General features: G+C 42.1%; 1 protein-coding gene across 5 annotated transcripts; it reads left to right on the top strand.

Moving 5' to 3' along the window:
* Nucleotides 1-31,683: 31,683 nt before the first annotated feature.
* On the top strand, nucleotides 31,684-64,667 carry HERPUD2 (HERPUD family member 2). Of its 5 annotated transcripts, none has more exons than XM_016188280.2 (8): nucleotides 31,685-32,300; nucleotides 45,815-45,892; nucleotides 48,558-48,671; nucleotides 52,292-52,449; nucleotides 57,477-57,572; nucleotides 60,889-61,212; nucleotides 62,792-62,909; nucleotides 63,651-64,667. In XM_016188280.2, exons 1-8 carry the CDS (start codon nucleotides 32,154-32,156, stop codon nucleotides 63,810-63,812), a joined length of 1,197 nt encoding a protein of 398 aa, XP_016043766.1. In that variant the 5' UTR covers nucleotides 31,685-32,153; the 3' UTR covers nucleotides 63,813-64,667. The 5 variants fall into 5 exon arrangements, with proteins under 5 accessions (XP_016043768.1, XP_016043769.1, XP_016043766.1 ...); XM_016188281.2 differs by having other exon boundaries at nucleotides 57,477-57,599; nucleotides 62,819-62,909; XM_007523386.3 differs by having other exon boundaries at nucleotides 57,477-57,599.
* The last annotated feature ends 7,422 nt before the right edge of the window (nucleotides 64,668-72,089 follow it).

Here is a 72,089-nt window from a genome sequence, read left to right as displayed (position 1 = left end):
CTCCCCTTCCAGGATTATCGCTGGAGCTCAGTGCTTACACTATGAATCCACTCCTCCAGGTGGTCATTTTTTGACATATGTATTTTCTTTTTGGATAGGACAGAGAGAAATTGAGAGGGATGGGGAAGATAGATGGGGAAGATAGAGAGGGAGAGAGAAAGAGAGGCACCTGCAGACCTGCCTCACTGCTTATGAAGCGACCTGACCTCCCTGCAGGTGGGGAGCCAGGGGCTGGTACTGGGATTCTTGAGCAGGTCTTTGCTCTTTGTACTATGTGCGCTTAACCAAGTGTGTCACTGCCGAACCTTCCAGAATTGCATTAAACACCCTGAGTCCTGGTAGGCATAACCTCAGCTGCAGTTCTGTCCACTCCTGTCCAGCGGCTGCCTCCCACCTGCGTCAGCCTCTCTGTCAGTCCTGGTGAGTGATGTGGCCCAGGAGCCTCTGCTAGTTCTGCTCCACACTTCCCAACCTGTTGGGAAAATGTGATGCATTATACCTGTAAACAGAGAGCAAGACTGGGCCAGGTACCTGGGTGTGATTAGCACATGTCTTTAGCACATGACCTAACTTCCTGAGAATTTGTGAGGACTGAATTTGACTTGAGCTGGTGGGAGGGTTGTTTGGCCCGCTGGCCTGCCCCTTGGCTCTGGTTGGCTCCACGCTCCCTTGGTCTCTTTCTCTTGGTTGCCTTTGCTCTCTTGGCTCAGCTGCTGCTTCTCCAGAGATCCGAGTGTGGAAGGTGACGGCTGGAGAACAGACTGATGGCACAAAGTAACTCATGTGGTGTGTCAGCCAATTAAGTCTTTAAGTCTTTCCCATCCCATTACCATGTTTCTAAAGAACCTAATAAATCCACTGATTTTAAATAGCCCAAATGGCCAGGAATGGAGCTTTTTTTTTTTTTTAATTTGTTATTAATAGTTCATTACAAGATTATAAGATGATAATGTGTAGCTCCACACCACACCCATCACCAAGGTTCTGTATCCCACCCTCCCAAAGATAACCAGCAGAGTTCTCAAAAGTCATATGAATAGTTTGCTTGCTTCAGTTTTGTTTGGATTTTTTTTTTTTGGCAAGTTCATATAAATCAGTTCTTTAGATTACACATGAGTGGAACCATCTGATCACTGTCTTTCATCTCTCTACTTATTTTGCTAGGCATAATCACCTCCACTTCTATCCAACTTGTCCCAAAGGACACAATATCGTCTTTTTATTTTTTATTTATTAAATGGAAATATTAACGATACCATAGGATAAGAGAGGTACAATTCCACAAAATTCCACCCATCCCCATTCCTTGAAATCTTTCTTATTCTTTACCCCTCAATATCATCGTTTTTGATTGCAGAGTAGTATTCCATGGAATATACATCCCGTATTCTTTAGCCAGTCATCTGCTGATGGGCATCTAGCTTGTTTTCACCCTTTGGCTATTGTGAATAATGCAGCTCTGAACATAGGGGGCAAAGGTTTGAGTGTCCACTGGATAAATGCCTACGTGTGGTGCTGCTGGGTCATAAGGTACTTGGATTTTTATTTGTTTAAGGACTCTCCATCAAAGCACAGGGTAAACTTTCGGACCTACCAGATTGACTTTGATCTTTTCCTGATTTATTGCATATGCTGTTGGAATCTGAATTTCTTGGGATTCCAGTCTTGGCTTCCTACTCTTTTTTAAAATTAAATTAAATTAATTAATTAATTAATTCCCTTTTGGTGCCCTTGTTGTTTTATTGTTGTAGTTATTGATGCGGTTGTTGTTGGATAGGACAGAGAGAAATGGAGAGAGGAGGGGAAGACAGAGAGGGGGAGAGAAAGACAGACACCTGCAGACCTGCTTCACCGCCTGTGAAGCGACTCTCCTGTAGGTGGGGAGCCGGGAGCTCGAACCGGGATTCTTACTCCGGTTCTTGTGCTTTGCACCATGTGCGCTTAACCCGCTGCGCTACCGCCCGACTCCCGGCTTCCTACTCTTTAAGAATGCTTTTCCCCCTTGCTGCTTCAGGAATATCATCATCATCGTCGTCATCATCATCATCATTATTACCAGAGCACTGATTAGCTCTGTCTTTTGATGGTGCAGGGGATTGATTTTTTAAAAAATATATACTTTATTTATTTATTGGATTTAGACAGAGAGAAACTGATTTGGGAGGGGGAGGTAGAGAGGGACCGAAAAAATACAGACACAAGCAGCACTGCTTCAGTTCTCATGAAGCTTCCCCCTGCAGGTGGGGACCGGGGTCTTGGCCTCAGGTCCTTGTCCCTGGAAATGTGTGTGCTCAACCATTTGTGCCACCCTCTGGACATTTGTTTTTTATTCTTGCTCTTGAACTTACAGCTGGGTGATATTTCATGGCCTTTTTGTTCTGGTTTTGAGCACATTCCCTGGCCTGTCCCAGGTTCACATAGGTGTTCTGCTTAGAACCTACTTGTCTACACTCCACAGCTGTGGCACTTGATAGACTGACAGTGTTGCCTCTTCTCACTTGCCTTGGGCTTAAGGCAAAACCTGCCTATGGACCCTAGCAGATATCCCTAAATGTAAGTGAGAAAAGTGAGATTTGCTGTGAGTTGTGGTAAAGGAGGTGGGACTGGAGAGCCTAAGTGGAGACATAGGAATAAGAAGAGGAGTGAAATGAAAGGTTCTGAGGCTGAGGGTGTAAGCTACCTTTGATCGTGAGATTCTACCTGACACTTGATTAGTAATATGCCCTGCACACATAGTGGATGAAATGGAACCCATCCTGTTTATTAAATAAATAAATAAATAAATAAATAAATAAATAGCGAGAATTAATGAGAGCAAAGGGAGGAAGAACATTCATTAATTCCTTAAATAGAGCTTGCAAAATCTATGAGCATAAGGCTGTTTCGCAGACAGCAAAGGGAATATATATATTACCAGAGTACTAATCAGCTCTGGCTTATGGTACTCTTGGGGATTGAACCTGGGACTTCAGAGTCTCAGGCATGAGAGTCTCTTTGCATAACCATTGCACTATCTACTCCCACCCAGGTTCTGTATATTCAGCATAAGTTTTAGACAAAATTTTATGATAGCTTTTCGAGGTAGTATGATTGGTGTCTATAAATCTGGGACATGTTGCAGTGGATAAAGCACTGGACTTTCAAGCATGAGGTCCTGAGTTCACTCCCCGGCAGCACATGTACCAGAGTGATGTCTGGTTCTTTCTCTCCTCCTATCTTTCTCATTAATTAATAAATCTTAAAAAAAAATCTTGAAGATTAGTCTTTGGCTTTTCTTTGGGGAGCCGGGCAATAGTGCAGTGGGTTAAGCACACGTGGCACAAAGCGCAAGGACCGGTGGAAGGAAAGATCCCCAGCTCCGCACCTGCAGGGGAGTCGCTTCACAGGCGGTGAAGCAGGTCTGCAGGTGTCTGTCTTTCTCTCCCCCTCTCTCTCTGTCTTCCCCTCCTCTCTCCATTTCTTTCTGTCCTATGTAACAATGACGAGATCAATAACAACAACAATAATAATAACTACAACAACAATGAAAAAACAAGGGCAACAAAAGGGAAAATAAGTAAATATAAAAAAAATTAAAAATCTTGACAAACACTGGACCAAAAGGTTGACTGATAAGGATAGTTTTACACAAAAAGTAATGATTTCTCTTTGAAATAAAGGAAATAGGATAATTCCCCATAGTATTAAATCTGTATTTTTTTGGTTTCTTGTTTTTAATTTTATTTATTTTCCCTTTTGTTGTCCTTGTTCTTATTGTTGTTGTAGTTATTATTGTTGTTGTCATTGTTAGGTAGGACAGAGAGAAATGGAGAGAGGAGGGGAAGACAGAGAGGTGGAAAGACACCTGCAGACCTGCTTCACCGCCTGTGAAGTGACTCCCCTGCAGGTGGGGAGCCGGGGCTCGAACCGGGATCCTTATGCCGGTCCCTGAGCTTCATGCCACAAGTGCTTAACCCACTGCTCTACCTCCCAGCTCCCCTAAATCCGTATTGTTTCTCCACAAAAAAGAGGGGAGAATGCCTATTCAAATGCAAAGAGAGAAAAGCAGAGAATCACCATGGCATGTAGTGTGGTGGAGATTGAACTCAGGACCTCATGCCTGAGAATCTGACACTTTTTTTTTATAAATTTTTTATTCATAAAAAGGAGACACTGACAAAACCACAGGATAAGAGGGGTACAACTCCACACAATTCCCACCACCAGAACTCCGTATCCCATCCCCTCCCCTGATAGCTTTCCTATTCTCTATCCCTCTGGGAGTATGGACCCAGGGTCATTGTGGATGCAGAAGGTGGAAGGTCTGGCTTCTGTCATTGCTTCCCCGCTGAACATGGGTGTTGACAGGTCGATCCATACTCCCAGCCTGTCTCTCTCTTTCCCTAGTGGGGTGGGGCTCTGGGGAATCGGAGCTCCAGGACACATTGGTGGGGTCGTCTGTCCAGGGAAGTCTGGTTGGCATCCTGCTAGCATCTGGAGCCTGGTGGCTGAAAAGAGAGTTAGCATATAAAGCCAAACAAATTGTTGACCAATCATGGACCTAAAGGCTGGAATAGTGCAGATGAAGTATTGGGGGGGGGGGGGGGGGTTCCTCCATTTTGTAGATAGCTAGTAGGCATATTTTAGTTATATTCCAAAGGGCCTGTGGCTATACTAGTTTTTTTTTTTTTTCTTTTTTTCCCTGAGCCTGAAATCTGATATGCAGGTGGATCCAAGTTATTGTCTGGGGAGATGATGTCATGGCTGGAAAAGGACCAGAAAACTGGATCATGGAAGAGTAGCTCCCTAATATGGGAAAGGGGTATAAATATTGTTGACTGTAAACCACATCAATTTGATGTCATCTGGGGCCCATATTCAGCTTAGGAGCCTATGTGACCTCTGCATCCTTGTAGATCCAACCTCACATCTGTGGTCATGAGTAGGTACATTCCAAGCTGCCCCAATATCAGGACCCATCTTTCTCAGGTGGAGCATAGAGTATGTTGTCCAGCCTTCCTTCAGAGGATGGAACATTCTCTACTGTTGTTGATCCAAGTTGAGGGCAAGGTCCTATGGGGGACCACAAAGGGGTCCATTTTGTTGTTCCTGATAGAGATGACTGGTAACAATGGAGAGAGGGATTTATTTGAGGTCTAGGCCCATCATGTCTGTTTGGGAATCTCTGGACTCCCCGAATAGGGCTCCAGCTAATGGGGTGGCCTGAGAGTGACAAAAGAGTCATCATTAAAGTATGCCAGTCTATTGCCCTTATTCAGCTTTTGCAGTCCTTGCTTTGATAAGGGAGAAGCCAACACTTTATCCACTGAAGTACCTCCTGGGATATATATATATAATTTATTTTTAAAAAATAGTTATTTATTTATTCCCTTTTGTTGCCCTTGTTGTTTTATTGTTGTAGTAATATTTATTTGTTTTTACCAGAGCACTGCTCTGGCTTATGTTAGTGTGGGGGATTGAACCTGGTGTCTGGACAATCATTAAGATCTATTTCCACACCTTCAGTACCTATGTCATTTCTATCTTTGATGACACTTTTACATTTATTTCAAGGTAAATAATTTTTAGTGCTTTTTATTTTATTTAATCCCTTTTGTTGCCCTTGTTGTTTTATTGCTGTAGTTATTCTTTTTGTCATGTTGGATAGGATAGGGAGAAATGGAAAGAAGAGAGGAGGAGAGAAAGAGAGACACCTGCAGACCTGCTTCATCGCCTGTGGGCACACGCTAGAAGAAGAACCTGTGAAGCGACTCTGCTGCAGGTGGGGAGCCGGGGCTTGAACTGGGATCCTTATACCGGTCCTTGTGCTTTGCGCCACATGTGCTTAACCCACTACACTACCGCCCAACTCCCGGTAAATAATGTTTTTAAAGGATCTTTTTTAATTTAAAGTTTCTTTTAAAATTATGAACAGGAATTCTGGGAAGAAGAGACAGAAAGGGAGGGAGTTATTTGTGTTATTTCAAACCTTCTAGTGTTACAACTATGGTGGTTAGCCTTGGGGGAGTAAGGCACAGAACTTGGGTGAGTAACAATACCCCTACTATCTTAAAATCTTGTAAATTACTACTAAATCACACAGGAAAATAATAGATGAAAAAACCTTCTAGTGTTATAGGAAGATTCTGTTTTCTATGATACTCCACTGTATTCCAGAGAATTATTATATCTGAAATAATGAATTAAAAACTTTCAAAGATATCTGATCTTGTTTCTATGAGGTGATAGAACTGAGCTCAGGGTCTCATATATGTTTCCCATTCAAGTGCTAACTCCAAGCCTACTTAACTTCAGAGCTGATTAAATGAGGTAGGGAGTGTTCAGTGTGGGCTGGCTGTAGAGAGGTCTCACATACTTAAGGCTAGCACTCTACCACTGAGCCACCTGCTCAGCCCAATTTTTTCAAAAATATTTATTTATTGACTGGGTAGAGACAGAAGGATATTCAGGTGAAAGGGAGAGATAAAGAAAGGGAGAGAATGAGAGACACCTATAGTACTGCTTCATCACTTAATCAGTTTCTCCCTGGCATGTGGGGTCCCAGCCTGATTTTTAGCTTTTATTTTGATGAAAGATAATTTATATGCATATTAATAATAAAACTCTACAAAATCGTAGAACCAAAATTATTTTAGCAATTACAATTTACATTTAAATATTTCATAGGCCTTTGCAGATAAGCATCTATCAAACCTAGCCCAACCGATTTCTTCATTATTTTTTCTTTATTTAATAGGACAGGGAGAAATTGAGAGGGGAGGTGAGATAAGAGAGGAAGAGACACAGAGAGGCGCCTGCAGACCTGCTCTATTGCTTGTGAAGCTTCCCCTTGCAGGCGGGGACTGAGGGCTTGAACTCTGGTCCTTGTGCATGTTAACACATATGCTTGTGTGTGCACTACTGCTCAGACCAAGATTCCTTTATTTTTACATAGAATGAGAGGGAGAGGGAGAGGGAGAGGGAGAGGGAGAGGGAGAGGGGGAGAGAGAGAGAGAGAGAGAGGCCACAGTGTTGTAGCTTTCTTCAATGTGGTAGAAGTCACATGAGACCTTCATGTGGGTCACAGACATGATTCCTTTTATGTTTTGTTACCAGAGCACTGCTCAGTTTTGGCTTATGGTGGTATTGGGGGTTGAACCAGGAACATTTGGTGCCTCAGGCATGAACATCTTTTTGCATAACCATTATGCTATCTCCTCAGCTCCACGTGGTTCATGTAATTTTTTAAATTTCATTTATTTTAATGAGAGAGCTACACGACTAGGGCTTAGGATTCAACAACATGGAGTCCCAAGTTCAATCCCTGGCATCGTATGTGCCACAGTGATGCTCTGGGTCTTCTTCCTTACTTTCTCATGTTAATAAGTAAATACAAAAAATTATCATTATTGTTTAGGAAGATATGGTCTAGGAGCTGTCAGTCTAGGGGCTGTCAGTCTGTGGAAGGTCTGAGTATTGAGTGTCTCTCTAATTTCCCAGTGGCAGTAGGTAACTCTGAGTTTGACTTTAAAGCAACTAATTGTCATTCTTCTCCTCACTCCATGTTGGTCTGGTCATGTCTAATTGAATACTGTGCAGCTAGCTGTGCAGTTGTTAGAGACAGGTGCTAAGAGGGGAAGCTATAGCATTCTTGGGTCTAAAGAACAGTGTGACCAACTGCTCACAGCAACCTTTCTTTCTTTTTTTAAAATTCTTATTTATAAAAAGGAAACACTGGTAGTCGGGCGGTAGCGCAGCGGGTTAAGCGCACGTGGCGCAAATCGCAAGGACCAAAGTAAGGTGGTTCGAGCCCCCGGCTCCCCACCCGCAGGGGAGTCGCTTCACAGGCAGTGAAGCAGGTCTGCAGGTGTCTGTCTTCCTTTCCTCCTCTCTGTTTTCCCCTCTTCTCTTCATTTCTCTCTGTTCTATCCAACAACATCGACATCAACAACGACAACAATGATAGCTACAACAATGAAACAAGGGCAACAAAAGGGAATAAATAAATAAATAAACAAAAATATTTAAAAAAGGAAACACTGACAAAACCATAGGCTAAGAGGGTACAACTCTGCACAGTTCCCACCACCAGAACTCTGTATACCATCCCTTCCCCTGATAGCTTTCCTATTCTTTAACCATCTGGGAGCATGGACCCAGGGTCATTGTGGGATGCAGAAGGTGGAAGGTCTGGCTTCTGTAATTGCTTCCCCGCTGAACATGAGCACTGACAGGTCGATCCATACTCCCAGCCTGTCTCTCTTTTTCCCTAGTAGGGTGGGGCTCTGGGGAAACAGAGCTCCAAGGCACATTGGTGGGGTTGTCTGTCCAGGGTAGTCTGGTCGCATCCTGCTAGCATCTGGAACCTGGTGGCTGAAAAGAGAGTTAATATACAAAGCCAAATAAATTGTTGACCAATCATGGACCTAAAGGCTGGAATAGTGCAGGTGAAGTGTTGGGGAGGGGGGGGGGTTCTTCCATTTTGTAGATAGCTAGTAGGCATATTTTAGTTATGTTCCAAAGGGCCTGTGGCTATACTAGTATTTTTTTCTTTTTCTTCTTATTTTAGTTATATTTCAAAGGGCCTGTAGCTATACTAGTGTTTTTTTTTTGTTGTTGTTGTGTGTGTGTGTGTGTCTATGTGTTTTGCCTGAGCCTGAAATCTGATATGCCGGTGGATCCAAGTTATTATCTGGGGAGATGATGTCATAGCTGGAAAAGGACCAGAAAGCTGGATCAGGGAAGAGAGTAGCTCCCTAATATGGAAAAGGGGTATAAATATTGTTGACTGTAAACCCCATCAATTTGACAGTTGGATGTGATCTGGGGCCCATAATCAGCTTAGGAGCCTGTGTGACCTCTGCATCCCTGTAGATCTGAGCTCACATTCTGTGGTCATGAGTAGGTACATTCCAAGCTGCCCCAATATCAACCCATCTTCCTCAGATGTAGCATAAAGTATGTTGTCCAGCCTCCTTTTGGAGAATGGAACATTCTCTACCATTGTTGATCCAAGTTGAGGGCAACATCCTATGGGGGCCCACAAAGGGGTCTATTTTGTTGTTCCTGATAGAAATGACCTGTAACAATAGAGAGAGGGATTGATTCGAGGTCTAGGCCCATCAAATCTGTTTGGGAATCTCAGGACTCCCTGATTAGGGCCCCAGCAGCAACTTTTTTTTTTTTTTTTTTTAAATCAGAGCACTGCTCAGCTGTGTTTTTTTTTTTGACAAGCAGAGGACTTTTAGATTTTTTTCTAGTGCTGAGGTCTCATGCATTTGGTCATTTCAGAGAGGGACAGAGAGGGAGAGACAGCTCTGTTTCACTCTGAGGGAAGCTTCCCCTGGTGTCGTGGTGCTCTCATGTAGTGATTGGATATGAATTTGGAGCTTTGGGCTTGATAAGGTATGCTTCTTATCTGATGAACTGCCTCCTGGCATCCCTCCCCCATAAAGCATCTTAAAATATTTTTCTGCACATTGAACCTTTTCTGCTAAGTTGGTGCCTATAGCCTATATTCTTCCTTACTTCCTTTCTTTTAAAGATTTTATTTATTTATTTATTAATTCGTGAGAAAGATAGAAGGAGAGAAAGAACCAGACATCACTCTGGTACGTGTGCTGCCAGGGATTGAACTCGGGACCTCATGCTTGAGAACCCAGTGCTTTATCCACTGCGCCACCTCCCGGACCACTCTTTCTTTCTTTCTTTGGATAAAAACTAGAAATAAAATGTTTAGAACTCTTCAATATATGAATAAAATGAAGCAAATTTAGAGCTGCTCATGATAGCATTTGCTAGGATTTCTAATACAAATAAATAAAATAAAAACATGGGTGTTGCCAAAGCAGAACTTGGACTAGAGCTGGTGTCTTGCACCAAAGTAAAAGGCCCTGGGGTAGGGTGGGAGGAGTGTTCAGGTCTTGGAACATGATGGCGGAGGAGGACCTGGGGGCGGGGAGTTAGACCGTTATGTGGAAAACTGAGAAGTGTTACATATGTACCAACTACTGTATCTTACTGTAGACCGTAAACCATTCATAAAGAAAAATAAAGTAAACCCCAACAAAGAAAAAAACAAACGTAGGTGTCACACAAAAAGTAGTCTGTGGACTGGGGAGACAGTATAGCGGCTACGCAAAGATTTTCATGTCCGAGGCTCTATAACCCAAAGTTCAAAGCCCAGCACCATTGTCAGCCAGAGTTGAGTAGAGCTCTAATCTCTCTCTCTCTCTCTTAAAAGTAAATTTAAACATCAGTCTTCAATTCACCATTCTCTTTACGAAATGACAAACATCTGTTTGGACAAATTCTCCAACAAATGTGCAAAAGCAGAGAACTCTGATTTAATATTCTAAAACTGGGGGGGGGGGAGAGGATTCATAGATGGTAAGTGTAGAAAAGAAATACACCTTAAAAAATACTATTGGGGGGAAAGGCAGCAAGTTGTAGGCCATATACAGTATGATGGGGTGTTACTAGAAGGCCATATACAGTATGATGGGGTGTTACTAGATTGAGACATTCACGTACATATAGTTTGTTTCAGACAATATTCATAGATGGTCCAACTAGAAAAGCTTGCAGATGGGAAGAGTATCAACTCCACAGCAGTGTTTCCTTCTAAGGAAGGATGATGGAGAGTGGAGAGGAGTAGGGGGAGGACATAAGGAATTTCATTTGCATCTGAAAATACATAATATCTTAGTTTATAAGCTATATTGATTTTTTTTGCCTCCAGGGTTATTGCTGGGGCTCAGTGCCTGCACCATGAATCCACTGCTCCTGGAGGCCATTTCCCCCCTTTTGTTGCACTTGCTGTTGTAGCCTTGTTGTGGTTATTATTGTTATTATTGTTGATGTCATTCGTTGTTGGATAGGACAGAGAGAGATCTAGAAAGGAGGGGAAGACAGAGAGGGAGAGAAAGACAGACACCTGCAGACCTACTGCACCTTGTGAAGCGACTCCCCTGCAGGTGGGGAGCCGGGGCTCCGGGATCCTCACGCTGGTCCTTGCGCTTGGCGTGGCACGTGCGCTTAATCCACTGCGCTACCGCCCGACCTCAAGCTATATTAATTTATTCAAATAAGAAAAAGGTTAAAACTGGACTTGCCTGAATGACAGGAACCTGGAACTTGAGTGTGATGCTTTACAGTTTCCTGTATTCTCAGGCACCTCAAAGTTGACCTCACAAAGAAAGGAAGAATTGCCTGGGAGATGGCACAGCGGGCAAGGCGGTGGACTCTAACACGCAAGGTCCTGAGTTCATTCCTGGCGCTGCAAGTGCTCGAGTGATGCTCTGATTTGCTCTCTCATAAGTAAATAAATATATTTTTGAAAAGAAAGATCAATGGACTCCAGATGCTGGGAAAGGGGACTAACCATTTGCACAAATTTACTAGACATTTAGGAAAATTTAAATACATACATACACACACATATATAATATAGCTATATTATATATATATGTATATATATATTTGTGAAGAGACAGAAAAATTTAGAAGGGATGGGAGTGGTGGTGGGGGAGAGAAACAGCTGCAGCACTATTTCACTGCTCATAAAGCTTTCCCCCTGCAGCTGGAGTCTGGGGGCTTGAGCCCAGGTCTTTATGCACTGTGACTTGTGCACTCTACCAGGTGTACCACTGCCCAACCCCATTAATTACATTTTTGATCTAAGTATTTATCAGCACAAATCTGCTTATGGAGGAAGAATGTTCACGAAGTTTTGCTTAAGACGCGGCATACGGGCAGGGGTAGACAGCATAATGGCTATGCAGAGACTCTCATGCCAGAGGCTCCAAAGTTCCAGGTTCAACATCATCACTCCCCCCACCACCACCACCATAAACCAGAGCTAAGCAGTACTCTGGTTGGGGAGTAAAGAAAAAAAAAAGACTAGACTTCTATAATGTTAATGTAAAGTAATGTCCCATGAAGTCCAGTCACTGCAGAGTTTCAGTTAAAGAAGCTTGTGTCTGATGCCAGAAGCCTTAGGAGACTTGAAGCCTCTGGGTTGGGTGTGGTTACTGCCACAGATTTGACCCCTTGTGCTTTTGGGTCCAGATCTCAGCCACTGTGCCACCTCCCAGGCCTATCTGACCCCAACATTCAGAAAACATCCGTGTTTTTGACAGAAGACAGGCTATACACAACACACATGGCAACCATAAAAGAGGTCTGAAGAACCCTCGGAATGTATGACCTAACTGGATTTTTAACATTATGTGTGGATTTGCCTTCACTTGGTGGGGTGCCAGTCGAGATATAGCCCCCACCCCATCAGCAAGTGGCTTCCTATCCCACACCCCTTTTGCGAAGAATGCTATAAACTCTATGCTATGAAATCATTCCTGAACCTGGAGTCTTAAGCTCTGACATGACTTCATCATCTAGCTGAAAATAGTTAAAAAGATATATATTCTCTAACTCATGACTTTGTCTTTTTCCAATTACAGTGACTTGATATTTAAATTCTACTTCCTCAGTTGGAGCTCTGTCATATATACCAAGTTGTTTTTAGTGACTCTATTTATAGTTTGAAGAATAAAAAATGTGTTATTTAGTTTTACTGCTGTTAGAATTCAAATGTTTTCCACTTGATTTTACCTACTAACTAAGGTCCCCAAGCAGATGGAGGTGCTACACAGTTAATATATTTTTTAAAAAATGGTTACTAGTACAAGTATTTAATTATATTCACATTTAAGGTCAGTTCAAGCTCTGAAGCCTTCATATTAGATTTCTGGAATTCCTTTTCTCTGATGGAATGATTCAGGCCTAATGTAGAAGTAAAAAACAAAAACAAAAAACAATGACTCTCATTCAAAAACCTATACAGTCAGTCAGTCTAACCAATGGAAAGAGACAGCAAGAAAAGATAAAATGGGAAGAGGAAATTGCCAAAGGGAACAACATGGAAGAAAATAGGTCTAAGAAAGAAAAATTAGACTCAAAGAACAGGATGGAGGAAAAGTTGATCTAGGAGTGCACAGACGCAAATGAAGGGGAATCTAGATTGTAAACTGAGGTCATATTTCTAAATTACGATCAGAGTTGTGACCTACAATTTCAAGGGGAGTTAGCCTCTCAAATCCCTTATTCAGAGGCCCAGTCTGCATCTCTGGGGCTTAGTCTTTTCTATTCATCAGCCCATTCCAGAATACAATGACATCTTTTAGAGGGAGAAACAGCCGGCAATGTAGCTTTTACCTGTCCCCAAAGACAACACAGTCTATTCCCTTCTAGCGGCCATTTTCCTTGCTTGCTTTCACCTGAGCTGCTATATTACAGGACTCTGAAAATAGCTATAGGTTATAAATATAGTTTTGATTTAAAAATGGAATAGGAAATTAAGGGGGGGGGGAAACAAGAACAAAAAAACCCCACAACTTTTCCCTCCTCTGAAATTCAGAGACCCAGTTATCAAAGAATACAAGATACAGAGCTGTTTCTAAATAAAATATCTCAAGTGTAAATGGTACATCAGTGCCTAATGAAGCATTCTGTAAACAAAGCCTTGCTCTCTTGTGTTTCCATTGGAAACTTCCAGTATCAGATAGTGACAGCTGTGAAACAGTGGCGCCACCAAGTGGCTAATGTGCTAATCGCAGCATTAGTGCATTTCATGGTATATTTGACTTATTTTATTTATTTATTTGACTAACTAATTTCCTTTAGTTGCCCTTGGTGTTTTTTTATTGTTGTGGTTACTACTGTTGTTGTTATTGATGTCGTCATTGTTGGATAGGACAGAGAGAAATGGAGAGAGGAGGGGAAGAAAGAGAGGGGGAGAGAAAGACAGACACCTGCAGACCTGCTTCACAGCCTGTGAAGCGACGCCCCTGCAGGCGGGGAGCCGGGGGCTCCAACCGGGATCCTTATGCCGGTCCTCGTGCTTTGCGCCACCTGCGCTTAACCCTCTGTGCTATCGCCCGACTCCTGTATTTGGCTTTTCCTTGCTTTATAAGCAAGAGTCAGTTTCCTCTTGAAAACATAGCACAATGTGTCTCTAAGTAGAAATTACGCAATATAATAGTAAATGTGACCTTCATAGCTTGAATAGTATCCTTTAAGTCCTCATCTAAAAGACAGAACTCAAGAGTAAGTAACTGTTACCAAATGGAATAACATGGAAGCATGTTTTTGCTTTTAAATTTTATGTTTATGTATGTATGGTTTTTTTTTTTTTTTTTAACCATAGCACTACTCATCTCTGACTTACAGGGTGGGGGACTGAACCTGGGACCTTGGAGGCCCAGGCATTAGTGTCTGTTTCTATGCTACCCCATCCACTAAAATGGAAGTATCTTTCAGTTCTCACTGAATTTTTTTTTTTCTTAAACAGTGGCCTGGAAGGCAGAGAAATAGATAAAACATTGGACTCTCAAACAAAGTTCTGAGTTAAATTCCAGGCATTGATGGTCTGATCACCCATAAATAAATGCTTAAACAACAATGGTAATAATAATAATAACAACAATAGCTTTTTCTTAATGTGGTCCAGGGAAATGGACTCAGGATCCAGCCCGAGCAACTTCCTGGCCCATGTTGGTAAAATAAATGAAGAAATAAAAAGTGAACTGTTGTATCCAGGTTTTCTGTTGTTGTTTTACCAGAACACTGCTTAGTTCTGGTTTATGATGGTGCTGGGATTGAACCTAGGACATTTGAGCCTCAGGCATGGCAGTTGTTTTCGCATAACCATTATGCTGTCTCCCAGATCCAGCTTTTTTTTTTTTTTGATGATCAGTTTACCATCACTTAGAGTGAAATGAGCTAATTACATACATTTATAAAATTTTTAAAGTTTTTGTAATATTTATTTTCCCTTTTGTTGCCCTTGTTTTTGTTGTTGTTGTTGTTGTTACTGATGTCATTCGTTGTTGGATAGGACAGAGAGAAATGGAGAGAGGAGGGGAAGACAGAGGGGGGGAGAGAAAGAGAGACACCTGCAGACCTGCTTCACCGCCTGTGAAGTGACCCCCCTGCAGGTGGGGAGCCGGGGCTCGAACCAGAATCCTTACACCAGTCCTTGTACTTCACTCCACGTGTGCTTAACCCACCACGCTACCATCCGGCCGCCCTCAACTACTGTATTTTACTGCTGACTGTAAACCATTAATCCCCCTGGTAATGGAAAAAGAAAAGGAAAGAAAAATATTTAAAATGTCTTTTAAAAAAGGCAAACATAATTTTTTTTATTATTTCTTTATTGGGGAATTAATTTTTTACATTAAACAGTAAATACAATAGTTTGTACATGTATAACATTCCCCAGTTTCCCATATAACAATACAAACCCCACTGTCATCCTTCATGGACCTGTATTCTCCCCACCCACCCACTCCAGAGTCTTTTACTTTGGTGCAATACGCCAATTCCATTTCAGGTTCTACTTGTGTTTTCTTTTCTGATCTTGTTTTTCAACTTCTGCCTGAGAGTGAGATCATCCCATATTCATCCTTCTGTTTCTGAGCAAGCATAAGTTTAACAGTTCAATTAAATCTAGAACTCACTGGTGAAATAGCAGTACGCATGCATTCACAAGAGTTCCATGTTTACAGTGGAGCTTTTTTAAAAATATTTTTAAATATTTATTTATTTTCCCTTTTGTTGCCCTTGTTTAATTGTTTTATTGTTGTAGTTATTATTGTTGTTGTTATTGATGTCGTTGTTGTTGGAAAGGACAGAGAATAATGGAGAAAGGAGGGGAAGATAGAGAGGGGGAGAGAAAGACACCTGCAGACCTGCTTCACCGCCTGTGAAGCGACTCCCCTGCAGGTGGGGAGCCGGGGGTTCGAACCGGGATCCTTACATTGGTCTTTGTGCTTCGCCCTACCACCTGACTCCCTCACAAATTTTTTAATTGTGGATGACCGCACATCTTATATTAACAACCAGACTAATGCAACTTCAGATAAGCAATGCCAAATTTCTTTTGACAAGAGCACTGCTCAATTCCAAATTATGCTGATGATAGGGATTGAACCTGAGACCTCTCTGGCATGAAAGTCTGTGCTATCTCCCTGACCCAATAATACCAAATTCTTACTTTCATCTCGGACTCATTTTCAGTGATTAAAAAGTATAATGACCAATACATATCAACAGTGGCAGCCAGTTCAGATTCTTTGACTTAGTAATCTCTCTCTCTCCTTCTCTCTCTCTCTCTGTCTCTCCAACCTCTGTGTATTAGACAGAGGGAGAACAGCACCAAAGTTTCTTTCAGTGTGATGGGGGCTGGGCTTGAGTCTGGGTCATGCACATGGCAAAGCAGCACAATACCCAACTGGACTATTTCACTAGCCTGGTAATCATTCTGCTGGAATATATTTCTAGAATGATGGCTGAGTATACTGAAATGTACATACATGCTACAAACATATAGTTATCATAAGATAATCCACTCACAAGTGTAATAATCAGTAGATAAAAATGCTGAGTTTGGCAGAGGAATAAACAGGAAAATGCCTATGGTTCATCCAATTATTAAATGACGGAGGAAAGTATATAAGAGATAAGAATTAAGTGCGGTGTTGAAATTCCTGTGGTTGTCTTTCTGATTAGATAGCACCCCAGTTTACAAGTAGCCAGGCATGGTGCTTTTAGCTGCATGAGATTCCTAGTAGGTCTTTGAAGAGGGGCATGTCCTTTGCGTCTGAACTTTGTCCTGATGGGGATGATGATTCTGTGATCTGGTCTTTTTGCTAAATGTGTAGTATATATGTGTCTTCAATATGACTTTATGATATTTATCCTCTAGTTTGTCCAGACTTTCTGCTCTTTATAAATGAACATCTGATAGATAACACAAGTTGGTTAAACAAAAATTCTGATAGAAAAGATATCCAGGGGGCCGGGGCCATAGCATAGTGGTTATACAAAAGAATTTCATTGCCTCAGACTCCGAAGTCCCAAGTTCAGTACCTGGAACCACACCATAGCGGAGCTGAGCAGTGCTCTGGTAAAAGAAGGAAAAAAAAAAAAAAAACAAAGAAGAAAAGAAAAAAAGATAGGAAAGAAAGGGAAAGTTGGGAGAAAAGAAAAGGAAGCTAGAAATGGTATTAAATAAAAACCAACCGAAGATGACATTTTAAAAAATCATAGATTTTGGCTGCCAGGAGGTGCTGTGTGGTAGAGTGTGTCTACTCTGGTCCCTTTTCCTCTCTCTACCTCTCGTGAAATAAATAAATCTTTAAATAAATCGTGAGTCTTGTATCAACAGCTTTATTATTTACTAATTCAGAGACGTTGAGTAAATTTCTTCTGTATAATTTATTTTTCTCCTCTATAACATGAGTATTCTCATTTACTTGATACTGTTATTATGGATGGGGATTGTCTGTGGAGGGGTGGTGTTTGTTGGAAGTGGATCTGGCAATGTAGCCACAGGGAGCCTCGGCACAGCCTAGTGAGGGGAGAGGCCTACAGAGAATCATCACCTGGTAAATGCAGCAGATTGCATATGGGAGCAGAGAGCAAACAAGTAGGCATGAGGAAGGCTACATTTTAAAGGGGGGGCTCAAGGTCCATCTTAAAGGGATTCAGACAGATCACTGCATAAAATACATCACATTTATAGAATCCTCTCTCTCTTTTTTTAATTTTTATTTATAAAAAGGAAACACTGACAAAAAACCAAAGGATAAGAGGGGTACAACTCCACACAATTCCGACCACCAGAACTCCGTATCTCATCCCCTCACTCTCTCTTTCTGCTGCACAGTTTAGCTTTGGAATGCGGCTTTGGAATCTCAGGCATGAAAGTCTTTTGCACAACCACTATGCTATTTCTTCTACCCCATACTCCATACTTAGAACTGGCACTTGAAGTTGCTTTATTTTCGTTCTGGTGTGACTTTGGTCACAAATTCTTGCAACAGGACAACTCTTTGCTCTGGAGGGCATCAATGCTGTGAAACATACATTCCTTCAGGGAGCTAAAGTCCTGCATTCTTTAAGAATGAGTGTTACCTTGCATGTTAGCTATCAGGCTCAGGCAAAAATACTAGTTATGGGGCCCCTGGAAGAGACCTAAAATAGACTTCCAGCTTCTCACCTGAGGACCCCTAATTTCATCAACTCTATTCCTATCTTTGGGTTCCTGTTTATTAAACAATTTGTCCTGATTTATATCTTACTACCTTTCAGCTACCTAGTTGCAGATGCTACCATGATGCCGTTCTGACTTCCCAGGGCAGACAACCTCACCAATGTTTCCTGGAACCTCACCTCTTCAGAGCCCTGCCCCACTAGGGAAAGACAGAAACAGGCTGGGGGTGTGGGTCCACCTGCCAACGCCCATGTCCAGCAGAGAAGCAATTACAGAAGCCAGACCTTCCACCTTCTATACCCCATAAAGAATTCTGGTCCATACTCCCAGAGGGATAAAGAATAAGGAATGTTCCAATGAAGGAGATGGGATATGGAATTCTAGTGCTGGGAACTGTGTGGAATTATACCCTTGTTATCTTACAATCTTGCTAATCATTATTAAATCCTGAATTTAAAAAAAAAAGAGTCTTACAAAAACTATACTCAAGAAGCTGTATATTGTTCTATATATCCTGGAATTTGACAAGTTTTCTTAGTCAAAGCTACTTTATATTGTAATAATCATTAGTTTAAAATGCCAGGTGTTACAAAAAGTAATACACAAAAACAAGGGCAGAAAAAAGGAATATAAATAAATAAATATTTTTTTAAAAAGGGTTATTTTAAAAAAGTAATACAAAAAGAAACCAGCTTTTCCTAAACAGAGAACAATTACAGTGGACACTATTATAAAGAAATTTAATTTTATATTTATAGCAAAATTATTTTCCAGTATTTTAAAAGTTTTGGGGTGGGAGAGTGAGTATAATGCTTACACAACAGACTTTTATGCTTGAGACTCTGAAGTCTCAGGTTCAATATTCCATACCACCATAAAACACAATTGTGTAGTGCTCTGGTAATAAATTTTTAAAAATTTTATATTTATTTATTTTCCCTTTTGTTGCCTTTGTTGTTTTTCATTGTTGTTGTAGTTATTGTTGTTGCTGTTGATGTCGTCGTCATCGTTAGATAGGACAGAGAGAAATGGAGAGAGAAGGGGAAGACAGAGAGGGGGAGAGAAAGACTCCCCTGCAGGTGGGCAACCGGGGGCTCGAACCGGGATCCTTATGTCTCTTTGAGCTTTGCGCCACGTGCGTTTAACCCGCTGTGCTACCACCAACTCCCAATAAAATATTTTTTAAAATATATTTAAAAAAAAGAAAAAGAAAGTAGAGTTCTTTTATAGGGGATATTTGAAGCCAATATTTAAGGTTTAAAAGAGGAATATTACATCGACAGAAAGTAACAACTATCTCCAGTATTCATTTCTGTTATTTTCTATATAGAGTTTTCTGTAATATACTTCTTTTTTCATGAAAATGAAGTTACCAGATATGTTTGTAACTGCATCATCTCACTTTGTAAATAAAAATACATCTTAAGACATGAGCACAGCAAAGTAAGCAAGAAAAGTAAACTGAGTCAAACATTTTTCTCAAGACCTTTGGCCATTTTCATGACAATTTAACCATTTAAATGTTGTTATTCGGAACCAGAAAAATCGTTTCTTAGTAGATTGCTTTACCATGGGCACTATTCATGTTTGAGCTGGGCCCCCGCTGCGCTGAAGGAAGCTTTGGTGCTCTTTTCCCCACTCTCTGTCTCTCTGATTTTTTTTTTTTAATTTCATCTGATAAAGTTGACCTGGAGTGGTGAAGCCCCAGAGATGGCCAAAAGTGAAAATTTGAAACTCTGTGCTTGGAGACAGGACACCCGGTAAAGCGTGCACCTTATCGTGTTTGATGTCCTAGGTTCGCTGTACTCCAGCCTCGGTTCAGAGCTCGGGGGATGGCAGAGTGGTGCTGTGGTGTCTTCCTCTCTCATTTCTTTCTCCTCTTCTCTAAATAAAAGATATGAAAAAATTGGGGCTGAGTAGTGGTGCACCTGGTAGGATACAGATGTTACTATGTCTGAGGGCCCTGGTTCAATCCCTTGGTCCCTGTCTGAAGAGGGGAAGCCTCGTGAATGGTGGAGCAGTGCTTCAGGTGTCACTCTTTCTCCCTTTCTATCCCCCTTTCCTCTCAATTTCTCTGTCTTTATGAAAGGAAGTCAATATCTAAGACTGTGGGAGAACTATAGTGGTTATCTGTGGGGGTGGGGATGGAGACACAGACCTTTGGAGAGGTAAGGAAAAAAAAAAGATTATACAGTAAATCATTAACCCCTCAATAAAAAAATAAGTAAGAAAATTTTAAAAAACATGAAAGAGAAAGATATATATATGTATATATATATATATATATATGGAGAGAGAAGAGAGAAGCTAGAGCATTGCTCAGCTCAGGTTTATGGTGATGCTGGAGACTGAATTTGGCAGCTCAGAGCTTCAGGCATAAAAGTCTTTTTACATAACAATTATGCTGTCTCTACAGTCGGAAAAGTACAAAATCTTTTCGCAAAAAATTTAAAAGTATGGGCCCGGTGGTGGCACACCTGGTTAAGCACACATGTTACAATACAAAAGGACCTGAGTTCAAGCCCTGGGTCCCCACCTGCAGGGGGAAGCTCTGCGAGTGGAGAAGCAAGGCTGCAGGTGTCTCTGTCTCTCTCCCTCTCTGTCTCTCTGTCTCTCTTACCCTCTTGATTTCTGGTTGTCTCTATCCAATAAATAAAAATAGTAAATAAACAAATAAATACATAAAAAGTATGAAATATTTCACCTGTTAAATGCTTAAAATTGATGGATGAACCAATTACTTAAAATACTTGTCATTCTTTTATTTACTGATTGATTTATTTTTAATTTATTTATAAAAAGGAAACACTGACAAAACCACAGAATAAGAGGGGTACAACTCCACACAGTTCCCACCACCAGAACTCCAAATCCCATCCCCTCCCCTGATAGCTTTCCTATTCTTTAACCCTCTGGGAGTATGGACCCAGGGTCATTGTGGGATGCAGAAGGTGGAAGGTCTGGCTTCTGTAATTGCTTCCCTGCTGAACATGGGTGCTGACAGGTCAATCCATACTCCCAGCCTGTCTCTCTTTCTCTAGTGGGGCAGGGTTCTGGGGAATCGGAGCTCCAGGACACATTGGTGGGGTTGTCTGTCCAGGCAAGTCTGGTTGGCATCATGGTAGCATCTGGAGCCTGGTGGCTGAAAAGAGAGTTAAAATACAAAGCCAAACAAATTGTTGATTAATCATGAACCTAAATAGATGAAGAGTTTGGGGGGGCTGTCTCTGTTTTGTAGATAGCTAATAGGCATATTTTAGTTATATTCCAAAGGGCCTGTGGCTATACTAGTTTTTGTTGTTGTTGTTGTTGTTGTTTTTCCCTGAGCCTGAAATCTGATATGCAGGTGGATCCAAGTTATTGTCTGGGGAGATGATGTCATGGCTGGAAAAAGGACCAGAAAGCTGGATCAGGGGAGACAGTAGCTCCCTATTATGGGAAAGGTGTATAAATACTGTTGACTGTAAACCCTATCGATTTGCTCTGATCTGGGGCCCATATTCAGCTTAGGAGCCTATGTGACCTCTGCATCCCTGTAGATCTGAGCTCACATTCTGTGGTCATGAGTAGGAACATTCCAAACTGCCCCAATATCAGGACCCATCTTCCTCAGGTGGAGCATAGAGTATGTTGTCCATCCTCCGGAGGATGGAACATTCTCTACCATTGTTGATCCAAGTTGACGGCAAGGTCCTATGGGGGCCCACAAAAGGGTCTGTTTTATTGTTCCTGATAGAGATGACCAGTAACAATGGAGAGAGGGATTTATTCAAAGTCTAAGTCCATCATGTCTGTTGGGAACCTCAGGACTCCCTGAATAGGGTCCCAGCTGATGGGGTGGCCTGATAGTGACTAAAGAGTCATTGTTAAAGTCTGCCCGTCTCTTGCCCTTATTCAGACTGCCTTATAAGCAGTCCTTGCTTTGATAAGGTTAGCTTGGGAGTGAGGGAAGTATAATAGAAAACAGGTGAGGAGGGTATCTAAGTCTAAGTAGACACTATTTCATTATGAACTTCATACTGTCATTCTTACTGTTGTCAAACCAATTAGTCTGATGATCCCATATCAAGACTAAGAATTTTAATGCAACTAGTTAGGAAGCCATTATCAACATAAATACGTCATTGTCAAGGAAAGTGAAGTGGAAGAGATAGAGGAGCTTGTGGTGAAACACGAGACAAAAACCATGAAGTTGTCCTTAAGAACGACACAGCAATTTTCTCACACCAAGACCCTTACTTAGTTCCATCTGGCCTATTCTTACCTTTAATTTCCTGATTATTAAACTATTCGTTCTGCTTTATATCTTACCACTTTTCAGCCACCAAGTTGCTGATGATATCACGACACCAACCTGACATCCCTGGGCAGACAACCTCACCAATATGTCCTGGAACCTCATCTCCCCAAAGCCCTCTCTCACTAGGGAAAGATCAAAACATGCTGGGAGTATGGATCTACCTGCTAATGTCCATGTTCATCAGAGAAGCAATCATAGGAGCCAGACTTTCCTCCTTCTGCACCCCCAAAATGATCTTTGGTCCATACTCCTAGAGGGATAAAGAATAACAAAGACTGGTGAATCTTGGCCTGCTTAATCTAGAGATTATTTAATTTATCTGAACTAAGGGCTGGCATGTAGACTAAGGGAAAACATATTTCAAATTGAACAAAAGGGGAAAAATGGCCTGATACATGATAGAACTGCATGAACCCACTTACAGCAGACATGGCCACACAACAGGTTATGCTATATAGCTAAACTATGGTCCTACTCTCTGTCCCTGGAAGGGTTCAGTCTGAAGCCATAGTTGACTCGATTGCTTTTCAGAGATGTGTCAGTTGGGCGGTACTTGGAAAACTGATTTAGATGACCTTTGATACACTATTCTTGAAGACCTGTCTCTCTCCAGTGTGTATTGTCAAACAGAAATATATTTAAATAAGAGTAAAAAGTGTAGTAAAAAGAATATGCTTTATGGTGGAGTCAGAACTCTAGAAATCACTAACTGTGATTTTGGGGCAAGACACCATCTTTATGAATCCTTCTTCCCCTTCTTTTTTATTTTATTTTACTTTACTTTATTTTACTTATTAAATAAAGACAGATAAATTTAGAGGGGATGGGGACATTGAAAGGGCAAGAGAGAGACACATGCAGGTGGGGACCAGAGACTTGAACCTAGGTCCTTGTGCACTGTAAGATGAGCGCTTAACCAAGTGCACCCCTTCCTTTTCCCCTTCCCCTTCCTCTCCTTTTTCTTTTCCTCTCAGAACTCTTCTGAGAATTTGTCATAGAACTTATCACTGAAATCACCCAACATTTTGGCACTTAGGATATGTGTGGTTTTTCTACACTATGGTTTATAATAAAACATCTGGGACCAATTATGACTTTGAAAGTGCAGCACTGCAAATCAGTGAGATAATTTCCTTAGGTTTCAAGTATATGGTTTTGTTTTTTTTAAACAATGAACATGATTAAAATTTGATTGGCAGTTTTATAGCAAAGAATCTTTTTATTTTAAAGGCATGTACAGTGAAAATAGAAATAAAAGGAACCAGAAATCAGATGGCCAATGTTATCACTGAAATTTGCAACTTCAAGATCATTTTACTAGGCTTTCCTCTCAAAAGACACACACACACACACACTAAAATAAAATGCCACAAATGCATTATTTAACACCATAAAAAGGATTTTATTTAAAAAAAAAAAACTAGAGGGGCCAAGCACTGGCTCTCCTGGTTGAGCGCACGTGCTCTAATTCCAAGAGCCCCAGCTCAAGCTTCTGGTCTCCATGGGGAAAGCTTCATGGACAGTGAAGCAGTGCGGTTTATTTCTTTTTCCTCTCTTCCTCTCCACCCCCACGATTTGTCTCTATACAATAGATAGATACAAAAATTAAAAATTTCCCATTAAAAAAGAAACTTAAAAAAAAAAACCAACCAAACCTAGAATATCACAGGATGAGCCAATAACGAGATGGAGACCAAGATAGGCGGAAAGAGAAGCTTATTCCATTGGGGGGCCAGAGCCTGGAATATTTCAGAGAAAGTGCTCGGCTAAACTTTTATACTTTATTCCAAGTCAATAAGCATAAGCAAGCAAGCAAGCCAGGAAGTACAGAAGCAAATTTAAAGCAGTTAGCTCTTGCAGTTACAATTACAGGGGACTGTGCATCGCACCACCATAAATACAAGGGAATTTTCAATTAGTAGGTGCATCGTTCAGAGGATGGAGTATTTCACTCTACATATGACAGGGTAGTCTGACCCAGTTCTGACCTAACTAGTTTTTATACATTCTAATTTTCTTTGTTTCCACTTCTTATCTACTTTTCATCTGCTTTCTTATCTATTTTTGATTACATCTCTACTACACCTTCTACTCCAAATATTAAAAGAACTGGAAGCAAATACATTTTACACAAATAGTGGCGATTTTTATTGTTGTTTTATCCGGGCTGGCTTCATGGGTGGGTAACAGAGACGACCAGAGACACACGGCTGGGCTGAGAACGCAGTTTAATCTTTATTCACAAACGGGCAAATCACCACACTGTGCTTTTCTCCATCATCCTCTCTCTGCCACTGCTGCTGGGACTCTGCCCGTCCTTAGCATAGGGGGCGGGGAGAAAGCGGGGTGCGAAACTAGCAAGGGGCAAACCAATTCTTCTCAGAGGTTGGGGGGAAGGGAACATACCAACAATTCCCCCTTCTGTTTTTAACTAAATGACCACAGTATCAGGGGTGTGGGGTGAACAGAAACCTATATCGTACAGGCATTTTCAAAAAAGAAACTGGCACAAACATGGAGAAACATGTAAGCAAGTAACAAGAACCAGTGTGCTGCCAAGGGAGGGCCTGAGGGGGCCATTTTTTTTGCCTCTGTAGGCAAAACTTTATCAGCTTAAAAAAAAAACATTTCCTGCCTCTGGGGGGGGTACTTGCCTCAACGGGCATTTTTTAGCATGGGGGGCGGGGAACTGCCTAGAGTCCCAAAGGCATCTGGCTGCAGTCAGTGTTTGAGAAGTCTAGCAGCACTTTTGCACTTTTGTGCAAAGTGTCTAAGGATGTACCAGTGAGTCCAATAGGAGTGACAGTCGAAAGCAGATGTCCACGGAAGAATGCCAGGGGGTGGAGCATTGTATGAGGAAGGTCAGCTGCTGGAATTCTGCTTTTCTGTAGAGAACTTGACAGCTGCAACTTACTTACTATGAAACAAAACTTGTAGCAGGTTAGAAGTTTATCACAATTGATAACTATTACAATTAGAAGTCTTTTTTAGAATGATTTTAAGGTTGGTTAAAGTTTAAACAATAGAATGTGAAAAGGTAAACATGAGAATCAAGGAAAGAAAACCTCAGGCATGAGTATCATTAGCATAGCCATTGTGTAATCTACCATTTCTAATAGGGAAGGTAATCGAGGAGAGTTTTACATATCAACAAGTCTATTTAACCTTTTGTTACACCCATTTAAGATGGAGACACACCCTAGGTGTGCGCAGGTTTTGTTTAGACCAACTTAGTTAAAATATATTGATTGTTAACTAATTTTTACCTCAGACTTTAAATGTAAGTTAATTTTATCTTTATGAGAATTACGTTGAAAACCTTTTTCATTTAACTTTTCCTGGTAAGAATTTAGCCTTAAAGTTATATTCTTAACCTTAAAGTTAATGTTACCAAACTTTAAACACACACACACACATAGTCTTCAATACACAAGGAGAGAAACTTTTGTTACGAAGACATGTCATTTTAAACATGAATTTAGATCTATACTGTCTTAGTCGTTTGGGGAATGCGTTGTCTAGCGGTGGCCTCTTGGGCAGCTTCACTTCTAGGAATTGCAGGTTGCGATCTCTGCACAAATCTCTACGTATTCTAGCTCGTCTGCCTTCAGACCCGAGCTGGAGATCTCGGCCAGGGGGCCCAGTTTTGGTAGGGAGCCCACGGTCTCCGGGATCTGCCCAGACTTCATAGCACGAGGGCGGGCGGGCCAGCCGTGTAGAAGGCGCAGGTCGAGGTGCCCCGGGGTGGCGGCCAGGATAGGCCGCTGCAGCCCTACCCCATGGCCCTGCCATGTCTGCTGCCCTGCTCCCAGCGGCCGAGCAGCGTGGAGGGAGCCCGGCGCCCAATGCCCCGCGCCACGCGGCGGAAAGCCGGCTCATGGGGGCTGGCGTTGGGCTCCTGCGGGCTGGCGTTGGGCAGAAACCACAGAGTGGTCCAGAGATAAATGTTCCAGAAACAGCAAAACAGTCTTGTGAAGAAAGGGCAGAGGCCTTTGGAGATCTCTTCACAAGCAGAAGAGAAGGCCATCGTGCATAGGTAGCCAAGTTGTCTTCAATTATCTGAGAGATGCGCAGGTCTGGTCCCACGTTGTAGGCGCCATATGTTGTTTTATCCGGGCTGGCTTCACGGGCGGGGCGGGTAACAGAGACGACCAGAGACACATGGCTGGGCTGAGAATGCAGTTTAATCTTTATTCACGAATGGGCAAATCACCACACCATGTGCTTTTCTCCATCATCCTCTCTCTGCCGCTGCTGCTGGGACTCTGCCCGTCCTTAGCATAGGGGGAGGGGAGAAAGCGGGGTGCGAAACTAGCAAGGGGCAAACCAATTCTTCTCGGGGGGGGGGAAGGGAACATACCAACATTTTATTACTTGCAAATCATTTTCTTTATAAATTTCTATCTTACTTTGTCAACAAAGTAAATCATCTTGGAATACTAAACTAACTGCACAATTATTACGTTAACATTATCAACGAGCAATACTATTAACAATCAAATCTTTCGTTATCTATTATAATAAGGTTGTAATCATTCTCATGAAAGCCTGTCTCTGATAGATGATAATTGAGATGTACAATCGTTCTTTCACATTTCCAAACATTTTTTAAAAAAATTATTGGATAGAAACAGAAATTGAAAGAGGAGAGGGAGAGCGAGAGGGAGAGAGAGACAAACACCTGCAGCCCTGCCTCACCACTTGTGAAGTTTTCCCCTTGCAGGTGGTGACCAGGGCCTTGAACCTGCATCCCTGAGCACTGTTATGTGTGCACTTAACCAGGTGCACCACTGTCTGGCCCCCCTTTTTTCAAAGATTATAAGGTCATTGTAAAAAAATTTTGTTATTTATTTATTTATTTACTTTTTATGACACATACCAAAGTCACAAGGTGGCTTGATCTTGAGGAATGAGAAAAAAAAAAAAAAAAGCCTGGCTCCAAGCTACCCACAGAGTAAGAAATCATGTTTTCAACTTAAAAAAAAAATTATTTCTAATGAAAGAGAGAGACAGAGTGAAACACACCACACACACACACACACACACACACACACACACACACACACACACACACACACAGCGACCAGAGCAACTCTGGCTCATGGTGGTGCTGAAGACAGATCCTGGGACGTCATTTGTTTTACATTCCATGAGGTTGTCTCCCCAACCCCCACTTACAACTCTTATCTACAACATTATCGTGATTTCTGTTCTTTTTAACATTATGATTTTTTTTTATTAGTGATTTTATAATCGACAAGATTATGGAGCAAGAGGGGTACAAGTCCACACAGTTCCCACCACCAGAGTTCTGTATCCCATCCCCTCCATTGGAAGTTTCCTTATTGTTTATCCCTCTGGGAGTATGGGCCAAAATTCTTTCTGGGGTGCAGAAGGTGGGAGTTCTGGCTTCTGTCACTGCTTCTCTGCTGGACATGGACATTGGCAGGTCAGTCCACACCCCCAGCCTGTTTCTATCTTTCCCTAGTGGAGCAGGGCTCTGGGCAGGTGGGGTTCCAGGACACACTGGGGAAGTCCTCTGCAGGCAGCTCTCACTCATATCAGTCTCTGAGTAATTGCTATCTTGCATGCCCAGTGCTATTTTCCCAACTCAAATTTCAAGTCAAATACTGTCAATAGTGTTGACTTGACTATCCTTATACAGCTATATTAATATACATATACATATTTTAACAATGAAATCTCAGTTGTATACTGAAATTTAACATTTAACTTCATCAAAAACATTTTCTAATACTTCAGCTGGCCATAAATTAAAATATATGACAGCCTGACAGTACAATATCTTTGAAGCCATATACCCCAGTTTCTTGAATGACCATTATAATATAAAATATTTTTATCCATGTTAGTGAACCTTTAGTGGGTTCAGCTTTAAATAGCCACAGTGATGAGTGAGATAATATTTCTGTAAAGGACTCCTGGAAGTAGTTCCTGATAGTTGTGGAAACTTCCTGGCTTTTTTGGGGGTTGGGGGCAGTAGAAAGCATAATGGTTATGTAAAGAGATTCTCACGCCTGAGGCTCCAAAGGCCCAGGTTTAATCCCCTGAAGCACCATAAACCAGAGCTGAGCAGAACTCTGATAAAAAAAAAAAAAAAAAAAGGAATTTCCTGGCTTCAACAGGCATTAAACAGAAAAGAAGTCTTAGGGCTAATGACTTAAATAATGACATGTGATGGATGCCCTAAAGGCTCTATGCAGTCTTTCCCACTTTTCCTGTGTGGGTGTCCACGGTCTTTGTTCCCGTTGCTTCATGACTGACTTGTGGCTGATGTGACTCTGGCCTCACATTAGTCCAACAAGGAGGACAGGAGCAGGACAAGGGCGGAATCTGCTTTGCATAAGCTAACTGAAAGTTTTCCTGGAAACCCCAGGTACAACTACAACTTTCTTTTCTAAACATGTATTTATTTATTATTGGATAGAGACAAAGAAATTGAAAGGGAGGGAGATACAGAGGTAGAGAGACAGAGAGACACCTGTAAGCCTGCTCCACTACTCACGAGGCTTTCCTTTAGCAAGTGGGGACCAGGAGCTTGAACCTGGGTCCTTGCACGTTTTTTTTTTTCCCTACTATTTATTATTTAAAAAAAAAATTACTTTCATAGATTGGATCGAGACAGCCAGAAGTCAAGAGGGAAGGGGGTGATAGAAAGGAACAGAGACATGCAACACTGCTTCACCACTCACAAGACTTTCCCCCTGCAGATGAGGACCAGGGGCTTGAACCCAGGTCCTTGCACACTGTAACATGTGCATTATCATATGACCTCTGGTCCTTGCATATCTTAATGTAACTGCCTGGCCCCCAACTACAACTTTCTTTTTACTGACTAGAACCTGGCTGTCCCCTAGAGGCAAAGGGGACAGAAAAGGGAGCCTACAAGTCTGTTGAGGTTCAGGGATAACCAAACGTTTGGCAGACTAAAAAAGAGGGGCCTGCTCCAGTACACCTTAGCCTAGCAAGTTGTTCTCACTCCTTGACAGATAGGAAGGAGATTTCTTCATTTCAGAAAAGCACTCAAAGGGTATGCATGCTTAAGATATGGCAAATATCTTACAAAAAGGAGGATGTGGAGGAGAAGGAGCAGTGCAGGCCTTCCGGCTACCCCTGAGAGACACAATTTCCCTCTTGGCCACTAACACTGATGGCTGTAAATTCTTGTGAGGCTTAGAGGGAAAGAAGCCAGTGAGAAAAACAATTTCCCCCTTGGCCACTAACACAATGGTGGCTGTAAATTCTTGTGAGGCTGAGAGGGAAAGAAGCCAGTTCTTCTCGACCCTCTAATGTCCCTTATAGTCTGCATTCTATTGGAAGGGGAAATTTGGAACTATGAACACCAAAAAGCAAGTAAACAAAAACAACCAAGACCTTTTTAGGTAGTGACTGCAAACTCTTGCTGATAACAGAGAATAAGAAAGTGAAAGTGCTAAGGAGTAGATTTAGCTCAACTTTTGTGAGGATTAGGAGAGAAGGGTGACGATTAACATTCTTGGGTGGGTGGGGCACACGTGGTCATGCTTGGTGTGCGGGGTCCCCGGGGTCCGTTGCCGTTCCGATGAAAAAGAATTTCCGGGGACACACGTTCAGGTGTATGAGATTTCTAAATTCTTTATTAGCCGTGCAAATTAAGGTTAAGAGGAAAACTTGGGGGATAGTTTACCCGAAGGGTCTGTGGGCCCCCAAACTCAGCCTAGAACCCAAAGTCAGACCAAGGCCCAAAGACCCCTCCTTGTTCAAAATCGCCACAACAGAGCTCACTTTCCATTGGCCCAAGGGAGTAAACTCTTCCCCCTCCATATGGTGCAATAAACAAACAAACAAATGGGTAAGGGGAGCACTTCACCAACTGTATCTCCGCTTCACATGTGCAAATTCAGTGAGAACAAACTATATCCTAGAACTATGTAGCGTGCATCCTAGTTCCATGTGTTCAAACCTAGAAAAAAAAGGGTGTACGCCCCAGGACCCCGTGTCCTGAAATTTCCCTCAACACACTGATGATTCTTTTTTAAAAAATCATTAGCTAAAGTTAATCAATACATTCGAAAGCATACTGTCCATACAGTTTCCATAGTTGTTTTTTTTTTTTAAACTTGGATATCAAAGATTTATATTTAGTAGTGATTTAATAATGATTCACAAGGTTGTGTTCAAGGTGGTATGGCTGTAGACAAGATTGTAAGATAACGTCGGGTACAATTCCACCATCAGAGGTCCATACCCCATCCCCTCCATTGGAAGTTTCCCTATTTTTTATCCCTCTGGGAGTACGGACCAAAGATCTTTATGGGGTGCGGAAGGTGGGAGGTCTGGCTCCTGTAATTGCTTCTCCTCTGAACAAGGGTGTTGGCAGGTGGATCCATACTCCCAGCCTCTCTCTCTCTTTCCCTCCTGGGTCGGGGCTCATTTACTCCTCAGTACAGTTAGTCGTTGCCGTCCTCATTCAGATAAGCACAACGAGGCTCGGAATGGTTAGCCAAGGCTTGGGTGTAGACAGCCTAATGGTTATGCAAAGAGACGGTCATGCCTGAGGCTCCGAAGTCCCAGGTTCAGTCCCCTGCACCACCATAAACCAGCGCTGAACAGTGCTGGGGGTGGGGTGGGGTGGTGACCACGGAAAATAAAGGCAGACTTGAGTTTTCAAAGATCACTACTGGCCTGGCTAAGTGCACACATCACAGTGCACAAGGACCCAGGTTCAAGCCCCTGGTCCCCACCTATAGGGGTAAAGCTTCATGAATGGCGAAGCAGGGCTGCAGGCGTCTCTGTTTCTATGCAACAATAAAGTGAGTGCCCATTCCTTGGGGAAACTGACGATCCTTGCTAGCCGACTGAATCCACATGGATCCCAGTCACTTTCCAAGCCAGCAACAAGCAGCTCCTGACAGCTTTCAACCTGACGCTGTGGACTGGCTACGGAAGAAGGGCAAACGCTAGAAGAAGAAGAAGAAGGATAAATAAAATACGTAAAAAAAAACAAACACGGTCCCACCGCTTGTGAAGCTCCCCTCGTGCAGGTGCGGGCCGCGCACTAAGCCCACGTCCTTGCATGAGGTAGTAACGGCTGCCGCTCCTGCAGGTGCAACGCCGGGGGCGCGGAGACCCAGCCCGGCGGCGGCCGCGGGAAGCCTGGGAACTCCAGACCCGGAGTCCCGGGAGGGGCCAGCGCCTGACGCACTTCCGCCCGGGGACTTCCGGCTCCGAGGAAAACCCCAGAAGTTGCGCGCGGGCGGCCGCAGGCCCCGCCCTCCTGCCCGCCAGGGTCAAGGGTCAGGTGGAGGTCGGGGCGCGACCTTCTGCCGCCTCGTCTCGCGCCGCCGCGCGAGAGCCGGGGCCGCCGTGGGGGAGCCGGAAGGGGGCCGCGGGCGGCTCCGGGGCGGCGGCGGCCTCCTCTCAGGTATCCCCGCCCCGGGCCGCAGCGCAGCGTAGGCGCCTTGTTGCGTTTCAGCCGGCGGAGGGTGTCGCGGCGGGGCGGGGGCCGTGCGGTTGCGCCCCCGCCCCCCCCCCCCCCCCCGGCCGTGCCCGCAGCGCCTCCTCTCTCTCTCTCTCCCTGCCCCCCGCCTCCCTGTGCAGTCGGGGGCCCGGCGGGGAAGAGCCGCACCCACGACCCGGCTCCCGGCCATGGCCTCCTCCGGACGCGCCGCGGAGCTGCGGGGCGAGCCCGGGGCGGAGCGCTGAGCCCCCCGCCCGGTGCTTCCGGTCGCCGCCGCCGCCGCCGCCGCCACTTCCGGTCCCGCGGGCTCGGCCGCTGCGGCTGCCGCTGGAGCTCCGCCCGAGTCGGGGGTCGCCATGGAGCCCAGCGGGGTGGACATGCCCGTGACCCTCGTCATTAAGGCTCCGAACCAGAAGTACCGAGACCAGACCGTTAGCTGCTGCTTGAACTGGACGGTGGGGAGGCTCAAGTCGCACCTGTCCGCCGTGTACCCGAGCCGACCGGTAAGTGCAGCCGGGCGGCGGGGCGGCGGGCGGCGGGCGGCGGGCGCCCCCTTCCTCTCCGCCCCGCCGGGGCCCGCGGGGTGCGGCTGAGTTCTCCCGCAGGAGTTTGTCTGCAGCGGTTTCCAGGGGGCAGGAATTGACGGGCGACAATGCTGCTGCTGCTGTTGATAGTAATAATAATAATAATAATAATAATAATAATAATAATAGATGCTGGTTTTCTTTGCACCCCAAAGCCCTCCGCCTACTAGGGGCGCGGCGTGCATTCTCGAAGGGAAAAAGGCGACCGCCCGTGTTCAAGCTGTTGTTAGCGATTAGACTCAAGTTCTGTTGGACTTTTTTTTTTTTTTTTTCTCTCTCTCTCTCTTTTTTTTTTTTTTTTCCCTGGCTCGCCCAGCAGCAGCTTCCAGGGGTGCTGAGGATGGAGCCTGTTTGCATGCTCTGAATGCTGCTGCTACCCCCCTCCTCCTCCCCCTTTTTACACTCGACCCCCCTTTTTTTTTGCCCCCCTCTTTGGAAAGAACTATGTGGCCCATATGCAATTTATACTTGAAAGACTCGTGTATATATTTGTGTACGAAGCAAAGAGTTAAAAAGTTGTAGATACACTTTTTTTTTTTTGCTTCTTCCTACCTAGTTTTGTTTTTTTTTTTTTAATTCTTAGAGGACACAGACATTTCACTCATTTAGAAGAGAATTCCTGGGGCCGGGCGGTGGCGCACCTGGTTGAGCGCAGGTGTTACAGGGCGCAGGGACCTACCTGGGTTTGAGCCCCAGTTCCCCACCTGCAGGGTGAAGCTTTGCGAGTGGTGAAAAAGGGCTGCAGGTGTCTCTCTTTCTCCCTCTACCCTTTCGATTTCTGGCTGTGTCTGTCCAATAAATAAAGATAATTGCGAGAGAGAGAGAGAGAGAGAGAGAGAATCTCCACTCCGACCATTTGATGCATCTTTAAAACAATGTTTTTCTTAATGATCTTTATTTATTGGATAGTAGCAGCCAGAAATCAAGAGGGAAGGGGGTTATAGAGAGGGAGAGAGACAGACACACCTGCGGCCCGGCTTCACCACTCATGAAACTTTCCCTCTGCAGGTGGGAACTGGGGCCTCGAACCTGGGTTCTTGAGCATTGTAACACGTGTGGTCAACCGGTGGGCCATCACCCGGCCCCCATACGTCATTTTATGCCTCTTTTCTTATGGCCATGTTCAGAAAGCAAAGTAGCATGTTTTTCCCTTACGATTATCATTTGAATAATGCAGATGTCATAAGTAAAGCTCCATTTCTGCCCAGAGTCAAATTTAAAACTACGTAATGATGGCAGAGGAGGACATGTGGGGGGGGTGTATTGTTATGTGGAAATGTTATGCACGTACACGCTGTCGGGTTTTATTTGTTTGTTTTTGCTGAGGCTCAGTGCTTACACCAGGAATCCACTGCTCTTGGAGGCCATTTTTCCCATTTTGTTGCCCCTTGCTGTTATTGTTGCTGTTGTTGGATAGGACAGAGGAATGGAGAGAGGGGGAGAGAAAGACAGACACCTGCAGACCTCCCCACCGCCCTGGGGAGCCGGGGGCTCGAACCAGGATCCTCATGCCCGGTCCTTGTGCTTTGCGGAACGTGCGCTTAACCCCCTGCGCTACCGTCCGTCTTCCCAAACTGTTGACTGTAAACCATTCATCCCCCAATAAAGAAAAATAAAAACATAAAAATTGAGAATTAAGTCTTGGCTGAACGTGGAAAGGGTAGTGTCATATGGTGCCGATGGAAGGGCTGCCTTCACGTTCCCCCTTGGAAACAGGGCTCGTTCCTGAGGAGGTGGTGCTGAGACGCCTCCTAGACCTTGTTTAACTCAGGAAAGGACTTGGATTCCAGGGCGGGAGGGATTTTCACTAGTCGACACATTCAAGGCACTACAAGAATCTGTTGGAAGGCAGCTACGCTTTTCTAGGTCTTATGAAGCACCTGCTTCATACACAGAAGTAAAGGAGGCGCCTTGTCTGCGTTCATCAGCATGTTAAGCAGGAAGCAGGACCCTGTCACTCTTGCAGTGCTGAGGTTAGTAGGCATTTGGGAATCTTGGATAACAGTAGAGTAAGACGGGACTACAAGACAGGACGTTAGAAATACAGGTTACACTTGGCGTCCGTTGTGTTGGGTAGCACTTTGTGATACAGATATTTTTTAGCGGGGGAAAGAAAACCAGGTATTTTATTTTTAATTTTATTTTTTAAAATTGTGATTAAAGGTTATCAGATTGTAAGACTACAGTGTATGTAACACCACACCTATCACCAAAGTTCAGGTATTTTAAGTGTTTGAACAAAATAGTGGAGTGCTGGGAGTCAGGCGGTGGCGCAGCAGGTTAAGCGCAAGTGGCACAAAGCACAAGGACCGGCGTAAGGATCCCAGTTTGAGCCCCCGGCTCCCCACCTGCAGGGGAGTCGCTTCACAGGTAGTGAAGCAGGTCTGCAGGTGTCTGTCTTTCTCTCCCCCTCTCTGTCTCCCCCTCCTCTCTCCATTTCTCTCTGTCCTATCCAACAACAATGACAGCAGTAACAACAACAACGATAAAAAACAAGGTCAACAAAAGGGAAAAAAAGTAAATAAATATAAAAATTTGTTTTTAAAAAAAAAACCAAAATAGTGGAGTACTATTTTATTCAGATCTTTCAGTGTTAAAGTTATCAGAGTTAAAATGATCAGTGTAAGATCACAGTGTGTGTAACACCACCAAAGTTCTGAGGTATTTTAAGTGTTTGAAACTAAATAGTGGAGTGCTATTTTATTCAGAGCTTTCAGTGTCAAAATTTACACAAAGATTAATGATCTGCTTTACAAGATTTCCTGTTGGATGTGATTAGCTTTCCACATTTTCAAAGCGAAAAAGAGCTTTTCAGATTCGTCAGATTTGAAAGTATGGCTCTGTTGATCGCAGAGCTGTGATACTTCCAAAACTGAACCCAAAGGGCTTTGCACTTGGACGTGAGACAAGTTAGGACTTTCTGAAACTCTTCCTTTGTTTCTAACATTGAAGAAAACCATTCTTTAAAAAAAAAAATTTAAACTTATTAATTAATTAATTAATTAATTTTGCTTCCAGAGTTATTGCTGGGGCTTGGTGCCTGCACTATGAATTTTTTTGCCTTTGTTTATCGTTGTTGCTGTTGTTATTGTTATTGCTGTCATTGTTGTTGAATAGGACAGAGAAATCAGGACAGGAAGGCAGAGAGCAGGAGAGAAAGATAGACACCTGCAACCTGCTTCACCACCGTAGGTGGGGAGCCGGGGCTTCCAACCAGGATCCCTACCCAGTCTGTGTTCTTAAACCACTGTGCTACCACCCAGCTCCCAGAAACCTATTTTTAATCCAGTTTTATTGATTTACCACTGGTGTGTAAAACAGACTTAAAAATTTTTTTTTTAACCAGAACACTGCTGAGCTCTGGCATATGGTGGTGCTGGGGATTGAACCTGGACTTCGGAGCCTCAGGCATGAGAATCTCTTTGCATCACCATTATGCTATCGACCCCCACTGTCATTATTTTTATGTTTGTTTTTTTCTAATATTTATTCCGCTTTGTTGCCCATGTTGTTTTATTGTTGTAATTATTGTTATTGATGTTGTTGGATAGGACAGAGAGAAATGGAGAGAGCTGGGGAAGACAGAGAGGGGGAGAGAGAGACACCTGCAGACCTGCTTCACCGCCTGTGAAGTGACCCCCCTGCAAGTGGGGAGCCGGGGGCTCAAACTGGGATCCTTATGCCGGTCCTTGCGCTTTGCGCCATGTGTGCTTAACCCGCTGCTCTACCGCCCGACTCCCTATTTGTGTGTTTAAGTGTCTCAGAACTCTGCTCATCTCTGGCTTATAATGGTGCCAGGAGTGTCAGGCATGAAAGTCTGTTGTGTAAATCTCTGTGCTGTCCCCTCAGCCCATGTAAATTTCTTATGACTGACTCCATGTGCATCTGCCTGGTGGAGAAGGCTGGTTTGGAAGCAGAAAAGGCCTCCAGTGTCTTGCAGAAGCAGATGTTCTCCAGTCACAAGTGGAAAAGTTGATGATTCTGGTCAATACTGTTCTCAAACTGCTGAGATAAAATGAAGATTTAAAGTTCTTCTAGGATTGTTACAAGGATAGACCACATGTTTATGTGCTGCTAATGGAATTCTGGTTAAATTGTGTAACTTTTTTTTTTTGCCTCCAGGGGCTCAGTGCCTGTACCACGAATCCACCGCTCCTGGAGGCCCTTTTTCCCCTCTTTTGTTGCTCTTGTTGTTGTAGCCTTGTTGTGGTTATTATTATTGTTGATGTCGTTCATTGTTGGATAGGATAGAGAGAAATGGAGAGAGGAAGGAAGACAGGGAGAGGGAGAGAAAGACAGACACCTTGCAGACCTGCTTCACCACCTGTGAAGCGACTCCCCTGCAGGTGGGGAGCAGGGGGCTCGAACTGGGATCCTTACGTTGGTCCCTGTGCTTTGCGTGCCACGTGCGCTTAACCTGCTACGCTACCACCTGATTCCCCCCCTCTGTCTTTAGTGTCTCTACAAAAAAAAAGAAAGGTTCACAAAGACTTTCTTTTTTAAAGAGTTTTTAAGAATTTTAAGTAGACAAGAGGATACTTTATTAAACTTTTAAAAATTATCTTTTTTGTATAGAGACAGCCAGACATCAAGAAGTAAGGGGTGCTAGAGAATAGAGGGAGAAAGAGAGACACCCGCAGCTCTGCTTCACCACTCCTAAAGGGCTGGTGGGGACCGTGGGCTTGAACCCAGGTCCTTGTGCGTTGTAATATGTGTGCTCAACCAGGTGCACCGCCACCCAGCCTGGCCCCTAAGAGAATACTTTTTTAAAAAAACACGAAACTATCGGAGGTAATGTTCCATTCATGATTCTAAATACATATATGACTATGTAATGTACTTAGTAATCTAGTACTAGGTAAGATTATAGATCCTGATAGGCTTTGAAGGAGAAGGTTCTTCTGGATAGGGAGTAAAGTAGCCGCCGTGTTTATGCAGACAGGCATAAAGTTCTCATTTTTTATGAACTTAGTTCCCACAAATGTTTGGTGTTGGTGAGTGGCCTGTGTGGCCCATTTTCTCCTCCTCCTCTACTTAGATGACAGGAGGGAGAGGAGAGCACTGTCCCACTGTTCATGGTGCTCCCTTTGGTCCTGTCCATGGGGTAGTGGTGCTGGGCATGAAACCAGGGCAGGCCTTCTACCCACTGAGTGATCGTTCAGCCTTGTAAGTCATGATTAGAGACTGCCTTGTGGAATTAAACTCTGTTGGAGTTTCATTTAGCATTGAGTGGCTCAATGTTGATTCAAAAGGGTTATGGTCCATACATGTAGATAATTGTTAATTTTTTTTCACCTCCAGGCTTATCTCTGGGACTTGGTGCCGGCACTACGAATCCACTGCTCCTGGCAGGCCATTTTTTCGTTTTTATTGGATAGGACAGAGAGAAACTGAGAGGGAAGGGGGAGCTAGAGAGATAGAGACATCTGCAGACGCAGACACCTGCTTCACTGCTTGTGAAGTGACCCCCCTGCAGGTGGGGAGCTGGGGGCTCAAAATCAGGATCCTGGCGCCTGTCCTTGCGCTTCGTTCTATGTGTGCTTAACTGGGTGCACCACCGCCAGTCCCTGATAATTGTTCATTTGTAAGACTACTTGTTATGTATGACTCTTGTCATAAAATGTTAGTGTGCACATTTAAAAGTTTCATGTTACCTAGCAACATAGTTGGAATGAATTAGAAAAAAAGCTTTTTTGGTCAAAGGGTATTAAATTCAGTGTGAAAGTTAAGAATTAAGTTCTGCATGAGTGCTATCTGAGACTTATTTTATTTACCTCTGCTATAATATTTGCTTTATTATTATTTTTTTCTTTTTTACTTTTCCTTTCTTCGAGAGCAGTGCTCATCTCTGTCTTAAGGTGGTGCCATGGATTTAACCTGGGAGCTCTGCTCTTCTTTATTTATGAGGGTCTCTCACTGTTGTGTCAAAATAAAATAAGACACTTTTGACTTTTCTAGCCATTGCTCCATTTCTTGAAGGCAAAACAAAAACTAAACTTTCTTTGAGAGATCAGAACACTATTTCATCACCATATGCATTACTATCACTGTGCTTCAAACACTTGAAGACCCGCGTGTGAGGCCTGTGTGCAAACACTGAGCCACCTCCTTATCTATAGTGATCTATTGATAAATCTTCCCTTGTTTTTAAAGCAAAATACCTCCCACTTTTTTTCCCCCAGAGCACTGCTCAGCTCTGGTTTATGATAGTGGTGTGTGTGTGGGAGTGTGGGGGTTAATTCTGGGACTTTGGAGCTTCAAGCATGAGCGACACTTTGCATAAGCATGCTTTTACACACCCTGCCTTTACAGCTCTAGATTGTACATCTCCACTCTCTCTGTACATTCCTCTTGAATTCATTCCACTTTAGTTTTTACCTTACCACTTCATCAAGCTTGCTTTTTTTATCAGGATCTCTAGGGAATCTCCATATTGCAAGACACTGTGGAGGAATAGAGAAATAAGTAGAAGAGTTGGGAGGAAGGACACTGCAGAATAACGCAAGCCTGTAGACAGTCAAGTATCTACAAGTAGACGATCAGCCTTTTTTTCTTTATTGGGGATTAATGGTTACAGTGGGCAAAAAGTGGTGCATGTGTAACATTTCCCAGTTTTCCACATAACAATTCAACCCCCTCTAGGCCCTCCTCTGAGATCTTGTTCCAGGATCTGAATACCCACCCCAGAGTATTTTACTTTGGTGCAATGCACCACACTTCTATATAGTGAAATATTGTGGATTGCCAGGAAGAATGGGAAGGATATCTTTATACTGCCAGGGAATCGTTTCTAGTGTGCAGTAAATGTGGGGGCAAGGTATGAAAAAGCAAGGAAAGTTTCTTAATCTTGATTAAGAAAAGGTGAGAAAAGCAAGAAGGGGCAGTGACGCACGTGTCACCATGTGCAAAGACCTGGCTTGGAGCCCCCACATCCTACCTGCAGTGAAGCAGGTCTGCAGGTGTCTGTCTTTCATCTTTCCTTCTCTACCTCCCCTTCCCCTCAATTTCTCTATCCTATCAAATAAAATAGAAAGAAGGAAAAAAAAAGATAGAGAAGATGGTTGCTGGGAGTGGGCACCTATTCTCATTGATAACCCTGGTAGCAACAAAAAAAAAATCTAAAAAAGGAAAATTGTGTGTTCAGATTTGTTATGTTGCTAAAAGGAATTGAGTATAGTTAAAAACTACAGAAGTGGGAGTCGGGCGGTAGCGCAGCGGGTTAAGCACAGGTGGCGCCAAACTCAAGGACTGGCAAAAGGATCCAGGTTTGAGCCCCCGGCTCCCCACCTGCAGGGGAGTCGCTTCACAGGCAGTGAAGCAGGTCTGCAGGTGTCTGTCTTTCTCTCCTCTTCTCTGTCTTCCCCTCCTCTCTCCATTTCTCTCTGTCCTATCCAACAACAATGACATCGATAATAACTACAACAATAAAACAACAAGGGCAACAAAAGGGGGAATAAATAAATAAATAAATAAAATAAAAAAAAAACTACAGAAGTAAAGAACAAGTACATAGTAATTATTAACAAATAATCTTTAAAAGAATTTAACAGTGTGAGCATGGTGGCATAGTGATAATAGGAAATATTTGAAAGCATAATATTTTGACTATAGTACTTAGTGGGGATTTATCTAAGGACAGAAAAAAAAAAAGAAACCTTAATTATTTTCACCAGAGCACTTCTCAGCACGACTTACTGGTGGTGTTAGGTATTGAACCTGGACCCTTTGGTATCTCAGGCATAAAAGTCTCCTTTTAAAAAAATGTTTTTATTTTATTTATTTATTTATTTATTGGATAGAGACAGAAATCGAGAGGGAAGGGAGGGACAGAGAGGATAAGAGACAGAGAGACCCCTGCAGCCCTGCTTCACCACTTGTGAAGCTTTCCCCCTGCAGGTGGGGACTGGAGGCTTGAACCTGGGTCCTTGAGCATTGTAACATGTGCACTCAACCAGGTGTGCCACCACCCAGCCCCCAAAAGTCTTCTTTCATAAGTATTGTGCTATCTCCCTAGCTCAAGAAACTTTAAAGTTTATCCAATATAGTTATTATTATTTTGAGATATAAAATATAGGATAAAGCATATAATACTTGCTTTTGGCAGTATTGATGTCATTAGCAAGCAAGATTTTTCAGGGTGTAAAGTAAAACTACTATTTAAATGGAAAATATGCTTATCAACTCAGAATTTAAGTTTCTTTCTTAAAAATGAACATACTTTCTAGCTTTTCTCAGAAGAATATTCAGTGCTGTGACAATTAGACTTGTACACCTAAAATATATGGTCTTGTAAGTCAGCAGTACCTCAGTAATAAAAAGGATGACTCTTAAATCCTAGATTTTGGTCTTTAGAAAGAGCTTCCCATTAAAAGGAAAGAAGGCTCCTGATAGTATTATCAGGATTGTAAGTATTATAATCAGCATTACAGTAATGGCTGGTTCCAGGTCTGGGTTGGGGAGAGGGAGGATATGGGAGAAGAGCCCGGGGGACTTTGTGTTTGAGAGTAAAGATGCCATTAGAGACCACAGAAGTATTGTCAAAGTGGCACGGGAACCAGCTTGAAGGAACTGCCTAGAGATGGCACAATGTGAGGGTCTGTCCTAAAATACAGCAGCAGTATCATTAGAACAGAATTTCAGAAGTCACGATACTTACACCAAAACTCACTGGTCACTTTCTGCTAGTTGGCCACTCACTCTGAAAGCTGCTAAAGGAAATGGGTGAATCGAGCATCTTTGCTGTCTTACACAGTAAGCAGGTGGAGTTCTTTTAGAAGAATTACAGATAATAAACTGGAGGAATTAGCTGTAGATTTAGAACGTAGTATAGTATTCATCCCCTAATGAGATAATGGGGTCTGGGAAGTTGGATCTAGATAATTAAAAGTTAGGAGAATGAATTGGTGGGGAACTTTATAAAGGATAACAACTTTTGAACGCACTGATGAGTCTTCACAGAGCAGGCCGACTAGCTCACTGTGCTGGCAGGGACGCTGTGCAAAAGAAAGCACACAGCACTACTGCAGTTCTCCTGTCAAACGAAGACCTACATCTGATGGGCCTGCCAGACCTCAGCACTCCAGGCAGTGATGGTGGGCATGCCTCATGGTGCTGCAGTGACGGTGGGCATGCCTCATGGTGCCGGCAGGATCTAGCCAGCGAGCTTCAGGCTGTAGCCTGATTTGTTCAAAATAAATAAATAAATAAACGGTACGGGCAAAGGTGAAATGGTTAAAAGGTTAGGAGACAATAACCCAGTCTTTTGTGTGAGCCTTGTTTGGATTAATTCAGGCAAATTATGTCTGAAGATATTTTTGAACAAGTGGGTAAAATTTTGAGCTTTACTAGATATTACATATAAGGAATTATTTTGTTGAATGTGGTTATTTGAAAAGAAAAAGCTCACAAATATATTACGATTTTTATAGGTGAAAAGGAGTATGTGGGATAACCTAAGGAACTGAGGGATAGACTAAATAAGATTAGTATAATATTGCTGGTTTTTGAGCCTGGATACTTCGAAGTACTGGAAAAAGATTTCTGAGTGTCCATTTTATTTTTTTCACTTTGTGTATTTTTGAGAATTTTCATACTAAGGTGGAAAATTGTAAGACCGATACTCCTTTTTTTGCCTCAGGTTATTATTGCTGGGGCTTGGTGCCTGCACCTCGAATCCACTGCTCCTGGAGGCTGTTTTTCCCTTTTGTTGCCCTTGCTGTTGTTTTTTTAATCGTTGTTGTGGTTGTTGTTATTGTTGTAATTGATGTCTTCGTTATTGGATAGGACAGAGAAATCGAGAGAGGAGGGGAAGACGGGGAGAGAAAGATAGACACCTGCAGACCTGCTTCACCGCTTGTGAAGCTACCCCGATGCAGGTGGGGAGCTAGGGGCTTGATCTGGGATCCTTGCTCTGGTCCTTCCACTTCACGCCCTGTGCACTTAACCCACTGTGCACTTAACCACCTGGCCCCAGACTGATGTTCTTTTATTTAATTTTTTTTATTTATAAAAAAGAAACATTGACAAAAACCATAGGATAAGAGGGGTACAACTCCACACAATTCCCACCACCAGAACTCCATATCCCATCCCCTCCCCTGACAGCTTTCCTATTCTTTAACCCAGGGTCATTGTGGGATGCAGAAGGTGGAAGGTCTGGCTTCTGTAATTGCTTCCCCACTGAACATGGGTGTTGACAGGTGGATCCATACTCCCAGCCTGTCTCTCTCTTTGCCTAGTAGGGTGGGGCTCTGGGGAATCGGAGCTCCAGGACACATTGGTGGGGTTGTCTCTCCAGGGAAGTCTGGTCGGCATCATGCTAGCATCTGGAACCTGGTGGCTGCAAAGAGAGTTAACATATAAAGCCAAACAAATTGTTGAACAATCATGAACCTAAAGGCTGGAATAGTGCAGATGAAGAGTTGGGGGATCCTCCCATTTTGTAGATAGCTAGTAGGCATATTTTAGTTATATTCCAAAGGGCCTGTGGCTATACTAGTTTTTTTTCTTTTTCTTTATTTCCCCCCTGATCCTGAAACCTGATATGCAGGTGCATCCAAGTTATTGTCTGGGGAGATGATGTTATGGCTGGAAAAAGGACCAGAAAGATGGATCATGGAAGAGAGCAGCTCCCAAGTATGGGAAAGGGGTATAAATATTTTTGACTGTAAACTCCATTGATTTGATGTGATCTGGGGCCCATAATTAGCTTAGGAGCCTATGTGACCTCTGCATCCCTGCAGATCTGAGCTCACATTCTGTGGTCATGAGTAGGAACAGTCCAAGCTGCCCCAATATCAGGACCCATCTTCCTCAGGTGGAGCATAGAGTATGTTGTCCAGCCTCCCTTCGGAGGATGGAACATTCTCTACTGTTGTTGATCCAAGTTGAGGGCAAGGTCCTATGGGGGTCCACAAAGGGGTCTGTTTTGTTCCTTATAGAGATGGCCAGTAACAATGGAAAGAGGGATTTATTTGAGGTCTAGGCCCATCATGTCTGTTTGGGAATCTCAGGACAGTTTCTATTATGGGTTTTTTTTTTTTGTTTTTTTTTTAGTATAAGACTCTTCATAAATAGGGTAATTTTGAGTATATATACACACATGTACATGTATTATATATATATGCACATATATATGTATATATGTAGCCTGTTTACATATTGTTATAGTTAGCTTAGATTTGGCTCAGCAGTTATTTACATAGTTTCTATACAATCATCTTGATAGAATTCAGGGATTGTTTCTCATTTATTAAATAGAAGCTCTTGTGGGGATTAATCGTAAATACTTTAATGTTAGTAGTGTGAGAACTTGGTAATTGTAACTACAAAATAGAGCAGTGATAATTAGAATGTTTAACTTTCTGGATTGCATGTAGAATTGGCAATTTAATTTCTGTTGAGTTCACGTTTCTTTAGTTTTATATTTTTGAAAGACGTACAAAGGTATTTGTGAGAGTGGCAGGAATAATAAAGACTGGAATAGTTATATAGAGCATTAAGTAAATCCAAAGGGTTTACTTGAAGTACAAGTAAAAAACTGTTCCTGTGATGTGATATTAGTAAAGAAAGAAAGAAATCTCATGAGTACTTTCAGATTAAAAATACTGAAAAAGCAGGAGTCGGGTGGTAGCACATTGTAGGTTAAGTGCAGGTGGCGTAAATCACAAGAACTGGCGTAAGGATCCCGGTTTGAGCCCCCGGTTCCCCACCTGCAGCAGGATCATTTCACAAGCGGTGAAGCAGTTCTATCTTTCTCTCCCCCTTTCTGTCTTCCCCTTCTGTTTCTTTTTTTCTTTAAGAAAGGAGACATTAACAAAATCATAGGATGGGGGGTTACAACTCCACACAGTTCCCGCCACCCAATCTCTATATCCCGTCCCCTCCCCACTAGCTTTCCCATTCTCTATCCCTCTGGGAGCATGGACCCAGGGTCTTGTGGGTTACAGAAGGTGGAAGGTCTGGCTTCTGTAATTGCTTCCCCGCTGAACATGGGCGTTGACTGGTCGGTCCATACTCCCAGTCTGCCTCTCTCTTTGCCTAGTAGGGTGGGTCTCTGGGAAAGTGGAGCTCCAGGACACATTGGTGGGGTCTTCAGTCCAGGGAAGCCTGGCCGGCATCCTGATGGCATCTGGAACCTGGGGGCTGAAAAGAGACTTAACATACAAAGTCAAACAAATTGTTGAAGAATCATGGACCCAAAGGTTGGAATAGTGGAGATGAAGTGTTGGGGGGTACTCACTGCAAACTCTAGTGTGCTTCTGCTTTCAGGTATATATTTGCCCTAGTTTATGGATCCGTGTGAACATATGCTCTATCTCCTGGAACCTGGTCTATATCTAGGTTTTGGGACTTTGTTAGGAAGTGAACCACCTGGGATGGACTTAGAGTATACTATGAAATGAAAGGTCTCACCCGAGTGATGAAGCTGAAGGGTTGTCATTCCACCCCTCAAGTCTCTGGACACAGTCTAAGCTGAAGCATGCTGGGGTGGCACTCGTTGTGTTGATTAGGTTGTGATCAGCAGATGCAATATTATTTGATAAGAATTGGGAAGAGCATACGGGAAAGTGGGCCCTACCTTAGGGTCCCAGGACTGGGGCAAGTTTAGGCTCTATAGTGGAAATGTGAGGTTCCTGCTGTCTTAGGGTTCAAGAAGACAGTGGATAGTTATTGATAACATCACATTATTTGGTAATTGGGTTAACTTTGAAAAGTCCCTTTGTTAGACATACAATCAATTTCCCCCATCTCATATTAATTAAATGGTGATTTATATGACTACAATTTAATAGGTGTGTACATAAACACCATTCCCACCACCAAAAGATTGTGTCCCATCCCACCCCCCTGCCGGCCCTGGAAGCTGCGTGTCCATCCTCTCCCTTTCTCTTTCTTTCCCCCTCTCTGTCTTCTCCTTCTCTTTCTATTTCTCTCTGTCCTATCCAACAACGATGATAACAATAATAACTACAACAATAAAACAAGGGCAATGAAAAAGAATAAATAAATAAGTATTAAAAAATACTGAAAAAGGAATGCAAGTAACTGTCCTGTTGTTGACTGTTGTAGGAGACTAGCCACCTGTCTGTTTATAGTTTTGAAGGTTCTTATTTTATTTTTTTTTAAATTTTAATTTATTTACAAAAAGGAAACATTGACAAAACCAGTTTTGAAGGTTCTTAGTGATAGTTACACATGTGTTCCATCATGACTGAAAAGACGTATAATTTACCTCTATCAATATTCAAACATTTTTTTAATTTATAAAAAAGAAACACAAAACCATAGGATAAGAGGGGTACAACTCCACACAATTCCCACCATCAGAACTCCGTATCCCATCCCCAAAAGTATGACTCAGACTTACTACTACCAGATTTCAAGTTGTATAATTAGAAAAGTTGAGTTCTTTTCTTTGTTTCATTTCTTAGTTGACAAAGGATCAGAGATTGGTGTATTCGGGCAGGCTGCTTCCTGATCATCTGCAGCTGAAAGACATTCTCAGAAAAGTAAGCTTTTCTACAACTGTACTCAATCAGATACACCCAGAGTGCGAGGGAGATGGTTTGCAGTTTTTCTTCCTCTTAAATGCTCTACTGAGGAAATCCTGACTGACAAAATTACTGTTGTCATAAGGAAGTCACAGTTGCCATGTCCTCCCAAAGTAGGTGTTAGTCCGTCTCATCCTTCTTTTGTTGATTCCCAGTCAGTTCAGATTTTAAATACGTGCAGTAAGTGCTTTAGGTGGCAAGACAGGTAAGTATGAATTAGAAGTAAAGAACATAATAATAGATTCTGATGAGCAGTTTTGTAAGTCTACCAGATAGCTAATCTGCCCTAGTGTTATACGCTCATATTAAGATATTTGTCGTCTTGTGTAAGAAAGCACTTATTATCAGTAATGCAAAGAAGAATTTTTCCCAATAAAAATTTCCTTTCTAAGATGACTAATGGTTTATGGTACAGCTGTTGCATTTGGGTGCAGTTTCTCATGTCACTGTGACGGTGTTTGCAGACACTTATTTGAGCCCTAATATAAATCCTTCTCTATTGTCATGGCCAGGACCCCACTGTTCTCTCAGCTTTTCCTTTCCCTTCTTTCCCAGAATTCTTTGTTTTGGTGCAATGCTTTCTAACATTTTAATACAAGTTTCTAGGGCTAGAAATACATTTTCAGGAAAGGAAGACAAACCAACTGGCCATTCAGTTAATAAACATTGGATGCTGGTGTACTCAACTAAACTACATTTCAGTAAAGTTTTTGATGGGGATATCCAGGACAACTTGAATGCTAATTATTTTATTGCAGCTTTTAGCTCATGATCTTTTGTGGAGTTTATATTTTTGAATCGTGCATTTGAGACAGTGCTTTTTTTGTGACTGCAGCAGGCTTGTATACATAGCTGCTATGCTTTGCCGTAGACCTTTGACTTAACTCTTAAAAGTTGTTCTGGTTTTCCTGATATTTACTGTATGCCTACAATCATCTGTGGGAAACATCAAGAAATCTTTCACCAGTATATTTCTTCTGTTCAGATAGTTGACATTTTTTCCTTGGGTGATTTCTTGCTATCAGTGTCAGCTTTCTAAAGTTAATTCTTACCAGAGCGCTGCTCAGCTCCCGGCTGGGGATTTAACTTGGACCACTGACGCTTCAGGCAGAAAGGCTTTTTGCATAGCTACTGTGCTTTCTCCCCAGCCTCCTGATTTCAGCTTGTCCTTTGTTTTTAGATTGCCTTTCAAAGTGGTTTATTATTTTCTCTTTCTCTCAAGATGAGTAGATTTTGCAGCAGACTTTAACTCTTCTTTTTTTTAAAAAAAATATTTATTTTATTTATTTATTCCCTTTTGTTGCCCTTGTTGGACTTAACTCTTCTTATAGGTATTATGTAGAATGGAATTAATTTCACAACAAAATTGAGCAGTAGGTACAGAGCTTTTCCACACATGCCTTCCCTTCATACCTCTGTAGTCTGTCACACTCTGAGCACTTCATGCTGGAGGGTACATTTGTTACAGCTGATGAACTTACATCACTGCCCTAAGCCTATAGTTGACATTGGGGTTCATCCTTGGCGTTGGACAGTCTGTGGATTTTAATATATGTATAGTGGTATATATCCACCACTATACTGCCAAATAGAATGGTCCTACTACCCTAAAAATTCTGTTCTCTATTTGCACTCCCGTTTTAATGCCTAAGAACCTTTCTAATATATGCCCTTTGAAACACAGGTGTATGTTGATATTTTGAATAAGGTTTTAATTTTTTTGTTAAAGTCAGTGTACTTTTTTTTTTTTTTTGGTTAAATGCTGCCACTTATGATAGACACTTGCTAAATTGTAAGTTTCTAGTTGCTTTGTTTCTCTTTCTCACACTTGATTATCTTTCTGTACCCTTTATAATTCTACTCTTTTTGAATTTAAGTGAATGTTTTGTACTCTTGATTGTTTTCTTTCCTCTATCCATCTTACCTGCTTGCTTTGTGCTTAAGTATAAATACACTTATGGAATCACTAAGCCAAAATGCCGACCCTCATCATTAATAGCATGTAGTCCTTCAGTCACAGTTGTAAATTTGTGGGACTGCGTAGATATTTTACCGAATATAGGTGAAACTATGTGCTTCCCATTTGTGTCTGTTATAGATGGAATAGTATTGACTTAAAAGTACTGTGTATCTGATTAAATGAAGGCAGATAGATAAGATTATGGTGAAATCATCTGAATATTTTCATTATAGCTGCAAAGCTTAACTAATGGAAACATTTTTTTAATAGTCAAAGTTTAAAATCTAAGCTTCAGTGTAGCTATTGTAATTCTGATACTAAGCCAGTAGATAACTTTCCTGTGAAATAATAGATTTTGTGGACACAGTTTTATAGCTCTATTTGCTTCTGACTCCCCCTTAGTACCAAGTAATAATTTTTTCATCTATCAGTTTCTGAGTAGTTAAACCATTTTCTAAGTATGGAAAAAGTCTATAAAATTCAAAGGGGCTCCAAATGCTAGAGTGGTAAATTGACCTCCAAATCTCAATAATCCACCACTGATAAAATGACTCTACTAGACAGGAACTAAGTTTTGAGTTAGTTATTTTAGTCTGGTTACTGACTTTCTGAACTGTATTTTTTCCAGTACGACTCTTTAAATGTAATCTTCTTTAATTTTAGCAAGATGACTATCATATGGTTCATCTAGTATGTACATCTCGGACTCCTCCTAGTTCTCCAAAATCCAGCACCAGTAGAGAAAACAATGAAGCACTGCCATCCAGCAGCAATTCTGTGAGTTACTTTGGGAGGAGTACACCTTGGAGTTTTCGGAGTACTCCTATTTGTCTCTAAAACTGCGGGAATAAAGGAGTAATTAGAGGGTGGGGGAGACAGCACAAAGTCCCAGGTTCAGTCCCCTGCACCATTATATTCCAGAGCTGAGAAGTGCTCTGATAAAAACAGTTGGAGGTTGTGGATTTTGAGATTGTGTTTTGAACAGTTCAGGTTAGGTATTTGAACCTCGTTAAAAAGAGATCTAATACACAGTGTCGTCCCTTAAGATCTGCTTATGTGACCTGTGACTTGCTGTATGGCACATACATTGGTAACAGATCCAATATTTAGAGGTTTTCTTGGAAAAGAATTATATAAACTTGAGAGGTAGTAAAGTTTAAGAAATACTTAAGATACTTAATATAGTATGTTTTATTCAAAGAGGATTGACTTATTTTTTATTTTAACTATGCTAGCTCTTCTTGATGTAGACTGTGTAGTCAAGAATTTCTTTTTTTCTTCTTCTTCTTCTTAAATGACTAGATTTGGGGTGGGTGGTGGTGTACTTGATTGAGCACACATTATGCACTAGAACTTGGGTTCAAGCTCCTGGTCCCCCACTACACAAAGGATGCTTCCTTAGTGATGAAGCAGTGCTGCATATGTCTCTCCCCCTTTTCTGATCCCTGCTGATTTTTCTCTATCTCTATCCAAAAAACAAACAAACAAACAAAACCCACACAATGACTAGACTTATGTATACATTTCACCTTAGGAGAGTTAGCTCCCTCAGTTCTTTTAGATTTTAATGTTCATTCCTCCCTTCTTGTTTTTCTGTATGTTTAAAATTATTCTGGGATTTTAAAAAAGTTAGACTTTTAAATTTAGACACTGTATAACTTCTGGAAACATTGTCATAGATCTTTTTTATGTTAAATTATTTTATTTTTGAGGGTTGGTAAGATAGCTTACCTGGATAGTACATCTGCTTGCCATGTACATAACTCAGGTTCCAACCCTGCCCCCACAAAGCCTTGGTGCTCTGGTAGCTTTCTCTTTTTATCTGAAAAAAAGTCCATCTGAATGATGAAGCCCCAGTGACAGCAGAAAAAATAATAATAATACTTTTGACTTTTCATAAAATTGTGTCCGGGCTAGGTGAGTGCTCATCTGGTTGCCATCTGTAAGGACCTGGATTCAAACCCCTGGCCTTCACCTCCAGGGGGGAAGCTTCACAAGTGGTGAAGAAGGGATGTAGGTGTCTTTTTCTTTTTGTTTCCCCTTCCTCCCTCAGTTTCTTGGCAGTCCTATCAAAACAAAATGAAATGAAATAAAATGAGAAATGGCCTCCAGGAGGGGGACTCATAGAGCAGGCACCAACCCCCAGCAATAACCCTGGGGGTAATTTTAAAAAATGCCTTACTTGACATCTTTGTAGGTGAAAGAAAAGAACTGGACAAGTGGAAACTTGGCTTTAAACACTTGTACAGGGAATTGCTAAGTATATGTTCCTTTATGTCAAGAATATAGCCCAAACTTTGAGGGCAGGAGTGGCAGAGGTAATAGTTGAAAGACCTTCTTTTTTCTTCTTCTTTTTTTATTGGAGGGATGAATGGTTTGCAGTTGACACTAAATACATTAATTGGTACATGAGTAACATTTCTGTTTTCTGCAATAACACTCTTAACTCCCCACCTAGGTTCTCCTCCACCACCTGATCCCCTCCCCCTTGTCCGAGTGCTTTATTTTGATCTAGTACATCAAATCCAGTGTCAGACTTTCTAGTAGATAAAAATTAACTGCTTTTTAAAGAAACTGTATCTTTGGGTGGAGATAGCATAATGGTTATGCAAAAAACTTGTGTCTGAGGTCCCAAGGTCCCAGGTTCAATCCCTCTGTCATCACTCCCATAAGCCGTAGTGGAGCCAGTGCTCTGGTGAAAGAAAAAAAAAAAAAGAATATAAAAGTAAAAAAAAAAAAAAAGAAAACTAAACTAGACCACCTAGTTACTCTGTTGTAGCTTTTATATTCAATGGTATTTTCTAGTACTAGCCATGGGAATTTAACTTACATTAAACTGAAAATGTGTTTTTGTCTACAAACTCAAGGATTTTTTTTGTTTCCTACCTTGAATAAAAAGAGAACACAAGTAGGTAGGAGTTCTGTGTGCAGTTCTGGGCACACTTGTGCTCCAGCTTTTGTTCTGACGAGCCCTCTGACTCTGCTGTGTGGTACCCCCCAGCCATGATTTCATGTCATTCTTATAGACTCATTCAACTTTTTCCTAATAATCGTTGGAAATTCTAAAAGTTACCAAAGGAAAATTAAGTTGACTTTACCTTTACTTTATATACCTGAGAAATTTCAGTATGATTTAAAAATGTCTTAGAAATTTTATTTTGTATGGAATACCATTTTAAAGACAGCTTTTGTTAGTTTTGCAGAAAAGCTTTGTCATTGGTCCCTTTAGATGACAGAATTTGGGAAGGTAGATGCACAGAAAAGCATTCTGTCATTAAGAAAGCAGTGCAGGTAAAGTACAGTCTTGACAAGCTTGGAAGGATGGTAAATGTATTTACACCTAGTTTTTCAAAAGATGAAAAGGCAGAATTTATAGGAAGTATAATGGTGTTTTAAATTTGCCTAAAGCTTGACTAATTATTTTCAAACAGCAAGAAGTTGGATGGTCTTCAAAGGGTCGCATTGTTTAAGGATATTTAATCTGTGAGGTACTGACATCATTTGAGCATGAAAAGATAAATTGGGATTGGTGTTTTTTTGGATACATTTCATAAAAAGCAATATTCACTGTTGACATCTATAACCTAATAAAATGTTACAACTGAAAGGAATCTTGAAAACATAGGCCTCTGTGTGTGTGTGTGTGTGTGTGTGTGTGTGTGTGTATCTCTGTCTCTGTATCTCTCTCCTATAATAAAGCTGAACTCTGAGAGGGTTCAAACTGTGAGGGTTATATTCCTTATTAATGTCAAAGGTAACACCAGTGTTGAGATCTTCTGATGCCAGGCATATTCATTGCTTTAAAACACTGTGTCACCAGGAACATACCATACATAAAACACAGTAACTATTACAGGGCACATTAAATTTAACGAGCACTTCCTGTGTGTCCGGGGTGTGAAAAGAAGTTTGCTGGCCAGCCAAGAGCTTATCTGCGTAGTGCTTTTGCTTTGCCAAGCATGTGATCCAGATTCCAGCCTGGTCCCCACCTCGTTGGATAAAACTTTGGTTCTGTGGTATCTTTATCTCCCTGTCTCTTTCTTCTATCTGAAAAAGTCCACCTGGAGCAGTGAAACCCCAGTGATGAAGAAAAAAAGGTTTGCACGCATTATTCTAATCCTCAAAATCCAGTGTGTTATTTTCTGTTTACAGTTACTCTACTGCTCAGCCTTTTCTGGTTGAGAACTATAATGTTTTATATGTTTAAGCAGTTGTGATTTCCTGAACTCTTTAATCAGATTCAAAATATCCTGGGCACAAATTTCTGATCAGTAAATTTTAAAAAATTGAGTATTTTGCTGGTGGATTTCATAAAACATATTTTAGCAGTGTCTCTGGTCTCATGATTATAACAAATTAAAATGTCCCTGAAAAAATTACTGTGTTTTTGCTTGTAGAGTTCAGATCAGTCAACTCCAACAACTCCATCATCTGGCCAAGAAACCTTGTCTTTAGCTCCTCCCAGTTCTTCCTCAGAAGGACTGAGACATCGCGTCCTGCCACCAGCACAGACCGACCCAGCACAGCACCCTTCGTTTCCTTATGTAATGCAAGGGTGAGTGAAGTCAGGGGAATCGGGCCTGCCTCTTCTTCGTTTCTTTCTTTAGATACTATCTGACATATAACATAGGGACTTGTGGAATTGCTAAAAGCCAGTTATTTCTGATTTTCCTGGTTGACTGTCTGAAGCCATCACAGTACATCTGAAATTAATTCATATACCTAGTGACACATTTTGAAATTCAGAGAGTGTGGTAGAGAAGTACTTCAGGAAGCTGGTTGCAGACCAGCATTATGAGAGACATACTTTCCCATCTCTGAGCCTGTGCTAATTATCTTGGGATCTTGCGGAGGTTGAGGGTCTGGCTTAGTGGGTTTTATGGGAACTGAGATTCTGCATTTCCAGTAAGCTGTCATGTGATACAAAAGCAAGGATGCAGCTGACCAACTCCTCTGCTCTCCTCCCCTCCCTTCCCTTTCCTATCTAGTTTGATAGCGCAGAGAGAAATTGAGAGGGAAGGGCGATAGAAAGGGAGAGGGAGGGACAGGCAGTAGCACAGCAGGTTAAGCGCACATGGCTTGAAACGCAAGGACCGGCATAAAGATCCTGGTTCGAGCCCCCGGCTCCCTTTCTGTGTTATCTAACAACAACAGCAGTAGTAACCACAACATTAAACAACAAGGGCAACAAAAAGGGGGAGAAATAGCCTCCAGGAGCAGTGGATTCCTGGTGCCCACCGAGCCCCAGCAGTAACCCTGGAGGCAAAAAAAAAAAAAAAAAAAAGTGCCGGGTGGTGTTGCACTTGGTTGAGTACACATATTACAGTGTGCAGGGATCTGGGTTCAAGCCCCTGGTCCCTACCTGCAGGGGGAAAGCTTCACAAGTGGTGAGCAGTGCTGCAGGTGTCTCTTGTCTCCTTCTCTGTCTCCCCCTTCTCAATTTCTGGCTGTCTCTATCAAATAAATAAAGATTAAAAAAAAAAAAGAAAAGAAAGGGAGAGGGAGACAGAGACACGTGCAGGACTACTTCATCACTTGTAAAGCTTTCTTCCTGCAGGTGGGGATCAGGGGCTTGAACCCAAGTCCTTGTGTCTATCACCGTGCACTTAACCAGGTGTGCCACCGGTCCAGCCCCCACTAATTTTTTTTCTTAATTGTAGTATTACTCAAATTAGCCTTCTGGTGGATCCAGTGTGTATGTGACAGTGCTCTTAGAGGCTATAGTAATGTGTTCTGTCTGATCATCCAGACTTACTAACTAGTGAGGCATAGGAAATTGTCATGTATTATGAGACTATGCTAACCAGTCTAACTGGAGTTGTTAAGGAATTCTTGCTATAGCTACCTTTGTTTAACGACTATAGCAAGTCTCTTGAGCTAGGCAGTTGGGGGAAATATAGCCAATAGTAATAGCATATATTTCAGACAGCTTAGAGAGCAGGAATTTACAAAGCATGACTTGTACCTGGGTTATGTCTGGAACCAGAGAACTTGACTTTGGGGTATTATTACTTACTACTTTTGAAGTAAAGGAAACACGTATATCAGGCTGTGATAATTACTTTGTGATGCACGTCAAGTTATGGAACTGGACTGTGGTAACAGCTTCATCTGTGTTGGTGAGGTTGGAAATTAGGAAATGACTGGGTCTCCAGAATGGAGTCCTGCTAGAACTAAGGGTTAGTCAGTGACTGCTGTGTTACACGGTAGGATGAGCATCCAGCTACTGAGAAGTGTTAGCATAATTCAGTAATAATAAAAAAGGTTTATTTCTTAGAGAACTAGAGCATCACTCTTGCAATACTGGGGGTTGAACTCACAATCCTATTCTTGAGAGGCCAATGGTTCATTCACTGCTTCACCTCCTAGACCACATATACATTGATTCATTCGTCCTATCTCTCTCTTAAAAAAAAATTAACTTTATTAGAGACAACCAGAAATCCAAAGGGAAGGGGGGGAGACAGGGAGAGAGAAAGAGAGACACCTCAGCACTGCATCACCACTTGCAAAGCTTTCCCCCTGTAGGTGGGGGCTGGGGACTTGAACCTGGGTCCTTGCTCATTGTAACTTGTACACTCAACTAGGCGAGCCACTGCCCGTCCCCCAACTGCCCCCCCCCCCTTCCTGTTACTTTATTGTATGAAATAATGGTTTACAAGACAGTCGCTGCTACATAAGTAGTTTCTTACCTCTGTGTTTGTCTGCCACTCTCAACCACAGATGCGCTGCATTGGGTCCTCCTTGTCCTGTCAGCCCCCCCCCCCCCCCCACACATACACACACACTTTCTCCTCTACCTAGTCTTTAGGTCGGATGCACTAGACAATAACTAGTTTCACCCTGTTTGTTTTTTCTTTTTCCTTTGTTTCTTAAATTCTACATATAAGTGAGATTCATTATTCTGGCTTATCTCATTTCACTGCTTCCTTTGAGTTCCATCCAAGATGTAGCAAAGGAGAAGTTCTCATCATTTCTGCTTGATGCAGTTGTTAATGTAGAAATAACAAAACCTGAGTGCATAGTAAGATGTAACAACATTCATGTGTCATCTTTTTCTTGAATGTGAAACTTTTTTCTTTACAATAATTGTTTAGGTAAGGCTGACTATAAACTTTTTTAAAACACCTCTGAATCTGGTTGTGTTTTCAGAAAATGATTACTGTAGCCCAAGCTTATAAAAAATGCTTTCTGGGTTTACATTATGGATTAGTAGCTGAAAATACTTTCTGCTTTATGATTGTGAGTCATTTCCTGTCTTTTTTTTGTAGAGTAAGAAAGTTCTGGGGTGGGGGTAGATAGCATAATGGTTATGGAAACAGACTCATGCTTGAGCCTACAAGGTCCCAGGTTCAGTCCCACACACCACCATAAGCCAGAGCTGAGCAGTGTTCTGGTTAAAAAAAAAAAAAAAAAAAAGTTCTGTTGCTCTCAATTTATGCAGAATGATTTTACTTAATTTTATTTGACAATGCTGGAAAAATCAGAATACAATGCACACAATAAACTTGGAAGAATGTATAGTGGCATTTTCACTATGGTTGTCTGAATAATAAATAGCAGTTTAAACTTATTCACACATACAGTGAATGTGCATATGAAAGTAAGAAAAAGCACAGCTTAAATGATTTTAGATCTTCAGAATAATAGCACTGATAACTTGGGGTAAAGTAATAATGGTTCTACGTTAGTCTCTTGAGGAAGTCAGCAGACAGGAGAGCTGACATTGGCATTCTTAGCAGTAACACTAAATAATACTTGACAGATTAAAAAAATCTGAAACGGTGCTTATTTTGCTAGAAGTATACTGAAGTTAATGAACAACAAAATTTTGAAAGATATTTGAACTTCACTTGTGAACTCTATTACTAGATGAATAATTTTTTTATTTTAGATCACAAGGGCATAGCCCACTTAAAATTGGCATAATAAAAAAATGGCAATAGAGTTCACTTGTGAACTCTATTACTAGATGAATATTTTTTTTTATTTTAGATCACAAGGGCATAGCCCACTTAAAATTGGCATAATAAAAAAAATGACAATTGGGAGTAAACAGCTTCTTCAGAGAAGGCATATAGATGGTCAATAGACATGAAAAAAATGTTTCTTTTCACTTGATCACTGCACCTGTGAGTGGTTCTTAGCAGAACCAACAGTGACACTACACAGTTGGTAAAATTGTAAATTGCTGTCACACATGTTCAGTTGTGTTGTTACTCTTAATCTTGTATATAGGGAGGAGGACAGTCTACAGAGCAACCCCTGCTCTGCCATCTTTTGTGGAGCCCGGAGAGCACTGCTCAGCTCTGCTTTAGAGTGGTGCGAGGGACTGAACTTGGGAGCTGCAGCATGAGAATATTTTTGTATTACCACTGTGCTCTCACTCTGTATCCAGTTGACATCTTTTGGAGTTCTATTTGGGTCTCAGTTTTTTCCTTTTTTAATGTAGGTTTCTGTGACCAGTTATGCCCAGTTGTGTACAAATCACCTTTAGAATGTAAAAATGACAGTCTCTGGGTTAATTGTTATTGTCTTACTCTGGATAGACCAAACTAGTATTAGTGGATGATACAATTCAAATATTAGGAAGAACAGAGTTTGAAAAATCACAGATTCTTCATTTATCTTTATGCTTGTCCCCCTTGTCTGTGTGTCTAAAATTTTTGTAAACTTTACAGTATTTTGACGTCGTCTTTAGAATTAGGGTTAGAGGAAAGTTAAAAATAATATGAACACAATAAGTTGTATGAAGAAAAGATTATTATCCTGTGCACTTTAAGGGTGAAGAAATTGAGGTTTAGGGGAGTAATCTGAATTCCTCACAAGTTTTACTGAATTGAAGTCACTAGTCATACTTTGAGAACGCATCTGATTAATATGGCCTGCCTGCTGCTACTGGCTCTTTGCTGCTGCTGCTGTTGTCATCGAGACTTCAACATTCTGGACGCAGTTTCTCAGAAAGAGGGAGACAGAGGTAGAGGAAGGCAGGAAAAGATGTCATAGCACTATGGCTTCTGCCAGTATGGTGGAGGTCTCACCTTGAGCCTGGACTGTGTGTATGATTAACAGGTACATTTATCCAAGTGAGCTTCTTGTCATCCCTAATGCTGGCTCTTTAAAAATATTTTACAGGTTTCTGTAATGTGACTTTAAATCTGATAACTGATATGCTTTTAAAAGCATCTTATTACTTTGTTAAATATCATTTCACTAGTTCCCACATCCCTCACCATTTTGTAATGAAGCTTAGTCAAGTGTTAATTTAAGGAGATGGATGTAAAAGGCTTTTAAATTTTATTTTTAATTTTTATACTGAAATCACATTTGTTTGCTACATATTTTGTAGGTAATTTATTTTTCCATTTTAACTGAGCAGAGATGTGAGTTATCTTGTATTCTTGGGGTCAGGTCATCTGTAAGTCATCTTGTTTGAAGAGTTGTGATAATAAATTTGATTCTTTTCAATCACTTTTAATGCATTTTGTTCATGGATGATTTGCTGCTCAGAAATGAAAAAACTAGAGAAATGCTGTCAATATGCAGAACACTGAAAGTCTTTCCTTTATCTCTCTACCACAGAAATGTCGATAACCAGCTTCCTGGGCAAGCGGTTCCTGCTGGATTCCCAGTGTACCCTGCGTTCAGCCCGCTGCAGATGCTGTGGTGGCAGCAGATGTATGCTCATCAGTATTATATGCAATAGTATGTTAATTTGTGGTGTTTATTTTCTTTTATATCTTAAGTAAATTCTTTGGGATTTCACTTATGTTTTGGTGCATTTCACTGGTTATTTTGAAATTATGAGAAAGGTTTTGCAGATATGTCAGCAGACATTTAGAATTATTTAGCAAAGGAAAATGATGGACAACTAGTCCACATCCACCTAACATTGTCTCTACTCCCCCCCCCCCCATTTTTAGGACTGAGGAGATAGTAAAGTGGTTATGCAGAAAGATCTTCATGCCTGAAGCAGCAAAAGTTTCAGGTTCAAGCCCCAGTTCCACCAGAAACCAGAGTTTAGCAGAGCTCTGAACAAACAAGGTTTATATTTAGCAGTATTGAAATTTTATCTATTTAAGATAAAAAAAAAACCGGTTATATTTAGCAGTATTGAAATTGTATCTATTTAAGAGTGGAACATTTGATGAAAGTATCACTGGAAGGCAGGCACATGTATATTGGTAGGACCTGTAGTGCTAAAAGGAATAGAACATCTGTGTCAGGGAGGCTTCTGTTGATGGAGGGTTCCATTATGGTAAATGTACCTTTTTTTTTTTTTTTTTAATTGGTAGGCTAAATGGTTTACAGTACAGTTGTTGCAGATGGGTACAATTTCCCGTCTCCCCATGACAGGTATCTATCTGCAAAATGCCTATCTCACTCCCAGATTGGGGTCTTTGCTATCATCGGGACCTGAAAGTTCCCTCCCACCCCCTCCTCCCCAAGCCCCTCTTCCCTGTCCTCCTTTCCCAGAGTCCTTTGCCTTGATGCAAAGTTCAACAGATACTTGTTTATTCACCACATGTCTCATTGTGTTCAGTCTTGTAGTGAAGACAAGAACTGGTCCTGGGGCAGGGATTGATAGCATAATGATTCTGCAAAGAGACTCATGCTTGAGGCTCCAGAGTCCCAAATTCAATCCCCTGCATCCTTAATAAGCCAGAGCTGAGCAGTGCTCTGCTTAAAAATTAATTAATTAATTAATTAATAAAAGGATCAGTTTTCATCCAGTTCTCCTGGATTTATTTCTTCTTTGACTTTAGTAAAGTTAACTCTTTTTTGACAAAGAATCAAAGTTCTTTCTCTCTCGACTTTATTTCCAATTAGATGCTGGAAGATCTCCACAGAGAATTTGTTCCTTACCCCCCAATTTAGTGTATCTAAAATTTGACTCCATGGTCTTCTTCTGCATGAACTGTCTCTTGCCCCCACCCCTGCCCTTGTGTTTTCATTTTTTATGTCTTTATCGGCCATACCACCTCTTAATCATTCTACAAGATCTTACCCTTTATCAGCTTTGATTCTACAAACTATTGTGCGCTTTTGTTTAAAGGTGTGTATTTTCCCCGAATTTATGGATGCATGTGCACATAAGCCCTATCTCATGGGCCCTGGTCTTTATCTAGGTTTTGAGGCTTTGTTAGGAAGTGGACCACCCGAAATGGAATTAAGGAGTCCTGTGAGCCAGGGAAAGTGTCACCAGAAAATGCAGCTGGAGTGTTGACAGTCCACATCTGATGTCTCTGGACACAATCCGAAGTGAAACATGTCGAGTGGTGGCATTGAATAGGCAGGATCAGCAGATGCAGTATCAGTTGGTATGAACTGAGAGAAGCATGCCGGAAAGTGAGCCCCACCCTAGAGGTTCCCGAGAACTGTGTAAGATGATGGCAGCTGATTGTAGTTTGCTACGAGTCAGATAATCTGATGGACGTTATTAACATCTTTGCGTCAGGTTCTCATCTTTAATGAAGGAACTTAACTATGAATTAGAATAGCTACTAGGTCGGCAATATTTTGGAATCTAAAAAGTCCTTTATATAGGCAAAGCATTAGCATGCTGGTTTAAGTAAGTTTTTATAATCTGGTAGGTTTTTTTTTTTGTAGTCTGGGAACAATAGTTTTATTTTCTATCTTCATTTTTAAAGTTTATGTAGAAAGAATCCAGCATCTAGACAGGTAAGGAGAGTGATAAAATGAATGTGGACCCATCTCCCAGTCTCATATGTGTCATCTCATGACAGTCTTGAGCTACAACTTTTCCACCTGTACTGGATAATTTAAAGTGAATCCCAGATTTTTTTTTTTTAACAGAAACATGTATTATGACTTTCAGGTCATCAGTTTTATTTTATTTTATTTTAGTACCAGAGCACTGCTTAGCTTTGGCTTATGGTAGTGCTGGGAATTGAACCTGGGACCTCAAAGCCTCAGGCATGAAAGTCACTTGCATAACCACTGTGCTCTCTCCCCAGCCCCAAAAGGAAGTCGTTGAATTCTAAACAAACTTCAGAACCAGAATTCTTTATATATTAGCAAGGACCTACACGCATAGTCCCAGTTGGAGTTCCCAAAAGTCAAGATTGGGGTGAGAGATTATTGTCCTGAATCTAGTTACTTTTTTTTTTTTTGCAATGCTTGGGCTGGGCAGATAGGTGATTCCACTTATCTTGAGCTAGTTTTCATTTTTAAATTTCAGATGTAGAGAGACCTAGACAGAGAGAGAGAGAGAGAGAGAGAGGAAGGGAGAGAAACCACATCACCACTTCACCATCTGTGGAGTTTTCCCAGTGTTGGGAGTAATAACATATGATATGATGCTGGACCTGGGACTGCATAGTAAAGCATGTACCCTGTTGGGTGAACTCTCTCCCAGCCCCCTAATTAATAGTCTAAAACATTATTGTAGGTCAGCTATCCAGCTATGACACAAGGTAGGCATGTATTATTATTATTTTTTGGTCTGAGGGAGAGATGGTAGATGTAGCATTGCATGCAGTGCAACAAAAGAGGCACTAGGCAAAGGTTGAGAGATGAATCTTGTCATTGCTTTATTCAGTTACTTAGTGAAAAAGAGAGAAGATGGTGACTAACATGGGTGTTCTTATTTCTCCTACTTCTTCCCTACCATCTTAGACCACCAGCCTGCGTGAACATAGATCCATTTTTCAAAGTTATGTCTGCCGTTACTCTTGGCTTTTCTTTCCCACTTGAGTTTTTTGCTTACCATACTTCTGTGGCTCAGTCAGGTATTGCGATAATTCTTACATGAGAGGCCAGTGAAACAGCTCACTTGGATAGGGTGCTGCTTTTCCATGTATGCGACCCAGGTTCAAGCCCAGCCCCCACCATGTTGAAGGACACTTTTCTCTCTTGTCTCAAAAAAAAAAAATTTTCATGTGAGGGTTGGTGCAAAATAGACATGGTTACCTAGGAAGTTTTGAGAAACCAAATATGATCAGAGTTTTCTTTGTTCTGGTGGCTGTTTCAGTCAAGCTGCAGTTTCAGCTCAGGCCACATCAAGTGCCAGCCCAGCCCAGCCTGCCGCTTCACAGCCTCTGCGTTTGGCCCATGTTCCCGGAGAAGAACCACCACCAGCTCCGGATCTGGTGGTGCAGGAAAACCGGGCCCTGAATGAGAATGTTCAGATGAACGCGCAGGGAGGCCCGGTGCTGAATGAAGAGGACTTCAATCGAGACTGGCTGGACTGGATGTACACTTTCTCGCGGGCTGCAATTCTGCTCAGCATTGTGTACTTCTACTCGTCCTTCAGCCGCTTCATCATGGTAATGGGAGCCATGCTCCTGGTTTATCTGTGAGTGACCATTCCGCTTTCCGCAGTCCTTCAGATTTTAAGACTACTCAGCATGGAATTGGGTATATGGAAGTCTCTTTTGAATAATGAGTGAAGGACCATGAAAGTTGAGCTTCAGATCTGGTCCCTAGCCCCAAAATTGATCATGTTGAGTAAGAATATTTCTCCAAATTGTCTAGAAGCAGATTTTTCCGTTATATCTTTTATAGAAATTGTTGATTTAGTTAAGCCAGCTCTTAGCAATTATTTAGAGCTTGAGGGAGCATGCTTTCATTTTATATAGAATGCCCTTTATCACTACTGAGTCCTACAGATACAGGAGATAGACTTTTTTTTTCATAGTTGGGCTTTTTTAAAAAAAAAATTAAAACACTAAGAAAACCATAGGATAAGAGGGGTACAACTCTACACAGCTCCCACCAACAGAACTCCGTATCCCATCCCCTCCCCTGATAGCTGTCCTATTCTTTATCCCTCTGAGACTATGGACCCAGGGTCATTGTGGGGTGCAGAAGGTGGAAGGTCTGGCTTCTGTAATTGCTTCCCTGCTGAACATGGGCTTTGGCAGGTGGATCCATACTCCCAGCCTGTCTCTCTCTTTCCCTAGTGGGGCGGGGCTCCAGGACACATTGGTGGTGTCGTCTGTCCAGGGAAGTCTGGTTTGGCATCATGGTAGCATCTGGACCGTGGTGGCTGAAAAAAGAGTTAACATATAAAGCCAAATAAATTATTGAGTAATCATGAATCTAAAGGCTGAAATATTGCAGATGAAGATTTGAAGGTTTCTGTTTTGTAAAAAAAAAAAAAAAAAAAAAAAGCTAGTAGGCCCAATCTATTTATATTCCAAGGGGCCCATGGCTTTACTAGTTTTTGCCTGAGCCTGACATCTGATATACAGGTGGACCCAAGTTGTTGTCTGGAAAGATGATGTCATGGCTGGAAAAAGGACCAGAAAGCTGGATCAGGGGAGAGAGTAGCTCCCAAATATGGGAAAGGTGTGTAAATATTATTGACTGTAAACCCCATCAGTTTGATCTGGGGCCCATATTCTGCTAACTTTTCTACCCACTGCCCCTCTAGGAAAAAAACAAGTATCTAGTTGAATTTCATTTTGAGGATTTTGTAGCTCAGGAAATAGGGTCAACTGGTAGAGCATAGGACTTGCCCGACTACTACTCTTGGTTTGGTCCATGGCAACATATGTATTGAAGTAGTGCTTTTCCTTCTCTTTCACTTGTCTGAAACTATTCCAAATTAAGTAATGTTAAATCTTGTTCTTAAAAAGATTGCTCAATTGATGACTAATGTGTATCACATAGTCTGACTTTTAAGTCCATGAAATTTTCAGATTAAAATGATTCCTTATTTTGCCCTCTTTGCTTTTGTGAGGGGTAGTTTCGTGACTTGAAGTCAGAAATTTGATCCACTCACTTATTGTAGATTTAATCACTTTTTTTTGTTTGTTTTGTTCGTGATTTAATGGGGATTTTGGTTTTAGTCACTTTTCTGTTATTAGGACATGAGTGTTGCAAGCAAAAGCAGTGTGACTTATGCTCTCTTCTCTCCATTTACTGAGCAGACATCAAGCTGGATGGTTTCCTTTTAGGCAGGAAAGAGGTCAGCAGCAGGCTCCCAACAATAATGCCGAAGTTAACAATGACGGCCACAACGCAAACAACTTAGAACTTGAAGAAATGGTATGCTAATGAGGTTTTGCTATACTTCATATTTTGATGTGGTGCTCGGGTTTTAGTCCAAGGTTTTGTGTCTGTATACATGCCATGCACTTGTCCCTGAATCACCTCCTTGGTTGTATGTTTCAAATAACAGATATTTCCTCAGCACAGTTGAGGATCAGCATGATAACAGGATCTTGGCATGTTGCAGAAGTATTTGTGGAATGTCATATGAAGAAAAAAATAACTTCCAAATTGTGGTGCTTTTATCTGGGAGATTTTTTTTTTTTCTACCAGGGTTATTTCTAGGGCTCTGTCATTGGACAAGGAATCCACTGTTCCTGATGGCCATTTTTTCCTTTTTTCTCTTTGTTGAGAGAGAAAGTGAGAGGGAAAGAGAGACAGAAAAAAAGAAAGAGAGACACCTGCAACTGTGCTTCACCATTTGTGAAGCTCGTCTCCGGCAGAGGGGCACCAGGATCTTTGCTCCTGGTAATGTGTGATGTGTGATCTCTACCAGGTGTACCACCACCCAGCCCTTTAATTGAGAAGAATTTACAGTGTAGTATGGTGTCTGTTGTGTATTAGAATTAAGTGGGAAGAACTCACATCAGATTTGTACTTGACAGGGATTTTTAATGGCCAGATAGATACCACTTCATTATTACATGATCCTGTTCCTCCTTTCTGCAAAGAAAAACTTCAGCTCTGAGTTAATATTAAGTTCAAATCACTTAGCATGTTTCTTGTTTTGTTTGAAAGGAGCGTCTCATGGATGATGGACTTGAAGAAGAGAGTGGAGAGGATGCGGGTGAAGACGCCAGCGCTGTCCAGAGGCCTGGGCTCATGGCGTCAGTGTGGGCTTTCATCACCACCTTCTTTACTTCACTGATACCAGAGGGGCCGCCCCCGGTTGCCAATTAGACCTGGAAAACTGTGCCAGCTGCAAATGGGGGAGGGGGGCTGACTTTAGGAAAGTGTCTAAATAACAGTGCAATCTCAAAAGAATTTATTACTTTCTTTTCATCATCATGTACAGAGGTGTTTTTTTTTTTTCTTTAAGCTTCTTATACATATGAATATTTTAAGCACAAATGGACTACTAAATGTGTGATTTTTTTTTTTTTTTAATTCTAACAGGACACAGTATAACAATTTTGGTCTTCCATAATTTTTCTTAATTTCAATTATGTATAGTATACCAAGACTGATTTGTACGTCTCATTTCCTTAAAGAGCTGCTTCATATATAAATGTGTATAGCCAATAGCCTAGCCCTTAAATGTGTGATTTGAGAGTTGTGTGTGTCCACCCCCCCCCCCCCCCAGAGCACCGCTGTTCAGCTCTGGCTTATGGTGGGTGCTGGGGATTGAACCTGGAATCTCAGAGCCTCAGGCATGAGAATCTGTGTGCATATTCATTATGCTATCTCTCCCACCCTTAAATGTGTAATTTGAATGAATAAATAAATCTATTTTCTGTGAATTCTGTTGAAAATTTTAAACAGAATGACCTCATAGTTTTTAGTAAAGTATATTACTTACCTAATATATGCTAGTAGCATCTTGCCCTGCCGTGAAGCAATAAATTTCTCAGTAATCCTAATTTTGACATTTTAGTAAATATCCCACTAATTGGAATTAGTACCTTAGCAAAAAGAAGGCAGCTCTGCAATGGAATTAACAGTAGTACAGGAAGTCTGATACAGCAGTACTTTTATAAATAAGATATGCTGGAAATCACTCCCTGTAATTTTTTAATAAAGGTCAATTATGGTAAACGGTCTTCTATGGAATATTTGTTCAAATTCTTCAGCAGTATACTCAGTTATATTCAGAAACCTAAAGGGACTGCTTAGCAACTCCTGAATTGCTCTCTTTGAAACTGGCAACAAAAGCTACAACTGCAAAATTATAAAAAAAACAGCAGCAACAACAAATAGAAACAGACTGGAGCACATAGAATCTAAAGTAAAGGGAGAGAAGTGCACGTAAGCCCGGCGAGGAGACCAGTGCCAGTCAGCCATGCAGGGCACCGCACTCTTGCGCCAAAGGCACGAGGGTGCTGCAAACACAGGCCGCCATGGGGATTCTCAGTGTCACTGTGTTGACTCAAGTTCCCGCTGCCAGAACCCTTGAAACCAGCCCCACATGTGGCACTGCTACTTGCCAGTTGACTGCCCTTCTTGGCCACTCTAGGGCATAGCCCATTCTGATTACTGGCACACTGGGTGCCCTTGCCTTGTTGCCTTGTGATCTGCCTCTGTGACCAAGTTCCTGGCATCTGTAGATTTCTCTCCCCGCCCCCATCCCCATGTCTAGACAATTCCCAGGCTGCTGGCCTCTGCCCCCTAGCCCAGGTCTCCACACTCCTGGGGGATGCCTGCCTGTTCTGGCACCATCTGAGGGACCATCCCAGACCTGCAGTACCACTCTGGTTGCCCTGTGTGCTTTGCTGCATGATATTCCAGGCCTTCCTAATCTTAGTGTCGTGCTCCAGGATTCCTGCCCACCCATTCTGGACCTGCCACCTGTCCCTGGGACCCCTGTGTGGCATGTCACTCCTCGTACTTGCTGTGCCTCTCTGCTCATCCTGTTGAACAGTTCTGGGCCTGCTGTGGGTCCTGGGGACTACTGTGCCCCTCCGTGCCTTCCTAGACCTGCTGTGCACTCTAGAGTCTGCTGTGAACCACAGTGCCTCCCTCACTTTGCCGTGCGGGCCCTACTGTGTAGTTCTCAGCCTGCCACCATGTGCCTGGCTCTGCCATTCTGGGCCTGTTGTCTTGTCCCAGAGTCCACTGCCCCACCCTGTCTTTCCAACCCTGGGACACCCTGCTTAGCTGTCTGGGGTCCACAGCCCCAAACAGGAACCCATGTGCACCCTGCCATGTGCCCAGCCATGCCTTCCCAGCTCTGGTTCAGAGACAGTGAAAACAGACATGGGGGTTGGTATAAAAAGGAACAAGATTAGAATCACTCGACTGTCAGGAGAAGAAGAGATAATAGCAGATTGGATGAAAAAAATAGTAGAGAACTTTCCCAAAATGCATGAGTAGGAAGATAAAACTCAGAACCCCAAACAGAATTGACCCAGAGCTAGGTGAGCCAAGACATACCATAATTAAACCAGCAACGACTAGAGAGAAAGGCTCCTGGGGGTTCAGTGGTGGCACAAGCAGTTGAGCATACACATCACCATATGCAAGGACCCAAGTTCAAGTCCTCAGTCCCCACCTGCAAGAGGAAGCTTTATGAGTCTTTCCCTCTCTGTACCCCCTTCCCCTCTCAATTTGCCTCTGTCCCATCAAAGTAAAAAAAAAGAAGGGTTGCTGGAAGCAGTAGATTTATTGGGCAGTTATTGAGCTCCAGTGATAATCTTGGCAATAAAAATAATTAATTAGAAAAAGGAAAAGGGGGGGGGAGAGAAAACCAAAGAACAGCAAACAAAAAAAGGCAAGAGGTGAACCCATAAGGCTATTTGAAGATTTATCAAAAGAAGCTCTAAAAATCAGAAGGGAATGGCAAGATACTGAGACAGGCTTTCCCTCAGATTGGGTGGAGAGAGAAAACATTCTCGGAAAAGTAACAGTTGAATCAGTTACAACCAAACCTGCTCTCCCAAGAGATCTGTGCACACCTATGTTCATAGCAGGACATTTTTCTCACTTCCCACTGGAGCGGGGCTAAGAAAGCGGTGGCCGAGAATACTACTCAGTTGTTAAACCTGGTGAAGTAATCAGTCACCTTTGCCTCACAATGGATGGACCTTAAAGGAATCATGCTAAGGGACATCAACTAAAAAGAGAAGAATGAATACCTGATGATTTCATTTAGGGTAGAACTTAAGAAACAAGGAAATAAGGGAAAACAGGGTGAAACTTGTACTTTTTATGTCTGTACCGTGTGTATCTCTTCTTTAGAAAATTGTTTAGTTCTTTTAAAATTATCTTTATTTATTGCATAGAGACAGAAATTGAGAGGGGAGGGGAAAATAAGACACCTGCAGCCCTGCAGCACTCGCTAAGCTTTCCCCTGACAGGTAGACACCGGGGGCTCAAACCTGGGGTCCTGTGCATGATAACCTGTGCTCAATGGCCCTGGCCCACTTTCTTTAATTTGTATATAAATCTACTTTTATTAATGTCAAGGTAATAGTGTTCTACCTTACCAGCTTTCGCAAGTAGATTTTTTTCTTCTTTCTCTGGATCCTGATGGAATTGGGAGATCAGAGTCCTAACATTCTCCCCCTCTGGGAATAGGAACTAGAAGTCTTTATGGGGTGCAGAAGGTGGGAAGTCTGGCCTCAATAATTGCTTCACTGCTGGACATGGGTATTGGCAGGTTGATCCATACCCCCAGCCTGTTTCTTTTTATTTACTTATTATTGGATAGAGACAGAGAAATTGAGGTGGGGGAGGTAGACTGAGACAGACCAACACCTATAGCCCTACTACACCACTTGTGAAGTTTTCTCCCTGCAGGTAGGGACCAGGGTCTTGAACCTGCATCCTTGTACATTGCAGTGGTGTGTGCTTAACCAGGTGTGCCACCGCCTGCCCCCCGCCCTCAGCCTGTTTCTATCTTTCCCCATTGGGGTAGGGCTCTGGAGAAGTGAAACTTTGGTACACACTGGTGAGGTCGTCTGCCCAGGGAGTGCAGGAGGAAATTGTACCAGCATCAGCAACTTGGTGGCTGAAATACAGTAAGATATAAAGCAGGATAAAATGTAATGAACAGGAGCCATAATGTAGGACTAGAGCAGATGCGGATAGGGACCTTAGTGTAGATAGAAGCTAGGAAGTCTATTTTAGATATGTTCCTAGGGGCCCATGACTGGTAATTTTTGCTGGATCTTCATAGTTAGCATGCTGGTGAACTAAAAATACTGAGAAGATGGTGTTAAAGTTGAAAATAGGACTAGAAAACTCCATCAGGGAAAAAAGTAGCTCCCAAATTTGAAGAAAACATATAAATACAGTTAACTATTTAGCACGTTGATTTGACCCAGAGCCCATTATCTATTCATATTTAGCACAGGAGCCTGTGTAACTTCCAAGTCCCTGTCAGTCCGAGCTCACAGTCCAGGGTCACAGCGAGAAACATTCTAGGCTGCTCTCATTTCAGGACCCGTCTTCCTTGAGTGGCAGAGTAGGCTGACCCAGCCTCCCTTCAGAGAATGGGGCAGGTTGTATTGCACCAAAACAAAGGGCTCTGGGAGAGGAAGGGCAGTGATAGAAGGTAATAAATAGGGTGTTGAGGTCCTGATACACAATGGTGGAGAGGACAGAAGTTACTTGTGAAACTGTTCTGCAGACATTTATCGTGTGGAGATGAGGATGAGGAATGTACCCTCATCATTACTGTGTACTGTCAGCCTTATCTTCCCAATAAAATTAGCTGAAAAAAGAAGCAGTAATTGGGTAGTGGTGAAATAGCTCACTTGAGTAGCGTGCTGCATTGCCACGTGCATGACCCAGGTCTCTGGTTACCAGTCACTTCAAACATTTTTTCACATGTTTGTTGGCTATCTGAGTATGTTTATTTATTTATTTCATTATCTTTATTTATTAGCTAGAGACAGCCAGAAATTGAGAGGAAGGGGGAGATAGAGAGTCTCTTGTGAAGCTTTCCCTCTGCAGGTGGGTACTGGGGGCTTGAACCCAGGTCCTGGTGCATTGAAACGTGTGCACTCACCCAGGTGCGCCACCACTCGGCCCCGGTTATCTGAGTCTCTTTGGTTCATGCGAATGTTACTTGCAGACTTGAGAAGAATGTGTATTCCATTTCTTTAGTGTGAAAAACCCTGGAGATATCTAGTAGGTCTAACCTATTGCCTCATTTAAGTTTCTTGTTTCTTTATTAATTTTCCATCTGGCTGATTTATTTTTGAGACCCTATTAGTATTGTGTTGTTATTTGTGTAACTCTAGTTCTATCAGGAGTTACATTCCGTACTTTGACATGGTATCGTTGCATAGATACCAATCACTGTCAGATCCTCTTGAATGATTAATCCCATGAACATTATGTAATGTCTGTCTCTGCTTTTTCTTCCTTTTCTTTCTATTTCTTTATTTATTTTCACTAATTTACCCATCTAAATGCATATTCTCTCTGTTCCTGTTTTCTTTTGTGGTCCATTAGCTTGTATGGTTGTTTGAAAACCTTTTACTTTGAATCTATTTGTTTCATAGTGAGTTAGATGGATTCCTATTATTGTGGAAAGAATGTGTAACAGGAGATTTACTCTTTTACCAGATTTTTTTTTTTTACAATGTAGTAGCATTTAAAAACATTCAAATAAAAATATTTACACAAAAGTATTCAAAGGCTAGGGTAGTGTGCTGCTCTGCCGTGTGTGGTCTAGGTTCAAGTCCAGCTCTCACTGCATTGAAGGAAGCTTTGGAGCTGTGGTCTCTCTCACTCTCTGTCTCTGCCTCTGTCTAAAACAAGTATTTAAAAGTAAAGAATGTTTCTTGAAAGGGAGTGGGATTACAGAAATCAAGTTTTTTTTTTTCTTTTTCTTAAGAAACACCATATAACTCTTATTTCAAAATTCTTGGAGTTTCCTCACTATCCTGAAATCATGCCAAGCCAATTTCCCCAGTACGAAGGAGGCCTCAACCCTGATATAGGAAGAAAACTAAAGATTTGTTTGTCTTTTCCAGAGCAAACTTTAGTAATAGTTGCTCTATTCCCTGGTACACTTGGGGAATCACACACTAGGGAAAAACCTCACATGAAGTATTTTCAGTTAACTATTTACATAATGCAGGTAGAAAGTTCAACTCCCAGCAACAGATGAATAGTTTTGTTTTCTTCTTTTTAGCACTATTCCCTTTTCTGATAAAACTAGAAAAGTTTGTGTGTGTGTGTGTGTGTGTGTGTGTGTGTGTGTGTGTGTGTGTGTGTGTATGATAACAGAAATCTACCAAGAAATCAAGGTCCAATACTTTAGACAGCCGAAACCTACATTTGTTACCTTTTTTTTGGTCCCTGGAGGCACTTGTTGATTCCAGTGTAACAGCTGAGAAGCTGAGCAGAAATTTTGGAAGACTTCTTAGGAACAAAAATTCAAGTCCAGGCAGCAGTATTGGGACACTGCAGGGTTACCATGGCAAAGGTGAGCTGGAAATTGGGCCTGTCCTCCAAGGACTGAGCCTCAATGTAATACTGCCACTGTCCCTAAATGACTGAGGGAATTTGCCCCAACCTAGTAGGCAGAAACAAAGATAAACCCCTTCCGAAGGAAAATAACATCATACAATTCTCAAGACATTTGTTTCAAACTCTGTTAAAAGTATAGATAAAAAGAGAATATTTTTCTAAAACCGAGAATATGAATAGATCTACATAGACCACTGGGAAACTCAGTATTTAGGTATTACCTCACAGAAAACTTAAAACAAACATGATTACAATGTTCAAGATATTAGATGAAACTATGGAGAAATTTTGGCAAAGAACTGAGAGCTATTGTGAGTACAGAATGGAAGGTAATACACCTCAATTTAAGAAATCAATAGATGAATTTGATATTCACAGTTTAAGAAACGGTGGGGTGGAGGTTGATAGTATAATGATTATGCAAAGAGACTCACACGCCTCAGACTCCCTAGTCCCAGGTTCAGTCCTCTGCATCACTATAAACCAGAGCTGAGCAGTGCTCTGGTCTCTCTCTCTCTTTCTCTGTATGTCTCTCACTAAAAAAAAAAAAAAAAGAGAGAAAAAAAAAGAAAGAAAGAAAAGAAAAGAAAAGGAAACAGTGAACAGAAAACATCCAGATGCTGGGGAAGAGTAAGACAGATACAATATTTGAAGAGTTAAAGTTAGTGGCTAATTTTTTTAAACTCAGATTTCGCTAACTCTAGGTTGTGGAAATTGTCTGCACAGGGCTGGAGAGGAGGATGAGAGGGAGTGGCGTTTATTGGGTGTCTACTAGGAACAGCCTTATTTAAAAGAGGAGGGAATGCATTTCAGAGATGACAAGTCTCACTGAGCACAGAGGAAGGATTTGCCCCAGGGGCACGTGCCCTTTCCCGGTAGCCCACACAGATGTCATCTTGCAGGTCGCTTTGTCAGTGTTGGTATGTTACCAGCTGTGACCTGAAACGCAAGGATGGTGAAGTTGCACTTTATGATTCTTAGCACTAGGTGGTGCTATAACATCACCTAGCTCTACAGTTTGAGGCAGAAAACTCACTATATGGGGGGAGGTACCACAGGGCTACCCACTGGTACTTTTGTTGTTGTTGTTTTGTTTTTTTCTACATGTGGATGTCTAATTTTCCCAGCACCACATGTTAAAGAGCACTTTTATTTTATTGAAGAGCACTTATTTATTTCCTTTTGTTGCCCTTGTTGTTTTATTGTTGTAGTTATTACTGATGCTGTTGTTGGATAGGACAGAGAGACATGGAGAGAGGAGGGGAAGACAGACACGGGGAGAGAAAGACAGACACCTGCAGACCTGCTTCACCGCCTGTGAAGCGACTCCCCTGCAGGTGGGGACCCGGGGCTCGAACCGGGGTCCTGGAGCCAGTCCCTGCGCTTTGCGCCACCGCCGGACCCCCCCTGGTACTTTTAGCCGCGGGAAAGCTCTCGCGCATGCGCGCACGCACACAGCCCGCCCTGTGCTGGGCTCCGGGCCCAGTATTCTGCTCAGTGGCCTTGGGCACAGCGTGGCTGCGGGCTCAGATGCTATCCGAACCTCAGATGCTAGCGCTTAGCTTCGTCATTTTTCTTTTTTCGAACGTCAACAGCCTTTTCGTTGCTACAGTTCAGACCCAGAAGGGGTGTGTCTCCGGCACCCGTGTAATTTGGGGCCTGCCATTCTCAGAGCGCCGGGTTTCAGTGCTGGGGAGCGCTCACTCTCCATTCCCAAGCCGCAGGTGTCTGTCTCACCTGGCTTAGCCGCCCGCCCGCCCGCCTTCTTCCTTCCTTTTCTTTCTGGCTTAGGTGACTTTCTTTCTTTCTTTCTTTCTTTCTTTCTTTCTTTCTTTCTTTCTTTCTTTCTTTCTTTCTTCCTTCCTTCCTTCCTTCCTTCCTTCCTTCCTTCCTTCCTTCCTTCCTTTCTGGCTTAGGTGACTTTCTTTCTTCCTTCCTTCCTCCCTTCCTTTCTTTCTGGCTTAGGTGACTTCCTTTTCTTTTCTTTCTTTCTTTCCTTTCTTCCTCTCTCCTTCCTTCCTTCCTCCCTCCATTCCT

Source organism: Erinaceus europaeus, chromosome 8, assembly GCF_950295315.1.
Source record: "Erinaceus europaeus chromosome 8, mEriEur2.1, whole genome shotgun sequence".
NCBI lineage: Eukaryota > Metazoa > Chordata > Mammalia > Eulipotyphla > Erinaceidae > Erinaceus > Erinaceus europaeus.
Note: the sequence above shows the minus strand (reverse complement) of the source record. Positions and strands in the feature narration are given on the sequence as shown.

Bases quoted from the DNA above. Each gene is read 5' to 3' on its own strand.
- HERPUD2 (XM_007523386.3), top strand. From the start codon at position 32,154: ATGGAGCCCAGCGGGGTGGACATGCCCGTGACCCTCGTCATTAAGGCT. The intron at 52,450-57,476 runs GTGAGTGAAGTC...TCTCTACCACAG, and splicing joins TTTCCTTATGTAATGCAAGG to AAATGTCGATAACCAGCTTC. The intron at 62,910-63,650 runs GTATGCTAATGA...TTTGTTTGAAAG, and splicing joins ACTTAGAACTTGAAGAAATG to GAGCGTCTCATGGATGATGG.